The sequence below is a fragment of the Chiloscyllium punctatum genome, chromosome 22, assembly GCF_047496795.1.
Source record: "Chiloscyllium punctatum isolate Juve2018m chromosome 22, sChiPun1.3, whole genome shotgun sequence".
Lineage (NCBI taxonomy): Eukaryota > Metazoa > Chordata > Chondrichthyes > Orectolobiformes > Hemiscylliidae > Chiloscyllium > Chiloscyllium punctatum.
In genome coordinates, this window is record NC_092760.1 from 19,839,760 (window position 1) to 19,911,848 (window position 72,089).

A 72,089-nucleotide genomic window follows, 5' to 3' on the forward strand; every position below is an offset into this window, starting at 1 on the left:
ATAAAACACACACTGTGGTGATAATAATCCTAACCCTGGAGTAATATAAAACACACAGTGCGGTGATTATAATCCTCACACTGGTGTAATATAAAACACACACTGCGGTGATTATAATCATCACCCTGGTCTGATATAAAACACACACTGCGGGGATTATAATCCTCACCTTGGTGTCATGTAAAACACACACTGCAGTGATTATAATCCTCACTCTGGTGTAATATAAAACACACACTGCGGTGATTATAATCCTCACCCTGTGAACTATAAAAAACACACTGCGGTGATTATAATCCTCACCCTGGTGTAATATAAAACACACACTGCGGTGATTATAATCCTCACCCTGTGAAATGTAAAACACACACTGCGGTGATTATAATCCTCTCCCTGGGGTAATGTAAAACGCACACTGCGGTGATTATAATCCTCACCCTGGTATAATGTAAATCACACACTGCAGTGATTATGATCCTCACCCTAGTGTAATATAAAACACACTGCGGTGATTATAATCCTCACCCTGGTGTAATATAAAACACACACTGCGGTGATTATAATCCTCACCCTGGTGTAATATAAAACTCACACTGCGGTGATTATAATCCTCACCCTGTGAAATGTAAAAAACACACTGCGGTGATTATAATCCTCTCCCTGGGGTAATGTAAAACGCACACTGCGGTGATTATAATCCTCACCCTGGTGTAAAATAAAACACACACTGCGGTGATTATAATCCTCACCCTGGTGTAATATAAAACACACAGTGCGGTGATTATAATCCTCACCCTGGTGTAATGAAAAACACACACTGCGGTGATTATAATCCTCACCCTGGTGTCAAATAAAACACACACTGCGGTGATTATCATCGACACCCTGTGAAATGTAAAACTCACACTGCAGAGATTATGATCCTCACCCTAGTGTAATATAAAACACACTGCGGTGATTATAATCCTCACCCTGGTGTAATATAAAACACACATGCGGTGATTATAATCCTCACCCTGGTGGAACATAATACACACACTGCGGCGATTATAATCCTCACCCTGGTGTAATATAAAACACACACTGCGGTGATTATACTCCTCACCCTGGTGTCATGTAAATCACACACTGCGGAGATTATAATCCTAACCCTGGAGTAATATAAAACACACACTGCGGTGATTATAATCCTCACCCTGGTGTAATGTAAAACACACACTGCGGTGATTATAATCCTCACACTGGTGTAATATAAAACACACACTGCGGTGATTATAATCATCACCCTGGTCTGATATAAAACACACACTGCGGGGATTATAATCCTCACCTTGGTGTCATGTAAAACACACACTGCAGTGATTATAATCCTCACTCTGGTGTAATATAAAACACACACTGCGGTGATTATAATCCTCACCCTGTGAACTATAAAATACGCACTGCGGTGATTATAATCCTCACCCTGGTGTAATATAAAACACACACTCCAGTATTATAATCATCACCTTGGTGGAGCATAAAACACCATCTGCGGTGATTATAATCCTCACCCTGGTGTAATATAAAACACACACTGCGGTGATTAAAATCCTCACCCTGGTGTAATATAAAACTCACACTGCGGTGATTATAATCCTCACCCTGGTGTAATGTAAAACGCACACTGCGGTGATTATAATCCTCACCCTGGTATAATGTAAAACACACACTGCGGTGATTATAATCCTCACCCTGGTGTAAAATAAAACACACACTGCGGTGATTATCATCGACACCCTGTGAAATGTAAAACTCACACTGCAGAGATTATAATCCTCACCCTGGTGTAATGTAAAACACACACTGTGGTGATTATAATCCTCACCCTGGTGTAATATAAAACACACACTGCAGTGATTATGATCCTCACCCTAGTGTAATATAAAACACACTGCGGTGATTATAATCCTCACCCTGGTGTAATATAAAACACGCACTGCGGTGGATTATAATCCTCACCCTGGTCTGATATAAAACACACACTGCGGCGATTATAATCCTCACCCTGGTGTAATGTAAAACACACACTGCGGTGATTATAAACCACACCCTGGTGTCATATAAAACACACACTGCGGTGATTATAATCCTCACCATGGTGTCATGTAAAACACACACTGCGGTGATTATAATCCTCACCCTGCTGTAATATAAATCACACACTGCGGTGATTATAATCCTCACTCTGGTGTAATATAAAGCACACACTGTGGTGGTTATAATCCTCACTCTGGTGTAGTATAAAACACACACTGCGGTGATTATAATCCTCACCCTGGTGTAATATAAAACACACACTGCGGTGATTATAATCCTCACCCTGGTGTAATATAAAACTCACACTGCGGTGATTATAATCCTCACCCTGTGAAATGTAAAAAACACACTGCGGTGATTATAATCCTCACCGGAGTGTAATATAAAACACACACTGCTGTGATTATAATCCTCAAACTGGTGTAATATAAAACACGCACTGCGATGATTATAATCCTCACCCCAGTGTAATAAAAATCGCACACTGCGGAGATTATAATACTCACCCTGGTGTAAGATAAAACACACACTGTGGTGATAATAATCCTAACCCTGGTGAAATGTAAAAAACACACTGCGGTGATTATAATCATCACCCTGGTCTGATATAAAACACACACTGCGGGGATTATAATCCTCACCTTGGTGTCATGTAAAACACACACTGCGGTGATTATTATCCTTACCCTGGTGTAATACAAGACATACACAGCGGTGATTATAATCCTCACACTGGTGTAATATAAAACACACACTTCGGTGATTATAATCCTCACCCTGGTGTAATGTAAAACACACACTGCGGTGATTATAATCCTCACTCTCGTGTAATATAAAACACACACTGCGGTGATTATAATCCTCACCCTGGTGTAATGTAAAACACACACTGCGGTGATTATAATCCTCACTTTCGTGTAATATAAAACACACACTGTGGTGATTATAATCCTCACCCTGGTGTAATATAAAACACACACTGCGGTGATTATAATCCTCACCCTGGTGTAATGTAAAACACACACTGCGGTGATTATAATCCTCACCCTGGTGTAATATAAAACACACACTGCGGTGATTATAATCCTCACTCTGGTGTCATGTAAAACACACACTGCGGTGACTATAATCTTCACCCTGGTGTAATATAAAACACACACTGCGGTGACTGTAATCTTCACCCTGGTGTAATATAAAACACACACTGCGGTGATTATAATCCTCACCCTGGCGTAATGTAAAACACACACTGCGGTGATTATAATCCTCAAACTGGTGTAATATAAAACACGCACTGCGATGATTCTCATCCTCACCCCAGTGTAATAGAAATCACACACTGCGGAGATTACAATACTCACCCTGGTGTAAGATAAAACACACACTGTGGTGATAATAATCCTAACCCTGGAGTAATATAAAACACACAGTGCGGTGATTATAATCCTCACACTGGTGTAATATAAAACACACACTGCGGTGATTATAATCATCACCCTGGTCTGATATAAAACACACACTGCGGGGATTATAATCCTCACCTTGGTGTCATGTAAAACACACACTGCAGTGATTATAATCCTCACTCTGGTGTAATATAAAACACACACTGCGGTGATTATAATCCTCACCCTGTGAACTATAAAAAACACACTGCGGTGATTATAATCCTCACCCTGGTGTAATATAAAACACACACTGCGGTGATTATAATCCTCACCCTGTGAAATGTAAAACACACACTGCGGTGATTATAATCCTCTCCCTGGGGTAATGTAAAACGCACACTGCGGTGATTATAATCCTCACCCTGGTATAATGTAAATCACACACTGCAGTGATTATGATCCTCACCCTAGTGTAATATAAAACACACTGCGGTGATTATAATCCTCACCCTGGTGTAATATAAAACACACACTGCGGTGATTATAATCCTCACCCTGGTGTAATATAAAACTCACACTGCGGTGATTATAATCCTCACCCTGTGAAATGTAAAAAACACACTGCGGTGATTATAATCCTCTCCCTGGGGTAATGTAAAACGCACACTGCGGTGATTATAATCCTCACCCTGGTGTAAAATAAAACACACACTGCGGTGATTATAATCCTCACCCTGGTGTAATATAAAACACACAGTGCGGTGATTATAATCCTCACCCTGGTGTAATGAAAAACACACACTGCGGTGATTATAATCCTCACCCTGGTGTCAAATAAAACACACACTGCGGTGATTATCATCGACACCCTGTGAAATGTAAAACTCACACTGCAGAGATTATGATCCTCACCCTAGTGTAATATAAAACACACTGCGGTGATTATAATCCTCACCCTGGTGTAATATAAAACACACATGCGGTGATTATAATCCTCACCCTGGTGGAACATAATACACACACTGCGGCGATTATAATCCTCACCCTGGTGTAATATAAAACACACACTGCGGTGATTATACTCCTCACCCTGGTGTCATGTAAATCACACACTGCGGAGATTATAATCCTAACCCTGGAGTAATATAAAACACACACTGCGGTGATTATAATCCTCACCCTGGTGTAATGTAAAACACACACTGCGGTGATTATAATCCTCACACTGGTGTAATATAAAACACACACTGCGGTGATTATAATCATCACCCTGGTCTGATATAAAACACACACTGCGGGGATTATAATCCTCACCTTGGTGTCATGTAAAACACACACTGCAGTGATTATAATCCTCACTCTGGTGTAATATAAAACACACACTGCGGTGATTATAATCCTCACCCTGTGAACTATAAAATACGCACTGCGGTGATTATAATCCTCACCCTGGTGTAATATAAAACACACACTCCAGTATTATAATCATCACCTTGGTGGAGCATAAAACACCATCTGCGGTGATTATAATCCTCACCCTGGTGTAATATAAAACACACACTGCGGTGATTAAAATCCTCACCCTGGTGTAATATAAAACTCACACTGCGGTGATTATAATCCTCACCCTGGTGTAATGTAAAACGCACACTGCGGTGATTATAATCCTCACCCTGGTATAATGTAAAACACACACTGCGGTGATTATAATCCTCACCCTGGTGTAAAATAAAACACACACTGCGGTGATTATCATCGACACCCTGTGAAATGTAAAACTCACACTGCAGAGATTATAATCCTCACCCTGGTGTAATGTAAAACACACACTGTGGTGATTATAATCCTCACCCTGGTGTAATATAAAACACACACTGCAGTGATTATGATCCTCACCCTAGTGTAATATAAAACACACTGCGGTGATTATAATCCTCACCCTGGTGTAATATAAAACACGCACTGCGGTGGATTATAATCCTCACCCTGGTCTGATATAAAACACACACTGCGGCGATTATAATCCTCACCCTGGTGTAATGTAAAACACACACTGCGGTGATTATAAACCACACCCTGGTGTCATATAAAACACACACTGCGGTGATTATAATCCTCACCATGGTGTCATGTAAAACACACACTGCGGTGATTATAATCCTCACCCTGCTGTAATATAAATCACACACTGCGGTGATTATAATCCTCACTCTGGTGTAATATAAAGCACACACTGTGGTGGTTATAATCCTCACTCTGGTGTAGTATAAAACACACACTGCGGTGATTATAATCCTCACCCTGGTGTAATATAAAACACACACTGCGGTGATTATAATCCTCACCCTGGTGTAATATAAAACTCACACTGCGGTGATTATAATCCTCACCCTGTGAAATGTAAAAAACACACTGCGGTGATTATAATCCTCACCGGAGTGTAATATAAAACACACACTGCTGTGATTATAATCCTCAAACTGGTGTAATATAAAACACGCACTGCGATGATTATAATCCTCACCCCAGTGTAATAAAAATCGCACACTGCGGAGATTATAATACTCACCCTGGTGTAAGATAAAACACACACTGTGGTGATAATAATCCTAACCCTGGTGAAATGTAAAAAACACACTGCGGTGATTATAATCATCACCCTGGTCTGATATAAAACACACACTGCGGGGATTATAATCCTCACCTTGGTGTCATGTAAAACACACACTGCGGTGATTATTATCCTTACCCTGGTGTAATACAAGACATACACAGCGGTGATTATAATCCTCACACTGGTGTAATATAAAACACACACTGCGGTGATTATAATCCTCACCCTGGTGTAATGAAAAACAGACACTGCGGTGATTATAATCCTCACACTGGTGTAATATAAAATACACACTACAGTGATTATAATCCTCACACTGGTGTAATATAAAACACACACTGTGGTGATTATAATCCTCACACTGGTGTAATGAAAAACACACACTGCGTTGATTATAATCCTCATCTTAGTGTCGCATAAAACACACACTGCGGTGATTATAATCCTCACACTGGTGTAATGAAAACCACACACTGCGTTGATTATAATCCTCATCTTAGTGTAGCATAAAACACACATTGCGGTGATTATAATCCTCACCCAAGTGTAATATAAATCACACACTGCGGTGATTATAATCCTCACCCTGGTGTAATGAAAAACACACACTGCGGTGATTATAATCCTCACTTTGGTGTAACATAGAACACACACTGCGGTGATTATAATCCTCACCCTGTTGTAATGCAAACACACACTGCAGTGATTATAATCCTCACCCTGGTGTCATGTAAAACACACACTGCGGTGATTATAATCCTTACCCTGGTGGAATGAAAAACACACTGTGTTGATTATAATCCTCACCTTGGTGTAGCATAAAACACACATTGCGTTGATTATAATCCTCACCCTGGTGTAATATAAAACACACACTGCGGTGATTATAATCCTCACCCTGGTGGAATGAAAAACACACACTGCGTTGATTATAATCCTCACCTTAGTGTAGCATACAACACACATTGCGGTGATTATAATCCTCACCCTGGTGAATTATAAAACACAAACTGCGGTGATTATAATCCTCACCCTGGTGTAATATAAAACACACACTGCGGTGATTATAATCCTCACCCTAGTGTAATATAAAACACACACTGCGGTGATTATAATCCTCACCCTGGTCTGATATAAAACACACACTGCGGCGATTATAATCCTCACCTTGGTGTCATGTAAAACACACACTGCGGTGATTATAATCCTCACCCTGGTGTAAAATAAAACACACACTGCGGTGATTATAATCCTTACCCTGGTGTAATGAAAAACACACACTGCGGTGATTATAATCCTCACCCTGGTGTAATATAAAACACACACTGCGGTGATTATAATCCTCACCCTGGTGTAATGTAAAACACACACCGGCGATTATAATCCTCACCCTGGCCTCGTATAAAATGCACACTGCGGTGATTATCATCGACACCCTGTGAAATGTAAAACTCACACTGCCGAGATTATAATCCTCACCCTGGTGTAATATAAAACACACACTGTGGTGATTATAATCCTCACCCTAGTGTAAAAAAATCACATACTGCAGTGATTATGATCCTCACCCTAGTGTAATATAAATCACACACTGCAGTGATTATAATCCTCACCCTGGTTTAATGAAAAACACACACTGCAGTGATTATAATCCTCACTCTGGTGTAATATAAAACACACAGCGGTGATTATAATCCTCACCCTGGTGTAATATAAAACACACATGCGGTGATTATAATCCTCAACCTGGTGGAACATAAAACACACTCTGCGGTGATTATAATCCTCACCCTGGAGTAATATAAAACACACACTGCGGTGATTATAATCCTCACCCTGGTGTAATGTAAAACACACACTGCGGTGATTATAATCCTCACTCTGGTGTAATATAAAACACACACTGCGGTGATTATAATCCTCACCCTGGAGTAATATAAAACACACACTGCGGTGATTATAATCCTCACCCTGGTGTAATGTAAAACACACACTGCGGTGATTATAATCCTCACTCTGGTGTAATATAAAACACACACTGCGGTGATTATAATCATCACCCTGGAGTAATATAAAACACACACTGCGGTGATTATAATCCTCACCCTGGTGTAATGTAAAACACACACTGCGGTGATTATAATCCTCACTCTGGTGTAATATAAAACACACACTGCGGTGATTATAATCCTCACCCTGGTGTAAGATGAAACACACACTGCGGTGATTTTAATCCTCACTCTGTTGGAAAATAAAACACACACTGCGGTGATTATAATCCTCATCCTGTGAAATGTAAAAAACACACTGCGGTGATTATAATCCTCTCCCTGGGGTAATGTAAAACGCACACTGCGGTGATTATAATCCTCACCCTGGTGTAAAATAAAACACACACTGCGGTGATTATAATCCTCACCCTGGTGTAATATAAAACACACAGTGCGGTGATTATAATCCTCACCCTGGTGTAATGAAAAACACACACTGCGGTGATTATAATCCTCACCCTGGTGTCAAATAAAACACACACTGCGGTGATTATCATCGACACCCTGTGAAATGTAAAACTCACACTGCAGAGATTATAATCCTCACCCTGGTGTAATGTAAAACACACACTGTGGTGATTATCATCGACACCCTGTGAAATGTAAAACTCACACTGCAGAGATTATGATCCTCACCCTAGTGTAATATAAAACACACTGCGGTGATTATAATCCTCACCCTGGTGTAATATAAAACACACATGCGGTGATTATAATCCTCACCCTGGTGGAACATAATACACACACTGCGGCGATTATAATCCTCACCCTGGTGTAATATAAAACACACACTGCGGTGATTATACTCCTCACCCTGGTGTCATGTAAATCACACACTGCGGAGATTATAATCCTAACCCTGGAGTAATATAAAACACACACTGCGGTGATTATAATCCTCACCCTGGTGTAATGTAAAACACACACTGCGGTGATTATAATCCTCACACTGGTGTAATATAAAACACACACTGCGGTGATTATAATCATCACCCTGGTCTGATATAAAACACACACTGCGGGGATTATAATCCTCACCTTGGTGTCATGTAAAACACACACTGCAGTGATTATAATCCTCACTCTGGTGTAATATAAAACACACACTGCGGTGATTATAATCCTCACCCTGTGAACTATAAAATACGCACTGCGGTGATTATAATCCTCACCCTGGTGTAATATAAAACACACACTCCAGTATTATAATCATCACCTTGGTGGAGCATAAAACACCATCTGCGGTGATTATAATCCTCACCCTGGTGTAATATAAAACACACACTGCGGTGATTAAAATCCTCACCCTGGTGTAATATAAAACTCACACTGCGGTGATTATAATCCTCACCCTGGTGTAATGTAAAACGCACACTGCGGTGATTATAATCCTCACCCTGGTATAATGTAAAACACACACTGCGGTGATTATAATCCTCACCCTGGTGTAAAATAAAACACACACTGCGGTGATTATCATCGACACCCTGTGAAATGTAAAACTCACACTGCAGAGATTATAATCCTCACCCTGGTGTAATGTAAAACACACACTGTGGTGATTATAATCCTCACCCTGGTGTAATATAAAACACACACTGCAGTGATTATGATCCTCACCCTAGTGTAATATAAAACACACTGCGGTGATTATAATCCTCACCCTGGTGTAATATAAAACACGCACTGCGGTGGATTATAATCCTCACCCTGGTCTGATATAAAACACACACTGCGGCGATTATAATCCTCACCCTGGTGTAATGTAAAACACACACTGCGGTGATTATAAACCACACCCTGGTGTCATATAAAACACACACTGCGGTGATTATAATCCTCACCATGGTGTCATGTAAAACACACACTGCGGTGATTATAATCCTCACCCTGCTGTAATATAAATCACACACTGCGGTGATTATAATCCTCACTCTGGTGTAATATAAAGCACACACTGTGGTGGTTATAATCCTCACTCTGGTGTAGTATAAAACACACACTGCGGTGATTATAATCCTCACCCTGGTGTAATATAAAACACACACTGCGGTGATTATAATCCTCACCCTGGTGTAATATAAAACTCACACTGCGGTGATTATAATCCTCACCCTGTGAAATGTAAAAAACACACTGCGGTGATTATAATCCTCACCGGAGTGTAATATAAAACACACACTGCTGTGATTATAATCCTCAAACTGGTGTAATATAAAACACGCACTGCGATGATTATAATCCTCACCCCAGTGTAATAAAAATCGCACACTGCGGAGATTATAATACTCACCCTGGTGTAAGATAAAACACACACTGTGGTGATAATAATCCTAACCCTGGTGAAATGTAAAAAACACACTGCGGTGATTATAATCATCACCCTGGTCTGATATAAAACACACACTGCGGGGATTATAATCCTCACCTTGGTGTCATGTAAAACACACACTGCGGTGATTATTATCCTTACCCTGGTGTAATACAAGACATACACAGCGGTGATTATAATCCTCACACTGGTGTAATATAAAACACACACTGCGGTGATTATAATCCTCACCCTGGTGTAATGAAAAACAGACACTGCGGTGATTATAATCCTCACACTGGTGTAATATAAAACACACACTGCGGTGATTATAATCCTCACCCTGGTGTCATGTAAAACACACACTGCGGTGATTATAATCCTTACCCTGGTGGAATGAAAAACACACTGTGTTGATTATAATCCTCACCTTGGTGTAGCATAAAACACACATTGCGTTGATTATAATCCTCACCCTGGTGTAATATAAAACACACACTGCGGTGATTATAATCCTCACCCTGGTGGAATGAAAAACACACACTGCGTTGATTATAATCCTCACCTTAGTGTAGCATACAACACACATTGCGGTGATTATAATCCTCACCCTGGTGAATTATAAAACACAAACTGCGGTGATTATAATCCTCACCCTGGTGTAATATAAAACACACACTGCGGTGATTATAATCCTCACCCTAGTGTAATATAAAACACACACTGCGGTGATTATAATCCTCACCCTGGTCTGATATAAAACACACACTGCGGCGATTATAATCCTCACCTTGGTGTCATGTAAAACACACACTGCGGTGATTATAATCCTCACCCTGGTGTAAAATAAAACACACACTGCGGTGATTATAATCCTTACCCTGGTGTAATGAAAAACACACACTGCGGTGATTATAATCCTCACCCTGGTGTAATATAAAACACACACTGCAGTGATTATAATCCTCACCCTGGTGTCATGTAAAACACACACTGCGGTGATTATAATCCTTACCCTGGTGGAATGAAAAACACACTGTGTTGATTATAATCCTCACCTTGGTGTAGCATAAAACACACATTGCGTTGATTATAATCCTCACCCTGGTGTAATATAAAACACACACTGCGGTGATTATAATCCTCACCCTGGTGGAATGAAAAACACACACTGCGTTGATTATAATCCTCACCTTAGTGTAGCATACAACACACATTGCGGTGATTATAATCCTCACCCTGGTGAATTATAAAACACAAACTGCGGTGATTATAATCCTCACCCTGGTGTAATATAAAACACACACTGCGGTGATTATAATCCTCACCCTAGTGTAATATAAAACACACACTGCGGTGATTATAATCCTCACCCTGGTCTGATATAAAACACACACTGCGGCGATTATAATCCTCACCTTGGTGTCATGTAAAACACACACTGCGGTGATTATAATCCTCACCCTGGTGTAAAATAAAACACACACTGCGGTGATTATAATCCTTACCCTGGTGTAATGAAAAACACACACTGCGGTGATTATAATCCTCACCCTGGTGTAATGTAAAACACACACCGGCGATTATAATCCTCACCCTGGCCTCGTATAAAATGCACACTGCGGTGATTATCATCGACACCCTGTGAAATGTAAAACTCACACTGCCGAGATTATAATCCTCACCCTGGTGTAATATAAAACACACACTGTGGTGATTATAATCCTCACCCTAGTGTAAAAAAATCACATACTGCAGTGATTATGATCCTCACCCTAGTGTAATATAAATCACACACTGCAGTGATTATAATCCTCACCCTGGTTTAATGAAAAACACACACTGCAGTGATTATAATCCTCACTCTGGTGTAATATAAAACACACAGCGGTGATTATAATCCTCACCCTGGTGTAATATAAAACACACATGCGGTGATTATAATCCTCAACCTGGTGGAACATAAAACACACTCTGCGGTGATTATAATCCTCACCCTGGAGTAATATAAAACACACACTGCGGTGATTATAATCCTCACCCTGGTGTAATGTAAAACACACACTGCGGTGATTATAATCCTCACTCTGGTGTAATATAAAACACACACTGCGGTGATTATAATCCTCACCCTGGAGTAATATAAAACACACACTGCGGTGATTATAATCCTCACCCTGGTGTAATGTAAAACACACACTGCGGTGATTATAATCCTCACTCTGGTGTAATATAAAACACACACTGCGGTGATTATAATCCTCACCCTGGAGTAATATAAAACACACACTGCGGTGATTATAATCCTCACCCTGGTGTAATGTAAAACACACACTGCGGTGATTATAATCCTCACTCTGGTGTAATATAAAACACACACTGCGGTGATTATAATCCTCACCCTGGTGTAAGATGAAACACACACTGCGGTGATTTTAATCCTCACTCTGTTGGAAAATAAAACACACACTGCGGTGATTATAATCCTCATCCTGTGAAATGTAAAAAACACACTGCGGTGATTATAATCCTCTCCCTGGGGTAATGTAAAACGCACACTGCGGTGATTATAATCCTCACCCTGGTGTAAAATAAAACACACACTGCGGTGATTATAATCCTCACCCTGGTGTAATATAAAACACACAGTGCGGTGATTATAATCCTCACCCTGGTGTAATGAAAAACACACACTGCGGTGATTATAATCCTCACCCTGGTGTCAAATAAAACACACACTGCGGTGATTATCATCGACACCCTGTGAAATGTAAAACTCACACTGCAGAGATTATAATCCTCACCCTGGTGTAATGTAAAACACACACTGTGGTGATTATCATCGACACCCTGTGAAATGTAAAACTCACACTGCAGAGATTATGATCCTCACCCTAGTGTAATATAAAACACACTGCGGTGATTATAATCCTCACCCTGGTGTAATATAAAACACACATGCGGTGATTATAATCCTCACCCTGGTGGAACATAATACACACACTGCGGCGATTATAATCCTCACCCTGGTGTAATATAAAACACACACTGCGGTGATTATACTCCTCACCCTGGTGTCATGTAAATCACACACTGCGGAGATTATAATCCTAACCCTGGAGTAATATAAAACACACACTGCGGTGATTATAATCCTCACCCTGGTGTAATGTAAAACACACACTGCGGTGATTATAATCCTCACACTGGTGTAATATAAAACACACACTGCGGTGATTATAATCATCACCCTGGTCTGATATAAAACACACACTGCGGGGATTATAATCCTCACCTTGGTGTCATGTAAAACACACACTGCAGTGATTATAATCCTCACTCTGGTGTAATATAAAACACACACTGCGGTGATTATAATCCTCACCCTGTGAACTATAAAATACGCACTGCGGTGATTATAATCCTCACCCTGGTGTAATATAAAACACACACTCCAGTATTATAATCATCACCTTGGTGGAGCATAAAACACCATCTGCGGTGATTATAATCCTCACCCTGGTGTAATATAAAACACACACTGCGGTGATTAAAATCCTCACCCTGGTGTAATATAAAACTCACACTGCGGTGATTATAATCCTCACCCTGGTGTAATGTAAAACGCACACTGCGGTGATTATAATCCTCACCCTGGTATAATGTAAAACACACACTGCGGTGATTATAATCCTCACCCTGGTGTAAAATAAAACACACACTGCGGTGATTATCATCGACACCCTGTGAAATGTAAAACTCACACTGCAGAGATTATAATCCTCACCCTGGTGTAATGTAAAACACACACTGTGGTGATTATAATCCTCACCCTGGTGTAATATAAAACACACACTGCAGTGATTATGATCCTCACCCTAGTGTAATATAAAACACACTGCGGTGATTATAATCCTCACCCTGGTGTAATATAAAACACGCACTGCGGTGGATTATAATCCTCACCCTGGTCTGATATAAAACACACACTGCGGCGATTATAATCCTCACCCTGGTGTAATGTAAAACACACACTGCGGTGATTATAAACCACACCCTGGTGTCATATAAAACACACACTGCGGTGATTATAATCCTCACCATGGTGTCATGTAAAACACACACTGCGGTGATTATAATCCTCACCCTGCTGTAATATAAATCACACACTGCGGTGATTATAATCCTCACTCTGGTGTAATATAAAGCACACACTGTGGTGGTTATAATCCTCACTCTGGTGTAGTATAAAACACACACTGCGGTGATTATAATCCTCACCCTGGTGTAATATAAAACACACACTGCGGTGATTATAATCCTCACCCTGGTGTAATATAAAACTCACACTGCGGTGATTATAATCCTCACCCTGTGAAATGTAAAAAACACACTGCGGTGATTATAATCCTCACCGGAGTGTAATATAAAACACACACTGCTGTGATTATAATCCTCAAACTGGTGTAATATAAAACACGCACTGCGATGATTATAATCCTCACCCCAGTGTAATAAAAATCGCACACTGCGGAGATTATAATACTCACCCTGGTGTAAGATAAAACACACACTGTGGTGATAATAATCCTAACCCTGGTGAAATGTAAAAAACACACTGCGGTGATTATAATCATCACCCTGGTCTGATATAAAACACACACTGCGGGGATTATAATCCTCACCTTGGTGTCATGTAAAACACACACTGCGGTGATTATTATCCTTACCCTGGTGTAATACAAGACATACACAGCGGTGATTATAATCCTCACACTGGTGTAATATAAAACACACACTGCGGTGATTATAATCCTCACCCTGGTGTAATGAAAAACAGACACTGCGGTGATTATAATCCTCACACTGGTGTAATATAAAATACACACTACAGTGATTATAATCCTCACACTGGTGTAATATAAAACACACACTGTGGTGATTATAATCCTCACACTGGTGTAATGAAAAACACACACTGCGTTGATTATAATCCTCATCTTAGTGTCGCATAAAACACACACTGCGGTGATTATAATCCTCACACTGGTGTAATGAAAACCACACACTGCGTTGATTATAATCCTCATCTTAGTGTAGCATAAAACACACATTGCGGTGATTATAATCCTCACCCAAGTGTAATATAAATCACACACTGCGGTGATTATAATCCTCACCCTGGTGTAATGAAAAACACACACTGCGGTGATTATAATCCTCACTTTGGTGTAACATAGAACACACACTGCGGTGATTATAATCCTCACCCTGTTGTAATGCAAACACACACTGCAGTGATTATAATCCTCACCCTGGTGTCATGTAAAACACACACTGCGGTGATTATAATCCTTACCCTGGTGGAATGAAAAACACACTGTGTTGATTATAATCCTCACCTTGGTGTAGCATAAAACACACATTGCGTTGATTATAATCCTCACCCTGGTGTAATATAAAACACACACTGCGGTGATTATAATCCTCACCCTGGTGGAATGAAAAACACACACTGCGTTGATTATAATCCTCACCTTAGTGTAGCATACAACACACATTGCGGTGATTATAATCCTCACCCTGGTGAATTATAAAACACAAACTGCGGTGATTATAATCCTCACCCTGGTGTAATATAAAACACACACTGCGGTGATTATAATCCTCACCCTAGTGTAATATAAAACACACACTGCGGTGATTATAATCCTCACCCTGGTCTGATATAAAACACACACTGCGGCGATTATAATCCTCACCTTGGTGTCATGTAAAACACACACTGCGGTGATTATAATCCTCACCCTGGTGTAAAATAAAACACACACTGCGGTGATTATAATCCTTACCCTGGTGTAATGAAAAACACACACTGCGGTGATTATAATCCTCACCCTGGTGTAATATAAAACACACACTGCGGTGATTATAATCCTCACCCTGGTGTAATGTAAAACACACACCGGCGATTATAATCCTCACCCTGGCCTCGTATAAAATGCACACTGCGGTGATTATCATCGACACCCTGTGAAATGTAAAACTCACACTGCCGAGATTATAATCCTCACCCTGGTGTAATATAAAACACACACTGTGGTGATTATAATCCTCACCCTAGTGTAAAAAAATCACATACTGCAGTGATTATGATCCTCACCCTAGTGTAATATAAATCACACACTGCAGTGATTATAATCCTCACCCTGGTTTAATGAAAAACACACACTGCAGTGATTATAATCCTCACTCTGGTGTAATATAAAACACACAGCGGTGATTATAATCCTCACCCTGGTGTAATATAAAACACACATGCGGTGATTATAATCCTCAACCTGGTGGAACATAAAACACACTCTGCGGTGATTATAATCCTCACCCTGGAGTAATATAAAACACACACTGCGGTGATTATAATCCTCACCCTGGTGTAATGTAAAACACACACTGCGGTGATTATAATCCTCACTCTGGTGTAATATAAAACACACACTGCGGTGATTATAATCCTCACCCTGGTGTAAGATGAAACACACACTGCGGTGATTTTAATCCTCACTCTGTTGGAAAATAAAACACACACTGCGGTGATTATAATCCTCATCCTGTGAAATGTAAAAAACACACTGCGGTGATTATAATCCTCTCCCTGGGGTAATGTAAAACACACACTGCGGTGATTATTATCCTTACCCTGGTGTAATACAAGTCATACACTGCGGTGATTATAATCCTCACACTGGTTTAATATAATACACACACTGCGGTGATTATAATCCTCTCCCTGGTGTAATGAAAAAAACACACTGCGTTGATTATAATCCTCACCTTAGTGTAGCATAAAACACACATTGCGGTGATTATAATCCTCACCCTGGTGTAATATAAAACTCACACTGCGGTGATTATAATCCTCACCCTGGTGTAATGAAAAACACACACTGCGTTGATTATAATCCTCACCTTCGTGTAGCATAAAACACACACTGCGGTGATTATAATCCTCAGCCTAGTGTAATATAAAACACACACTGCGGTGATTATAATCCTCACCCAAGTGTAATATAAATCACACACTGCGGTGATTATAATCCTCACTTTGGTGTAACATAAAACACACACTGCGGTGATTATAATCCTCACCCTGGTGTAATGTAAACACACACTGCAGTGATTATAATCCTCACCTTGGTGTCATGTAAAACACACACTGCGGTGATTATAATCCTTACCCTGGTGTAATGAAAAACACACACTGTGTTGATTATAATCCTCACCTTGGTGTAGCATAAAACACATATTGCGGTGATTATAATCCTCACCCTGGTGTTATATAAAACACACACTGCGGTGATTATAATCCTCACCCTAGTGTAATGAAAAATACACACTGCATTGATTATAATCCTCACCTTGGTGTAGCATAAAACACACAATGCGGTGATTATAATCCTCACCCTGGTGAATTATAAAACACACACTGCTGTGATTATAATCCTCACCCTGGTGTAATATAAAACACACACTGCGGTGATTATAATCCTCACCTTGGTGTAATATAAAACACACACTGCGTTGATTATAATCCTCACCCTGGTGAATTATAAAACAGACACTGCGGTGATCAAAATCCTCACCCTGGTGTAATATAAAACACACACTGCGGTGATTATAATCCTCACCTTGGTGTAATATAAAACACACACTGCGTTGATTATAATCCTCACCTTGGTGTAATATAAAACACACACTGCGTTGATTATAATCCTCACCCTGGTGTAATGTAAAACACACACCGGCGATTATAATCCTCACCCTGGCCTCGGATAAAATGCACACTGCGGTGATTATCATCGACACCCTGTGAAATGTAAAACTCACACTGCGGAGATTATAATCCTCACCCTGGTGTAATATAAAACACACACTGCGGTGATTATAATCCTCACCCTGGTCTGATATAAAACAGACACTGCGGTGATTATAATCCTCACCCTAGTGTAATATAAAACACACACTGCGGTGATTATAATCCTCACCCTGGTCTGATATAAAACACACACTGCGGCGATTATAATCCTCACCCTGGTGTAATGAAAAACACACACTGCGGTGATTATAATCCTCACCCTGGTGTAATATAAAACACACACTGCGGTGATTATCATCGACACACTGTGAAATGTAAAACTCACACTGCGGAGATTATAATCCTCACCCTGGTCTGATATAAAACACACACTGCGGCGATTATAATCCTCACCTTGGTGTCATGTAAAACACACACTGCGGTGAGTATAATCCTCACCCTGGTGTAATATAAAACACACACTGCGGTGATTATAATCCTCACCCTGGTGTAATATAAAATTCACACTCCGGTGATTATAATCCTCACCCTGTGAAATGTAAAAAACACACTGCGGTGATTATAATCCTCTCCCTGGGGTAATGTAAAACGCACACTGCGGTGATTATAATCCTCACCCTGGTGTAATGTAAAACACACACCGGCGATTATAATCCTCACCCTGGCCTCGTATAAAATGCACACTGCGGTGATTATCATCGACACCCTGTGAAATGTAAAACTCACACTGCCGAGATTATAATCCTCACCCTGGTGTAATATAAAACACACACTGTGGTGATTATAATCCTCACCCTAGTGTAAAAAAATCACATACTGCAGTGATTATGATCCTCACCCTGGTGTAATGAAAAACACACACTGCAGTGATTATAATCCTCACTCTGGTGTAATATAAAACACACAGTGGTGATTATAATCCTCACCCTGGTGTAATATAAAACACACATGCGGTGATTATAATCCTCACCCTGGTGGAACATAAAACACACTCTGCAGTGATTATAATCCTCACCCTGGTGGAACATAAAACACACTCTGCAGTGATTACAATCCTCACCCTGGTGTAACATAAAACACACACTGCGGTGATTATAATCCTCACCCTGGTGTAATATAAAACACACACTGCAGTGATTATAATCCTCACTCTGGTGTAAATATAAAACACACACTGCGGTGATTATAATCCTCACTCTGGTGTAATATAAAACACACACTGCGGTGATTATAATCCTCACTCTGGTGTAATATAAAACACACACTGCGGTGATTATAATCCTCACTCTGTTGGAAAATAAAACACACACTGCGGTGATTATAATCCTCATCCTGTGAAATGTAAAAAACACACTGCGGTGATTATAATCCTCACTCTGGTGTAATGAAAAACACACACTGCAGTGATTATAATCCTCACTCTGGTGTAATATAAAACACACAGCGGTGATTATAATCCTCACCCTGGTGTAATATAAAACACACATGCGGTGATTATAATCCTCACCCTGGTGGAACATAAAACACACACTGCGGTGATTATAATCCTCACCCTAGTGTAATGAAAAATACACACTGCATTGATTATAATCCTCACCTTGGTGTAGCATAAAACACACAATGCGGTGATTATAATCCTCACCCTGGTGAATTATAAAACACACACTGCTGTGATTATAATCCTCACCCTGGTGTAATATAAAACACACACTGCGGTGATTATAATCCTCACCTTGGTGTAATATAAAACACACACTGCGTTGATTATAATCCTCACCCTGGTGAATTATAAAACAGACACTGCGGTGATCAAAATCCTCACCCTGGTGTAATATAAAACACACACTGCGGTGATTATAATCCTCACCTTGGTGTAATATAAAACACACACTGCGTTGATTATAATCCTCACCTTGGTGTAATATAAAACACACACTGCGTTGATTATAATCCTCACCCTGGTGTAATGTAAAACACACACCGGCGATTATAATCCTCACCCTGGCCTCGGATAAAATGCACACTGCGGTGATTATCATCGACACCCTGTGAAATGTAAAACTCACACTGCGGAGATTATAATCCTCACCCTGGTGTAATATAAAACACACACTGCGGTGATTATAATCCTCACCCTGGTCTGATATAAAACAGACACTGCGGTGATTATAATCCTCACCCTAGTGTAATATAAAACACACACTGCGGTGATTATAATCCTCACCCTGGTCTGATATAAAACACACACTGCGGCGATTATAATCCTCACCCTGGTGTAATGAAAAACACACACTGCGGTGATTATAATCCTCACCCTGGTGTAATATAAAACACACACTGCGGTGATTATCATCGACACACTGTGAAATGTAAAACTCACACTGCGGAGATTATAATCCTCACCCTGGTCTGATATAAAACACACACTGCGGCGATTATAATCCTCACCTTGGTGTCATGTAAAACACACACTGCGGTGAGTATAATCCTCACCCTGGTGTAATATAAAACACACACTGCGGTGATTATAATCCTCACCCTGGTGTAATATAAAATTCACACTCCGGTGATTATAATCCTCACCCTGTGAAATGTAAAAAACACACTGCGGTGATTATAATCCTCTCCCTGGGGTAATGTAAAACGCACATTGCGGTGATTATAATCCTCACCCTGGTGTAATGTAAAACACACACCGGCGATTATAATCCTCACCCTGGCCTCGTATAAAATGCACACTGCGGTGATTATCATCGACACCCTGTGAAATGTAAAACTCACACTGCCGAGATTATAATCCTCACCCTGGTGTAATATAAAACACACACTGTGGTGATTATAATCCTCACCCTAGTGTAAAAAAATCACATACTGCAGTGATTATGATCCTCACCCTGGTGTAATGAAAAACACACACTGCAGTGATTATAATCCTCACTCTGGTGTAATATAAAACACACAGTGGTGATTATAATCCTCACCCTGGTGTAATATAAAACACACATGCGGTGATTATAATCCTCACCCTGGTGGAACATAAAACACACTCTGCAGTGATTATAATCCTCACCCTGGTGGAACATAAAACACACTCTGCAGTGATTACAATCCTCACCCTGGTGTAACATAAAACACACACTGCGGTGATTATAATCCTCACCCTGGTGTAATATAAAACACACACTGCAGTGATTATAATCCTCACTCTGGTGTAAATATAAAACACACACTGCGGTGATTATAATCCTCACTCTGGTGTAATATAAAACACACACTGCGGTGATTATAATCCTCACTCTGGTGTAATATAAAACACACACTGCGGTGATTATAATCCTCACTCTGTTGGAAAATAAAACACACACTGCGGTGATTATAATCCTCATCCTGTGAAATGTAAAAAACACACTGCGGTGATTATAATCCTCACTCTGGTGTAATGAAAAACACACACTGCAGTGATTATAATCCTCACTCTGGTGTAATATAAAACACACAGCGGTGATTATAATCCTCACCCTGGTGTAATATAAAACACACATGCGGTGATTATAATCCTCACCCTGGTGGAACATAAAACACACACTGCGGTGATTATAATCCTCACCCTGGTCTGATATAAAACACACACTGCGGCGATTATAATCCTCACCCTGGTGTAATATAAAACACATACTGCGGTGATTATAATCCTCACCCTGGTGTAATGAAAAACACACACTGCGTTGATTATAATCCTCACCTTGGTGTAGCATAAAACACACACTGCGGTGATTATAATCCTCACTCCGGTGTAATATAAAACACACACTGCGGTGATTATAATCCTCACTCTGGTGTAATATAAAACACACACTGCGGTGATTATAATCCTCACCCTGGTGTAATATAAAACACACACTGCGGTGATTATAATCCTCACTCTGGTGTAATATAAAACACACACTGTGGTGATTACAATCCTCACTCTGGTGTAATATAAAACACACACTGCGGTGATTATAATCCTCACTCTGGTGTAATATAAAACACACACTGCGGTGATTATAATCCTCACCCTGGTGTAATATAAAAGACACACTGCGGTGATTATAATCCTCACCCTGGTGTAATATATAACACACACTGCGGTGATTATTATCCTCACCCTGGAGTAATATAAAACACACACTGCGGTGATTATAATCCTCACCCTGGTGTAATGTAAAACACACACTGCGGTGATTATAATCCTCACCCTGGTGTAATATAAAACACACACTGCGGTGATTATAATCCTCACCCTAGTGTAATGTAAAACACACACTGCAGTGATTATAATCCTCACCCTGGTGTAAGATAAAACACACACTGCGGTGATTTTAATCCTCACTTTGTTGGAAAATAAAACACACACTGCGGTGATTATAATCCTCATCCTGTGAAACGTAAAAAACACACTGCGGTGATTATAATCCTCTCCCTGGGGTAATGTAAAACACACACTGCGGTGATTATTATCCTTACCCTGGTGTAATACAAGACATACACTGCGGTGATTATAATCCTCACACTGGTTTAATATAAAACACACACTGCGGTGATTATAATCCTCACCCTGGTGTAATGAAAAACACACACTGCGTTGATTATAATCCTCACCTTAGTGTAGCATAAAACACACATTGCGGTGATTATAATCCTCACCCAAGTGTAATATAAAACACACACTGCGGTGATTATAATCCTCACCCAAGTGTAATATAAATCACACACTGCGTTGATTATAATCCTCACCTTAGTGCAGCATAAAACACACACTGCGGTGATTATAATCCTCAGCCTAGTGTAATATAAAACACACACTGCGGTGATTATAATCCTCACCCAAGTGTAATATAAATCACACACTGCGGTGATTATAATCCTCAGCCTAGTGTAATATAAAACACACACTGCGGTGATTATAATCCTCACCCAAGTGTAATATAAATCACACACTGCGGTGATTATAATCCTCACCCAAGTGTAATATAAAACACACACTGCGGTGATTATAATCCTCACCCAAGTGTAATATAAAACACACACTGTGGTGATTATAATCCTCACCCAAGTGTAATATAAATCACACACTGCGGTGATTATAATCCTCACTTTGGTGTAACATAAAACACACACTGCGGTGATTATAATCCTCACCTTGGTGTAATGTAAACACACACTGCGGTGATTATAATCCTCACTCTGGTGTAATGTAAAAAACACACTGCGGTGATTATAATCCTCACCCTGGGGTAATATAACACTCACACTGCAGTGATTATAATCCTCACCCTGGTGTAATGAAAAACAAACACTGCGTTGATTATAATCCTCACCTTAGTGTAGCATAAAACACACACTGCGGTGATTATAATCCTCAGCCTAGTGTAATATAAAACACACACTGCGGTGATTATAATCCTCACTCTGGTGTAATATAAAACACACACTGCGGTGATTATAATCCTCACCCTGGTGTAATATAAAACACACATGCGGTGATTATAATCCTCACTCTGGTGTAATGTAAAAAACACACTGCGGTGATTATAATCCTCTCCCTGGGGTAATGTAAAACGCACACTGCGGTGATTATAATCCTCATCCTGGTGTAATGTAAAACACTCACCGGCAATTATAATCCTCACCCTGGCGTAGTATAAAATGCACACTGCGGTGATTTTCATCGACACCCTGTGAAATGTAAAACTCACACTACATTGATTATGATCCTCACCCTAGTGTAATATAAATCACACACTGCAGTGATTATAATCCTCACCCTGGTGTAATGAAAAACACACACTGCAGTGATTATAATCCTCACTCTGGTGTAATATAAAACACACACTGCGGTGATTATAATCCTCACCCTGGTGTAATATAAAACTCACATGCGTTGATTATAATCCTCACCCTGATGGAACATAAAACACACACTGCGGTGATTATAATCCTCACCCTGGTGTAATATAAAACACACATGCGGTGATTATAATCCTCACCCTGGTGGAACATAAAACACACACTGCGGTGATTATAATCCTCACCCTGGTCTGATATAAAACACACACTGCGGCGATTATAATCCTCACCCTGGTGTAATGTAAAATACACAATGCGGTGATTATAATCCTCACACTGGTGGAACATAAAACACACAATGCGGTGATTATAATCCTCACCCTGGTGGAACATAAAATACACAATGCGGTGATTATAATCCTCACCCTGGTGGAACATAAAACACACACTGCGGTGATTATAATCCTCACCCTGGTCTGATATAAAACACACACTGCGATGATTATAATCCTCACCATGGTGTAATGTAAAACACACACTGCGGTGATTATAATCCTCACTCTGGTGTAATGTAAAAAACACACTGCGGTGATTATAATCCTCACCCTGGGGTAATATAAAACTCACACTGCAGTGATTATAATCCTCACCCTGGTGTAATGAAAAACACACACTGCGTTGATTATAATCCTCACCTTAGTGTAGCATAAAACACACACTGCGGTGATTATAATCCTCACTCTGGTGTAATATAAAACACACATGCGGTGATTATAATCCTCACTCTGGTGTAATGTAAAAAACACACTGCGGTGATTATAATCCTCTCCCTGGGGTAATGTAAAACGCACACTGCGGTGATTATAATCCTCATCCTGGTGTAATGTAAAACACTCACCGGCAATTATAATCCTCACCCTGGCGTAGTATAAAATGCACACTGCGGTGATTTTCATCGACACCCTGTGAAATTTAAAACTCACACTACATTGATTATGATCCTCACCCTAGTGTAATATAAATCACACACTGCAGTGATTATAATCCTCACCCTGGTGTAATGAAAAACACACACTGCAGTGATTATAATCCTCACTCTGGTGTAATATAAAACACACACTGCGGTGATTATAATCCTCATCCTGTGAAACGTAAAAAACACACTGCGGTGATTATAATCCTCTCCCTGGGGTAATGTAAAACACACACTGCGGTGATTATTATCCTTACCCTGGTGTAATACAAGACATACACTGCGGTGATTATAATCCTCACACTGGTTTAATATAAAACACACACTGCGGTGATTATAATCCTCACCCTGGTGTAATGAAAAACACACACTGCGTTGATTATAATCCTCACCTTAGTGTAGCATAAAACACACATTGCGGTGATTATAATCCTCACCCTGGTGTAATATAAAACTCACACTGCGGTGATTATAATCCTCACCCTGGTGTAATGAAAAACACACACTGCGTTGATTATAATCCTCACCTTAGTGTAGCATAAAACACACACTGCGGTGATTATAATCCTCAGCCTAGTGTAATATAAAACACACACTGCGGTGATTATAATCCTCACCCAAGTGTAATATAAAACACACACTGCGGTGATTATAATCCTCACCCAAGTGTAATATAAATCACACACTGCGTTGATTATAATCCTCACCTTAGTGTAGCATAAAACACACACTGCGGTGATTATAATCCTCAGCCTAGTGTAATATAAAACACACACTGCGGTGATTATAATCCTCACCCAAGTGTAATATAAATCACACACTGCGGTGATTATAATCCTCAGCCTAGTGTAATATAAAACACACACTGCGGTGATTATAATCCTCACCCAAGTGTAATATAAATCACACACTGCGGTGATTATAATCCTCACCCAAGTGTAATATAAAACACACACTGCGGTGATTATAATCCTCACCCAAGTGTAATATAAAACACACACTGTGGTGATTATAATCCTCACCCAAGTGTAATATAAATCACACACTGCGGTGATTATAATCCTCACTTTGGTGTAACATAAAACACACACTGCGGTGATTATAATCCTCACCTTGGTGTAATGTAAACACACACTGCGGTGATTATAATCCTCACTCTGGTGTAATGTAAAAAACACACTGCGGTGATTATAATCCTCACCCTGGGGTAATATAACACTCACACTGCAGTGATTATAATCCTCACCCTGGTGTAATGAAAAACACACACTGCGTTGATTATAATCCTCACCTTAGTGTAGCATAAAACACACACTGCGGTGATTATAATCCTCAGCCTAGTGTAATATAAAACACACACTGCGGTGATTATAATCCTCACTCTGGTGTAATATAAAACACACACTGCGGTGATTATAATCCTCACCCTGGTGTAATATAAAACACACATGCGGTGATTATAATCCTCACTCTGGTGTAATGTAAAAAACACACTGCGGTGATTATAATCCTCTCCCTGGGGTAATGTAAAACGCACACTGCGGTGATTATAATCCTCATCCTGGTGTAATGTAAAACACTCACCGGCAATTATAATCCTCACCCTGGCGTAGTATAAAATGCACACTGCGGTGATTTTCATCGACACCCTGTGAAATGTAAAACTCACACTACATTGATTATGATCCTCACCCTAGTGTAATATAAATCACACACTGCAGTGATTATAATCCTCACCCTGGTGTAATGAAAAACACACACTGCAGTGATTATAATCCTCACTCTGGTGTAATATAAAACACACACTGCGGTGATTATAATCCTCACCCTGGTGTAATATAAAACTCACATGCGTTGATTATAATCCTCACCCTGATGGAACATAAAACACACACTGCGGTGATTATAATCCTCACCCTGGTGTAATATAAAACACACATGCGGTGATTATAATCCTCACCCTGGTGGAACATAAAACACACACTGCGGTGATTATAATCCTCACCCTGGTCTGATATAAAACACACACTGCGGCGATTATAATCCTCACCCTGGTGTAATGTAAAATACACAATGCGGTGATTATAATCCTCACACTGGTGGAACATAAAACACACAATGCGGTGATTATAATCCTCACCCTGGTGGAACATAAAATACACAATGCGGTGATTATAATCCTCACCCTGGTGGAACATAAAACACACACTGCGGTGATTATAATCCTCACCCTGGTCTGATATAAAACACACACTGCGATGATTATAATCCTCACCATGGTGTAATGTAAAACACACACTGCGGTGATTATAATCCTCACTCTGGTGTAATGTAAAAAACACACTGCGGTGATTATAATCCTCACCCTGGGGTAATATAAAACTCACACTGCAGTGATTATAATCCTCACCCTGGTGTAATGAAAAACACACACTGCGTTGATTATAATCCTCACCTTAGTGTAGCATAAAACACACACTGCGGTGATTATAATCCTCACTCTGGTGTAATGTAAAACACACACTGCGGTGATTATAATCCTCACCCTGGTGTAATATAAAACACACATGCGGTGATTATAATCCTCACTCTGGTGTAATGTAAAAAACACACTGCGGTGATTATAATCCTCTCCCTGGGGTAATGTAAAACGCACACTGCGGTGATTATAATCCTCATCCTGGTGTAATGTAAAACACTCACCGGCAATTATAATCCTCACCCTGGCGTAGTATAAAATGCACACTGCGGTGATTTTCATCGACACCCTGTGAAATGTAAAACTCACACTACATTGATTATGATCCTCACCCTAGTGTAATATAAATCACACACTGCAGTGATTATAATCCTCACCCTGGTGTAATGAAAAACACACACTGCAGTGATTATAATCCTCACTCTGGTGTAATATAAAACACACACTGCGGTGATTATAATCCTCACCCTGGTGTAATATAAAACACACATGCGGTGATTATAATCCTCACCCTGATGGAACATAAAACACACACTGCGGTGATTATAATCCTCACCCTGGTCTGATATAAAACACACACTGCGGCGATTATAATCCTCACCCTGGTGTAATGTAAAATACACAATGCGGTGATTATAATCCTCACACTGGTGGAACATAAAACACACAATGCGGTGATTATAATCCTCACCCTGGTGGAACATAAAATACACAATGCGGTGATTATAATCCTCACCCTGGTGGAACATAAAACACACACTGCGGTGATTATAATCCTCACCCTGGTCTGATATAAAACACACACTGCGATGATTATAATCCTCACCATGGTGTAATGTAAAACACACACTGCGGTGATTATAATCCTCACTCTGGTGTAATATAAAGCACACACTGTGGTGATTATAATCCTCACTCTGGTGTAATATAAAACACACACAGCGGTGATTATAATCCTCACCCTGGTGTAATATAAAACACACACTGCGGTGATTATAATCCTCACTCTGGTGTAATATAAAACACACACTGCGGTGATTATAATCCTCACCCTGGTGTAATATAAAACACACACTGCGGTGATTATAATCCTCACTCTGGTGTAATATAAAACACACACTGCGGTGATTATAATCCTCACTCTGGTGTAATATAAAAAACACACAGCGGTGATTATAATCCTCACCCTGGTGCAATATAAAACACACACTGCGGTGATTATAATCCTCACCCTGGTGTAATATAAAACACACACTGTTATGATTATTATCCTCACCCTGGAGTAATATAAAACACACACTGCGGTGATTATAATCCTCACCCTGGTGTAATGTAAAACACACACTGCGGTGATTATAATCCTCACCCTGGTGTAATGAAAAACACACACTGCAGTGATTATAATCCTCACCCTGGTGTAATGAAAAACACACACTGCGTTGATTATAATCCTCACCTTAGTGTAATATAAAACACACACTGCGGTGATTATAATCCTCACCCTGGTGTAATATAAAACACACACTGTGGTGATTAAAATCCTCACCCTAATGTAAAAATATCACACACTGCAGTGATTATGATCCTCACTCTGGTGTAATATAAAACACACACTGCGGTGATTATAATCCTCACTTTGGTGTAACATAAAACACACACTGCGGTGATTATAATCCTCACCCTGGAGTAATATAAAACACACACTGCGGTGATTATAATCCTCACTCTGGTGTAATGTAAACACACACTGCGGTGATTATAATCCTCACCTTGGTGTCATGTAAAACACACACTGCGGTGATTATAATCCTTACCCTGGTGTAATGAAAAACACACACTGCGTTGATTATAATCCTCACCTTGGTGTAGCATAAAACACGCACTGCGGTGATTATAATCCTCACCCTGGTGTAATGAAAAACACACACTGCGGTGATTATAATCCTCACCCTGGTGTAATATAAAACACACATGCGGTGATTATAATCCTCACTCTGGTGTAATGTAAAACACACACTGTGGTGATTATAATCCTCACCCTGGTGTAATGAAAAACACACACTGCGGTGATTATAATCCTCACCCTGGTGTAATATAAAACACACACTGCGGTGATTATAATCCTCACCCTGGTGTAATATAAAACTCACACTGCGGTGATTATAATCCTCACCCTGTGAAATGTAAAAAACACACTGCGGTGATTATAATCCTCTCCCTGGGGTAATGTAAAACACACACCGGCGATCATAATCCTCACCCTGGCGTAGTATAAAATGCACACTGCGGTGATTATCATCGACACCCTGTGAAATGTAAAACTCACACTGCGGAGATTATAATCCTCACCCTGGTGTAATATAAAACACACACTGCAGTGATTATAATCCTCACTCTGGTGTAATATAAAACACACACTGCGGTGATTATAATCCTCACCCTGTTGTAATATAAAACACACATGCAGTGATTATAATCCTCACCCTGGTGGAACATAAAACACACACTGCGGTGATTATAATCCTCACCCTGGTGTAATATAAAACACACATGCGGTGATTATAATCCTCACCCTAGTGGAACATAAAATACACAATGCGGTGATTATAATCCTCACCCTGGTGCAACATAAAACACACAATACGGTGATTATAATTCTCACCCTGGTGGAACATAAAATACACAATGCGGTGATTATAATCCTCACCCTGGTGGAACATAAAACACACACTGCGGTGATTATAATCCACACCCTGGTCTGATATAAAACACACACTGCGATGATTATAATCCTCACCATGGTGTCATGTAAAACACACACTGCGGTGATTACAATCTGCACCCTGCTGTAATATAAAACACACACTGCGGTGATTATAATCCTCACTCTGGTGTAATATAAAGCACACACTGTGGTGATTATAATCCTCACTCTGGTGTAATATAAAACACACACTGCGGTGATTATAATCCTCACCCTGGTGGAATATAACACACACACTGCGGTGATTATAATCCTCACCTTGTGAAATGTAAAAAACACACTGCGGTGATTATAATCCTCACCCTGGAGTAATGAAAAACACACACTGCGTTGATTATAATCCTCACCTTAGTGTAGCATACAACACACATTGCGGTGATTATAATCCTCAGCCTAGTGTAATATAAAACACACACTGCGGTGATTATAATCCTCACCCTGGTGTAATGAAAAACACACACTGCGTTGATTATAATCCTCACTTTGTTGTAACATAAAACACACACTGCGGTGATTATAATCCTCACCCTGGTGTAATGTAAACACACACTACAGTGATTATAATCCTCACCTTGGTGTCATGTAAAACACACACTGCGGTGATTATAATCCTCACCCTGGTGTAATGTAAAACACACACTGCGGTGATTATAATCCTTACCCTGGTGTAATGAAAAACACACACTGTGTTGATTATAATCCTCACCTTGGTGTAGCATAAAACACACATTGCGGTGATTATAATCCTCACCCTGGTGTAATATAAAACACACACTGCGGTGATTATAATCCTCACCCTGGTGGAACATAAAACACACAATGCGTTGATTATAATCCTCATCCTGGTGTAATGTAAAACACACACCGGCGATTATAATCCTCACCCTGGCGTAGTATAAAATGCACACTGCGGTGATTATCATCGACACCCTGTGAAATGTAAAACTCACACTGCGGAGATTATAATCCTCACCCTGGTGTAATATAAAACACACACTGTGGTGATTAAAATCCTCACCCTAGTGTAAAAATATCACACACTGCAGTGATTATAATCCTCACTCTGGTGTAATATAAAACACACACTGCGGTGATTATAATCCTCACCCTAGTGTAATGTAAAACACACACTGCAGTGATTATAATCCTCACTCTGGTGTAATATAAAACACACACTGCGGTGATTATAATCCTCACCCTGGTGTAATATAAAACACACATGCGGTGATTATAATCCTCACCCTGGTGGAACATAAAACACACACTGCGGTGATTATAATCCTCACCCTGGTGTAATATAAAACACACATGCGGTGATTATAATCCTCACCCTAGTGGAACATAAAACACACACTGCGGTGATTATAATCCTCACCCTGGTCTGATATAAAACACACACTGCGGCGATTATAATCCTCACCCTAGTGTAAAAATATCACACACTGCATTGATTATAATCCTCACTCTGGTGTAATATAAAACACACACTGCGGTGATTATAATCCTCACCCTAGTGTAATGCAAAACACACACTGCAGTGATTATAATTCTCACTCTGGTGTAATATAAAACACACACTGCGGTGATTATAATCCTCACCCTGGTGTAATATAAAACACACATGCGGTGATTATAATCCTCACCCTGGTGGAACATAAAACACACACTGCGGTGATTATAATCCTCACCCTGGTGTAATATAAAACACACATGCGGTGATTATAATCCTCACCCTAGTGGAACATAAAACACACACTGCGGTGATTATAATCCTCACCCTGGTCTGATATAAAACACACACTGCGGTGATTATAATCCTCACCCTGGTCTGATATAAAACACACACTGCGGTGATTATAATCCTCACCCTGGTGTCATGTAAAACACACACTGCGGTGATTACAATCTTCACCCTGCTGTAATATAAAACACACACTGCGGTGATTATAATCCTCACTCTGGTGTAATATAAAGCACACACTGTGGTGATTATAATCCTCACTCTGGTGTAATATAAAACACACACTGCGGTGATTATAATCCTCACCCTGGTGTAATATAAAACACACATGCGGTGATTATAATCCTCACCCTGGTGGAACATAAAACACACACTGCGGTGATTATAATCCTCACCCTGGTGTAATATAAAACACACATGCGGTGATTATAATCCTCACCCTAGTGGAACATAAAACACACACTGCGGTGATTATAATCCTCACCCTGGTCTGATATAAAACACACACTGCGGCGATTATAATCCTCACCCTAGTGTAAAAATATCACACACTGCATTGATTATAATCCTCACTCTGGTGTAATATAAAACACACACTGCGGTGATTATAATCCTCACCCTAGTGTAATGCAAAACACACACTGCAGTGATTATAATTCTCACTCTGGTGTAATATAAAACACACACTGCGGTGATTATAATCCTCACCCTGGTGTAATATAAAACACACATGCGGTGATTATAATCCTCACCCTGGTGGAACATAAAACACACACTGCGGTGATTATAATCCTCACCCTGGTGTAATATAAAACACACATGCGGTGATTATAATCCTCACCCTAGTGGAACATAAAACACACACTGCGGTGATTATAATCCTCACCCTGGTCTGATATAAAACACACACTGCGGTGATTATAATCCTCACCCTGGTCTGATATAAAACACACACTGCGGTGATTATAATCCTCACCCTGGTGTCATGTAAAACACACACTGCGGTGATTACAATCTTCACCCTGCTGTAATATAAAACACACACTGCGGTGATTATAATCCTCACTCTGGTGTAATATAAAGCACACACTGTGGTGATTATAATCCTCACTCTGGTGTAATATAAAACACACACTGCGGTGATTATAATCCTCACTCTGGTGTAATATAAAACACACACTGCGGTGATTATAATCCTCACCCTGGTGTAATATAAAACACACACTGCGGTGATTATAATCCTCACTCTGGTGTAATATAAAACACACACTGCGGTGATTATAATCCTCACCCTGGTGTAATATAAAACACACACAGCGGTGATTATAATTCTCACCCTGGTGTAATATAAAACACACACTGCGGTGATTATAATCCTCACCCTGGTGTAATATAAAACACACACTGCGGTGATTATAATCCTCACCCTGGTGTAATATATAACACACACTGCGGTGATTATAATCCTCACCCTGGTGTAATGAAAAACACACACTGCGTTGATTATAATCCTCACTTTGTTGTAACATAAAACACACACTGCGGTGATTATAATCCTCACCCTGGTGTAATGTAAACACACACTACAGTGATTATAATCCTCACCTTGGTGTCATGTAAAACACACACTGCGGTGATTATAATCCTCACCCTGGTGTAATGTAAAACACACACTGCGGTGATTATAATCCTTACCCTGGTGTAATGAAAAACACACACTGTGTTGATTATAATCCTCACCTTGGTGTAGCATAAAACACACATTGCGGTGATTATAATCCTCACCCTGGTGTAATATAAAACACACACTGCGGTGATTATAATCCTCACCCTGGTGGAACATAAAACACACAATGCGGTGATTATAATCCTCATCCTGGTGTAATGTAAAACACACACCGGCGATTATAATCCTCACCCTGGCGTAGTATAAAATGCACACTGCGGTGATTATCATCGACACCCTGTGAAATGTAAAACTCACACTGCGGAGATTATAATCCTCACCCTGGTGTAATATAAAACACACACTGTGGTGATTAAAATCCTCACCCTAGTGTAAAAATATCACACACTGCAGTGATTATAATCCTCACTCTGGTGTAAGATAAAACACACACTGCGGTGATTATAATCCTCACCCTAGTGTAATGTAAAACACACACTGCAGTGATTATAATCCTCACTCTGGTGTAATATAAAACACACACTGCGGTGATTATAATCCTCACCCTGGTGTAATATAAAACACACATGCGGTGATTATAATCCTCACCCTGGTGGAACATAAAACACACACTGCGGTGATTATAATCCTCACCCTGGTGTAATATAAAACACACATGCGGTGATTATAATCCTCACCCTAGTGGAACATAAAACACACACTGCGGTGATTATAATCCTCACCCTGGTCTGATATAAAACACACACTGCGGCGATTATAATCCTCACCCTAGTGTAAAAATATCACACACTGCATTGATTATAATCCTCACTCTGGTGTAATATAAAACACACACTGCGGTGATTATAATCCTCACCCTAGTGTAATGTAAAACACACACTGCAGTGATTATAATCCTCACTCTGGTGTAATATAAAACACACACTGCGGTGATTATAATCCTCACCCTGGTGTAATATAAAACACACATGCGGTGATTATAATCCTCACCCTGGTGGAACATAAAACACACACTGCGGTGATTATAATCCTCACCCTGGTGTAATATAAAACACACATGCGGTGATTATAATCCTCACCCTAGTGGAACATAAAACACACACTGCGGTGATTATAATCCTCACCCTGGTCTGATATAAAACACACACTGCGGTGATTATAATCCTCACCCTGGTCTGATATAAAACACACACTGCGGTGATTATAATCCTCACCCTGGTGTCATGTAAAACACACACTGCGGTGATTACAATCTTCACCCTGCTGTAATATAAAACACACACTGCGGTGATTATAATCCTCACTCTGGTGTAATATAAAGCACACACTGCGGTGATTATAATCCTCACCCTGGTCTGATATAAAACACACACTGCGGTGATTATAATCCTCACCCTGGTCTGATATAAAACACACACTGCGGTGATTATAATCCTCACCCTGGTGTCATGTAAAACACACACTGCGGTGATTACAATCTTCACCCTGCTGTAATATAAAACACACACTGCGGTGATTATAATCCTCACTCTGGTGTAATATAAAGCACACACTGTGGTGATTATAATCCTCACTCTGGTGTAATATAAAACACACACAGCGGTGATTATAATCCTCACCCTGGTGTAATATAAAACACACACTGCGGTGATTATAATCCTCACTCTGGTGTAATATAAAACACACACTGCGGTGATTATAATCCTCACCCTGGTGTAATATAAAACACACACTGCGGTGATTATAATCCTCACTCTGGTGTAATATAAAACACACACTGCGGTGATTATAATCCTCACTCTGGTGTAATATAAAAAACACACAGCGGTGATTATAATTCTCACCCTGGTGCAATATAAAACACACACTGCGGTGATTATAATCCTCACCCTGGTGTAATATATAACACACACTGCGGTGATTATAATCCTCACCCTGGTGTAATGAAAAACACACACTGCGTTGATTATAATCCTCACTTTGTTGTAACATAAAACACACACTGCGGTGATTATAATCCTCACCCTGGTGTAATGTAAACACACACTACAGTGATTATAATCCTCACCTTGGTGTCATGTAAAACACACACTGCGGTGATTATAATCCTCACCCTGGTGTAATGTAAAACACACACTGCGGTGATTATAATCCTTACCCTGGTGTAATGAAAAACACACACTGTGTTGATTATAATCCTCACCTTGGTGTAGCATAAAACACACATTGCGGTGATTATAATCCTCACCCTGGTGTAATATAAAACACACACTGCGGTGATTATAATCCTCACCCTGATGGAACATAAAACACACAATGCGGTGATTATAATCCTCATCCTGGTGTAATGTAAAACACACACCGGCGATTATAATCCTCACCCTGGCGTAGTATAAAATGAACACTGCGGTGATTATCATCGACACCCTGTGAAATGTAAAACTCACACTGCGGAGATTATAATCCTCACCCTGGTGTAATATAAAACACACACTGTGGTGATTAAAATCCTCACCCTAGTGTAAAAATATCACACACTGCAGTGATTATAATCCTCACTCTGGTGTAATATAAAACACACACTGCGGTGATTATAATCCTCACCCTAGTGTAATGTAAAACACACACTGCAGTGATTATAATCCTCACTCTGGTGTAATATAAAACACACACTGCGGTGATTATAATCCTCACCCTGGTGTAATATAAAACACACATGCGGTGATTATAATCCTCACCCTGGTGGAACATAAAACACACACTGCGGTGATTATAATCCTCACCTTGGTGTAATATAAAACACACATGCGGTGATTATAATCCTCACCCTAGTGGAACATAAAACACACACTGCGGTGATTATAATCCTCACCCTGGTCTGATATAAAACACACACTGCGGTGATTATAATCCTCACCCTGGTCTGATATAAAACACACACTGCGGCGATTATAATCCTCACCCTAGTGTAAAAATATCACACACTGCATTGATTATAATCCTCACTCTGGTGTAATATAAAACACACACTGCGGTGATTATAATCCTCACCCTAGTGTAATGTAAAACACACACTGCAGTGATTATAATCCTCACTCTGGTGTAATATAAAACACACACTGCAGTGATTATAATCCTCACCCTGGTGTAATATAAAACACACATGCGGTGATTATAATCGTCACCCTGGTGGAACATAAAACACACACTGCGGTGATTATAATCCTCACCCTGGTGTAATATAAAACACACATGCAGTGATTATAATCCTCACCCTAGTGGAACATAAAACACACACTGCGGTGATTATAATCCTCACCCTGGTCTGATATAAAACACACACTGCGGTGATTATAATCCTCACCCTGGTCTGATATAAAACACACACTGCGGTGATTATAATCCTCACCCTGGTGTCATGTAAAACACACACTGCGGTGATTACAATCTTCACCCTGCTGTAATATAAAACACACACTGCGGTGATTATAATCCTCACTCTGGTGTAATATAAAGCACACACTGTGGTGATTATAATCCTCACTCTGGTGTAATATAAAACACACACAGCGGTGATTATAATCCTCACCCTGGTGTAATATAAAACACACACTGCGGTGATTATAATCCTCACTCTGGTGTAATATAAAACACACACTGCGGTGATTATAATCCTCACCCTGGTGTAATATAAAACACACACTGCGGTGATTATAATCCTCACCTTAGTGTAATATAAAACACACACTGCGGTGATTATAATCCTCACCTTGGTGTAGCATAAAACACCATCTGCGGTGATTATAATCCTCACCCTGGTGTAATATAAAACACACACTGCGGTGATTATAATCCTCACCCTGGTGTAATGAAAAACACACACTGCGTTGATTATAATCCTCACTTTGTTGTAACATAAAACACACACTGCGGTGATTATAATCCTCACCCTGGTGTAATGTAAACACACACTACAGTGATTATAATCCTCACCTTGGTGTCATGTAAAACACACACTGCGGTGATTATAATCCTCACCCTGGTGTAATGTAAAACACACACTGCGGTGATTATAACCCTTACCCTGGTGTAATGAAAAACACACACTGTGTTGATTATAATCCTCATCCTGTGAAATGTAAAACACACACTGCGGTGATTTTAATCCTCACTCTATTGGAAAATAAAACACACACTGCGGTGATTATAATCCTCTCCCTGGGGTAATATAAAACACACACTGCGGTGATTATAATCCTCAACCTGGTGTAATGAAAAACACACACTGCGTTGATTATAATCCTCACCTTAGTGTAGCATAAAACACACATTGCGGTGATTATAATCCTCACCCTGGTGTAATATAAAACACACACTGCGGTGATTATAATCCTCACCCTGGTGTAATATAAAACACACACTGTTATGATTATTATCCTCACCCTGGAGTAATATAAAACACACACTGCGGTGATTATAATCCTCACCCTGGTGTAATGTAAAACACACACTGCGGTGATTATAATCCTCACCCTGGTGTAATGAAAAACACACACTGCAGTGATTATAATCCTCACCCTGGTGTAATGAAAAACACACACTGCGTTGATTATAATCCTCACCTTAGTGTAATATAAAACACACACTGCGGTGATTATAATCCTCACCCTGGTGTAATATAAAACACACACTGTGGTGATTAAAATCCTCACCCTAGTGTAAAAATATCACACACTGCAGTGATTATGATCCTCACTCTGGTGTAATATAAAACACACACTGCGGTGATTATAATCCTCACTTTGGTGTAACATAAAACACACACTGCGGTGATTATAATCCTCACCCTGGAGTAATATAAAACACACACTGCGGTGATTATAATCCTCACTCTGGTGTAATGTAAACACACACTGCAGTGATTATAATCCTCACCTTGGTGTCATGTAAAACACACACTGCGGTGATTATAATCCTTACCCTGGTGTAATGAAAAACACACACTGCGTTGATTATAATCCTCACCTTGGTGTAGCATAAAACACACACTGCGGTGATTATAATCCTCACCCTGGTGTAATGAAAAACACACACTGCGGTGATTATAATCCTCACCCTGGTGTAATATAAAACACACATGCGGTGATTATAATCCTCACTCTGGTGTAATGTAAAACACACACTGTGGTGATTATAATCCTCACCCTGGTGTAATGAAAAACACACACTGCGGTGATTATAATCCTCACCCTGGTGTAATATAAAACACACACTGCGGTGATTATGATCCTCACCCTGGTGTAATATAAAACTCACACTGCGGTGATTATAATCCTCACCCTGTGAAATGTAAAAAACACACTGCGGTGATTATAATCCTCTCCCTGGGGTAATGTAAAACACACACCGGCGATCATAATCCTCACCCTGGCGTAGTATAAAATGCACACTGCGGTGATTATCATCGACACCCTGTGAAATGTAAAACTCACACTGCGGAGATTATAATCCTCACCCTGGTGTAATATAAAACACACACTGCAGTGATTATAATCCTCACTCTGGTGTAATATAAAACACACACTGCGGTGATAATAATCCTCACCCTGGTGTAATATAAAACACACATGCAGTGATTATAATCCTCACCCTGGTGGAACATAAAACACACACTGCGGTGATTATAATCCTCACCCTGGTGTAATATAAAACACACATGCGGTGATTATAATCCTCACCCTAGTGGAACATAAAATACACAATGCGGTGATTATAATCCTCACCCTGGTGCAACATAAAACACACAATGCGGTGATTATAATTCTCACCCTGGTGGAACATAAAATACACAATGCGGTGATTATAATCCTCACCCTGGTGGAACATAAAACACACACTGCGGTGATTATAATCCACACCCTGGTCTGATATAAAACACACACTGCGATGATTATAATCCTCACCATGGTGTCATGTAAAACACACACTGCGGTGATTACAATCTTCACCCTGCTGTAATATAAAACACACACTGCGGTGATTATAATCCTCACTCTGGTGTAATATAAAGCACACACTGTGGTGATTATAATCCTCACTCTGGTGTAATATAAAACACACACAGCGGTGATTATAATCCTCACCCTGGTGTAATATAAAACACACACTGCGGTGATTATAATCCTCACTCTGGTGTAATATAAAACACACACTGCGGTGATTATAATCCTCACCCTGGTGTAATATAAAACACACACTGCGGTGATTATAATCCTCACTCTGGTGTAATATAAAACACACACTGCGGTGATTATAATCCTCACTCTGGTGTAATATAAAAAACACACAGCGGTGATTATAATTCTCACCCTGGTGCAATATAAAACACACACTGCGGTGATTATAATCCTCACCCTGGTGTAATATATAACACACACTGCGGTGATTATTATCCTCACCCTGGAGTAATATAAAACACACACTGCGGTGATTATAATCCTCACCCTGGTGTAATGGAAAACACACACTGCGGTGATTATAATCCTCACCCTGGTGTAATATAAAACTCACACTGCAGTGATTATAATCCTAACTCTGGTGTAATATAAAACACACACTGCGGTGATTATAATCCTCACCCTAGTGTAATGTAAAACACACACTGCGGTGATTATAATCCTCACCCTGGTGTAATATAAAACACACACTGCGGTGATTATAATCCTCTCCCTGGGGTAATATAAAACACACACTGCGGTGATTATAATCCTCAACCTGGTGAAATGAAAAACACACAGTGCGTTGATTATAATCCTCACCTTAGTGTAGCATAAAACACACATTGCGGTGATTATAATCCTCACCCTGGTGTAATATAAAACTCACACTGCGGTGATTATAATCCTCACCCTGTGAAATGTAAAAAACACACTGCGGTGATTATAATCCTCAGCCTAGTGTAATATAAAACACACACTGCGGTGATTATAATCCTCACCCAAGTGTAATATAAATCACACACTGCGGTGATTATAATCCTCACCCTGGTGTAATGAAAAACACACACTGCGGTGATTATAATCATCACTTTGGTGTAACATAAAACACACACTGCGGTGATTATAATCCTCACCTTGGTGTAGCATAAAACACACATTGCGGTGATTATAATCCTCACCCTGGTGTAATATAAAACACACACTGCGGTGATTATAATCCTCACCTTAGTGTAATATAAAACACACACTGCGGTGATTATAATCCTCACCTTGGTGTAGCATAAAACACCATCTGCGGTGATTATAATCCTCACCCTGGTGTAATATAAAACACACACTGCGGTGATTATAATCCTCACCCTGGTGTAATGAAAAACACACACTGCGTTGATTATAATCTTCACTTTGTTGTAACATAAAACACACACTGCGGTGATTATAATCCTCACCCTGGTGTAATGTAAACACACACTACAGTGATTATAATCCTCACCTTGGTGTCATGTAAAACACACACTGCGGTGATTATAATCCTCACCCTGGTGTAATGTAAAACACACACTGCGGTGATTATAACCCTTACCCTGGTGTAATGAAAAACACACACTGTGTTGATTATAATCCTCATCCTGTGAAATGTAAAACACACACTGCGGTGATTATAACCCTTACCCTGGTGTAATGAAAAACACACACTGTGTTGATTATAATCCTCATCCTGTGAAATGTAAAACACACACTGCGGTGATTATAATCCTCTCCCTGGGGTAATATAAAACACACACTGCGGTGATTATAATCCTCAACCTGGTGTAATGAAAAACACACACTGCGTTGATTATAATCCTCACCTTAGTGTAGCATAAAACACACATTGCGGTGATTATAATCCTCACCCTGGTGTAATATAAAACTCACACTGCGGTGATTATAATCCTCACCCTGTGAAATGTAAAAAACACACTGCGGTGATTATAATCCTCAGCCTAGTGTAATATAAAACACACACTGCGGTGATTATAATCCTCACCCAAGTGTAATATAAATCACACACTGCGGTGATTATAATCCTCACCCTGGTGTAATGAAAAACACACACTGCGGTGATTATAATCCTCACCCTGGTGTAATGAAAAACACACACTGCGGTGATTATTATCCTCACCCTGGAGTAATATAAAACACACACTGCGGTGATTATAATCCTCACCCTGGTGTAATGGAAAACACACACTGCGGTGATTATAATCCTCACCCTGGTGTAATATAAAACTCACACTGCAGTGATTATAATCCTAACTCTGGTGTAATATAAAACACACACTGCGGTGATTATAATCCTCACCCTAGTGTAATGTAAAACACACACTGCGGTGATTATAATCCTCACCCTGGTGTAATATAAAAAACACACTGCGGTGATTATAATCCTCACCCTAGTGTAATGTAAAACACACACTGCGGTGATTTTAATCCTCACTCTATTGGAAAATAAAACACACACTGCGGTGATTATAATCCTCTCCCTGGGTAATATAAAACACACACTGCGGTGATTATAATCCTCAACCTGGTGAAATGAAAAACACACACTGCGTTGATTATAATCCTCACCTTAGTGTAGCATAAAACACACATTGCGGTGATTATAATCCTCACCCTGGTGTAATATAAAACTCACACTGCGGTGATTATAATCCTCACCCTGTGAAATGTAAAAAACACACTGCGGTGATTATAATCCTCAGCCTAGTGTAATATAAAACACACACTGCGGTGATTATAATCCTCAGCCAAGTGTAATATAAATCAGACACTGCGGTGATTATAATCCTCACCCTGGTGTAATGAAAAACACACACTGCGGTGATTATAATCCTCACTTTGGTGTAACATAAAACACACACTGCGGTGATTATGATCCTCACCCTGGTGTAATATAAAACACACACAGCGGTGATTATGATCCTCACCCTGGTGTAATGAAAAACAGACACTGCGGGGATTATAATCCTCACCCTAGTATAATATATATCACACACTGCGGAGATTATAATACTCACCCTGGTGTAATATAAAACACACACTGTGGTGATTATAATCCTCACCATAGTGTAATATAAATCACACACTGCGGTGATTATGATCCTCACCCTGGTGTAATATAAAACACACACTGCTTTGATTATAATCCTCACCTTGGTGTAACATTAAACACACACTGCGGTGATTATAATCCTCACTCTGGTGTAATATAAAACACACACAGCGGTGATTATAATCCTCACCCTGGTGTAATATAAAACACACACTGCGGTGATTATAATCCTCACTCTGGTGTAATATAAAACACACACTGCGGTGATTATAATCCTCACCCTGGTGTAATATAAAACACACACTGCGGTGATTATAATCCTGACCTTAGTGTAATATAAAACACACACTGCGGTGATTATAATCCTCACCTTGGTGTAGCATAAAACACCATCTGCGGTGATTATAATCCTCACCCTGGTGTAATATAAAACACACACTGCGGTGATTATAATCCTCACCCTGGTGTAATGAAAAACACACACTGCGTTGATTATAATCCTCACTTTGTTGTAACATAAAACACACACTGCGGTGATTATAATCCTCACCCTGGTGTAATGTAAACACACACTACAGTGATTATAATCCTCACCTTGGTGTCATGTAAAACACACACTGCGGTGATTATAATCCTCACCCTGGTGTAATGTAAAACACACACTGCGGTGATTATAACCCTTACCCTGGTGTAATGAAAAACACACACTGTGTTGATTATAATCCTCATCCTGTGAAATGTAAAACACACACTGCGGTGATTTTAATCCTCACTCTATTGGAAAATAAAACACACACTGCGGTGATTATAATCCTCTCCCTGGGGTAATATAAAACACACGCTGCGGTGATTATAATCCTCAACCTGGTGTAATGAAAAACACACACTGCGTTGATTATAATCCTCACCTTAGAGTATCATAAAACACACATTGCGGTGATTATAATCCTCACCCTGGTGTAATATAAAACACACACTGCGGTGATTATAATCCTCACCCTGGTGTAATATAAAACACACACTGTTATGATTATTATCCTCACCCTGGAGTAATATAAAACACACACTGCGGTGATTATAATCCTCACCCTGGTGTAATGTAAAACACACACTGCGGTGATTATAATCCTCACCCTGGTGTAATGAAAAACACACACTGCAGTGATTATAATCCTCACCCTGGTGTAATGAAAAACACACACTGCGTTGATTATAATCCTCACCTTAGTGTAATATAAAACACACACTGCGGTGATTATAATCCTCACCCTGGTGTAATATAAAACACACACTGTGGTGATTAAAATCCTCACCCTAGTGTAAAAATATCACACACTGCAGTGATTATGATCCTCACTCTGGTGTAATATAAAACACACACTGCGGTGATTATAATCCTCACTTTGGTGTAACATAAAACACACACTGCGGTGATTATAATCCTCACCCTGGAGTAATATAAAACACACACTGCGGTGATTATAATCCTCACTCTGGTGTAATGTAAACACACACTGCAGTGATTATAATCCTCACCTTGGTGTCATGTAAAACACACACTGCGGTGATTATAATCCTTACCCTGGTGTAATGAAAAACACACACTGCGTTGATTATAATCCTCACCTTGGTGTAGCATAAAACACACACTGCGGTGATTATAATCCTCACCCTGGTGTAATGAAAAACACACACTGCGGTGATTATAATCCTCACCCTGGTGTAATATAAAACACACATGCGGTGATTATAATCCTCACTCTGGTGTAATGTAAAACACACACTGTGGTGATTATAATCCTCACCCTGGTGTAATGAAAAACACACACTGCGGTGATTATAATCCTCATCCTGGTGTAATATAGAACACACACTGCGGTGATTATAATCCTCACCCTGGTGTAATATAAAACTCACACTGCGGTGATTATAATCCTCACCCTGTGAAATGTAAAAAACACACTGCGGTGATTATAATCCTCTCCCTGGGGTAATGTAAAACACACACCGGCGATCATAATCCTCACCCTGGCGTAGTATAAAATGCACACTGCGGTGATTATCATCGACACCCTGTGAAATGTAAAACTCACACTGCGGAGATTATAATCCTCACCCTGGTGTAATATAAAACACACACTGCAGTGATTATAATCCTCACTCTGGTGTAATATAAAACACACACTGCGGTGATTATAATCCTCACCCTGGTGTAATATAAAACACACATGCAGTGATTATAATCCTCACCCTGGTGGAACATAAAACACACACTGCGGTGATTATAATCCTCACCCTGGTGTAATATAAAACACACATGCGGTGATTATAATCCTCACCCTAGTGGAACATAAAATACACAATGCGGTGATTATAATCCTCACCCTGGTGCAACATAAAACACACAATGCGGTGATTATAATTCTCACCCTGGTGGAACATAAAATACACAATGCGGTGATTATAATCCTCACCCTGGTGGAACATAAAACACACACTGCGGTGATTATAATCCACACCCTGGTCTGATATAAAACACACACTGCGATGATTATAATCCTCACCATGGTGTCATGTAAAACACACACTGCGGTGATTACAATCTTCACCCTGCTGTAATATAAAACACACACTGCGGTGATTATAATCCTCACTCTGGTGTAATATAAAGCACACACTGTGGTGATTATAATCCTCACTCTGGTGTAATATAAAACACACACAGCGGTGATTATAATCCTCACCCTGGTGTAATATAAAACACACACTGCGGTGATTATAATCCTCACTCTGGTGTAATATAAAACACACACTGCGGTGATTATAATCCTCACCCTGGTGTAATATAAAACACACACTGCGGTGATTATAATCCTCACTCTGGTGTAATATAAAACACACACTGCGGTGATTATAATCCTCACTCTGGTGTAATATAAAAAACACACAGCGGTGATTATAATTCTCACCCTGGTGCAATATAAAACACACACTGCGGTGATTATAATCCTCACCCTGGTGTAATATATAACACACACTGCGGTGATTATTATCCTCACCCTGGAGTAATATAAAACACACACTGCGGTGATTATAATCCTCACCCTGGTGTAATGGAAAACACACACTGCGGTGATTATAATCCTCACCCTGGTGTAATATAAAACTCACACTGCAGTGATTATAATCCTAACTCTGGTGTAATATAAAACACACACTGCGGTGATTATAATCCTCACCCTAGTGTAATGTAAAACACACACTGCGGTGATTATAATCCTCACCCTGGTGTAATATAAAACACACACTGCGGTGATTATAATCCTCTCCCTGGGGTAATATAAAACACACACTGCGGTGATTATAATCCTCAACCTGGTGAAATGAAAAACACACACTGCGTTGATTATAATCCTCACCTTAGTGTAGCATAAAACACACATTGCGGTGATTATAATCCTCACCCTGGTGTAATATAAAACTCACACTGCGGTGATTATAATCCTCACCCTGTGAAATGTAAAAAACACACTGCGGTGATTATAATCCTAACTCTGGTGTAATATAAAACACACACTGCGGTGATTATAATCCTCACCCTAGTGTAATATAAAACACACACTGCGGTGATTATAATTCTCACCCTGGTGCAATATAAAACACACACTGCGGTGATTATAATCCTCACCCTGGTGTAATATATAACACACACTGCGGTGATTATTATCCTCACCCTGGAGTAATATAAAACACACACTGCGGTGATTATAATCCTCACCCTGGTGTAATGGAAAACACACACTGCGGTGATTATAATCCTCACCCTGGTGTAATATAAAACTCACACTGCAGTGATTATAATCCTAACTCTGGTGTAATATAAAACACACACTGCGGTGATTATAATCCTCACCCTAGTGTAATGTAAAACACACACTGCGGTGATTATAATCCTCACCCTGGTGTAATATAAAACACACACTGCGGTGATTATAATCCTCTCCCTGGGGTAATATAAAACACACACTGCGGTGATTATAATCCTCAACCTGGTGAAATGAAAAACACACACTGCGTTGATTATAATCCTCACCTTAGTGTAGCATAAAACACACACTGCGGTGATTATAATCCTCACCCTAGTGTAATGTAAAACACACACTGCGGTGATTATAATCCTCACCCTGGTGTAATATAAAACACACACTGCGGTGATTATAATCCTCACCCTGGTGTAATATAAAACTCACACTGCGGTGATTATAATCCTCACCCTGTGAAATGTAAAAAACACACTGCGGTGATTATAATCCTCAGCCTAGTGTAATATAAAACACACACTGCGGTGATTATAATCCTCACCCAAGTGTAATATAAATCACACACTGCGGTGATTATAATCCTCACCCTGGTGTAATGAAAAACACACACTGCGGTGATTATAATCATCACTTTGGTGTAACATAAAACACACACTGCGGTGATTATAATCCTCACCTTGGTGTAACATTAAACACACACTGCGGTGATTATAATCCTCACCCTGGTGTAATATAAAACATACACTGTGGTGATTATAATCCTCACCTTAGTGTAATATAAAACACACACTGCGGTGATTATAATCCTCACCTTGGTGTAGCATAAAACACCATCTGCGGTGATTATAATCCTCACCCTGGTGTAATATAAAACACACACTGCGGTGATTATAATCCTCACCCTGGTGTAATGAAAAACACACACTGCGTTGATTATAATCCTCACTTTGTTGTAACATAAAACACACACTGCGGTGATTATAATCCTCACCCTGGTGTAATGTAAACACACACTACAGTGATTATAATCCTCACCTTGGTGTCATGTAAAACACACACTGCGGTGATTATAATCCTCACCCTGGTGTAATGTAAAACACACACTGCGGTGATTATAACCCTTACCCTGGTGTAATGAAAAACACACACTGTGTTGATTATAATCCTCAGCCTGTGAAATGTAAAACACACACTGCGGTGATTATAACCCTTACCCTGGTGTAATGAAAAACACACACTGTGTTGATTATAATCCTCATCCTGTGAAATGTAAAACACACACTGCGGTGATTATAATCCTCTCCCTGGGGTAATATAAAACATACACTGCGGTGATTATAATCCTCAACCTGGTGTAATGAAAAACACACACTGCGTTGATTATAATCCTCACCTTAGTGTAGCATAAAACACACATTGCGGTGATTATAATCCTCACCCTGGTGTAATATAAAACTCACACTGCGGTGATTATAATCCTCACCCTGTGAAATGTAAAAAACACACTGCGGTGATTATAATCCTCAGCCTAGTGTAATATAAAACACACACTGCGGTGATTATAATCCTCACCCAAGTGTAATATAAATCACACACTGCGGTGATTATAATCCTCACCCTGGTGTAATGAAAAACACACACTGCGGTGATTATAATCCTCACCCTGGTGTAATGAAAAACACACACTGCGGTGATTATTATCCTCACCCTGGAGTAATATAAAACACACACTGCGGTGATTATAATCCTCACCCTGGTGTAATGGAAAACACACACTGCGGTGATTATAATCCTCACCCTGGTGTAATATAAAACACACACTGCAGTGATTATAATCCTCACCCTAGTGTAATGTAAAACACACACTGCGGTGATTATAATCCTCACCCTGGTGTAATATAAAAAACACACTGCGGTGATTATAATCCTCACCCTAGTGTAATGTAAAACACACACTGCGGTGATTTTAATCCTCACTCTATTGGAAAATAAAACACACACTGCGGTGATTATAATCCTCTCCCTGGGTAATATAAAACACACACTGCGGTGATTATAATCCTCAACCTGGTGAAATGAAAAACACACACTGCGTTGATTATAATCCTCACCTTAGTGTAGCATAAAACACACATTGCGGTGATTATAATCCTCACCCTGGTGTAATATAAAACTCACACTGCGGTGATTATAATCCTCACCCTGTGAAATGTAAAAAACACACTGCGGTGATTATAATCCTCAGCCTAGTGTAATATAAAACACACACTGCGGTGATTATAATCCTCAGCCAAGTGTAATATAAATCAGACACTGCGGTGATTATAATCCTCACCCTGGTGTAATGAAAAACACACACTGCGGTGATTATAATCCTCACTTTGGTGTAACATAAAACACACACTGCGGTGATTATGATCCTCACCCTGGTGTAATATAAAACACACACAGCGGTGATTATGATCCTCACCCTGGTGTAATGAAAAACACACACTGCGGGGATTATAATCCTCACCCTAGTATAATATATATCACACACTGCGGAGATTATAATACTCACCCTGGTGTAATATAAAACACACACTGTGGTGATTATAATCCTCACCATAGTGTAATATAAATCACACACTGCGGTGATTATGATCCTCACCCTGGTGTAATATAAAACACACACTGCTTTGATTATAATCCTCACCTTGGTGTAACATTAAACACACACTGCGGTGATTATAATCCTCACCCTGGTGTAATATAAAACATACACTGTGGTGATTATAATCCTCACCTTAGTGTAATATAAAACACACACTGCGGTGATTATAATCCTCACCTTGGTGTAGCATAAAACACCATCTGCGGTGATTATAATCCTCACCCTGGTGTAATATAAAACACACACTGCGGTGATTATAATCCTCACCCTGGTGTAATGAAAAACACACACTGCGTTGATTATAATCCTCACTTTGTTGTAACATAAAACACACACTGCGGTGATTATAATCCTCACCCTGGTGTAATGTAAACACACACTACAGTGATTATAATCCTCACCTTGGTGTCATGTAAAACACACACTGCGGTGATTATAATCCTCACCCTGGTGTAATGTAAAACACACACTGCAGTGATTATAACCCTTACCCTGGTGTCATGAAAAACACACACTGTGTTGATTATAATCCTCATCCTGTGAAATGTAAAACACACACTGCGGTGATTTTAATCCTCACTCTATTGGAAAATAAAACACACACTGCGGTGATTATAATCCTCTCCCTGGGGTAATATAAAACACACACTGCAGTGATTATAATCCTCAACCTGGTGTAATGAAAAACACACACTGCGTTGATTATAATCCTCACCTTAGTGTAGCATAAAACACACATTGCGGTGATTATAATCCTCACCCTGGTGTAATATAAAACTCACACTGCGGTGATTATAATCCTCACCCTGTGAAATGTAAAAAACACACTGCGGTGATTATAATCCTCAGCCTAGTGTAATATAAAACACACACTGCGGTGATTATAATCCTCACCCAAGTGTAATATAAATCACACACTGCGGTGATTATAATCCTCACCCTGGTGTAATGAAAAACACACACTGCGGTGATTATAATCCTCACCCTGGTGTAATGAAAAACACACACTGCGGTGATTATTATCCTCACCCTGGAGTAATATAAAACACACACTGCGGTGATTATAATCCTCACCCTGGTGTAATGGAAAACACACACTGCGGTGATTATAATCCTCACCCTGGTGTAATATAAAACTCACACTGCAGTGATTATAATCCTAACTCTGGTGTAATATAAAACACACACTGCGGTGATTATAATCCTCACCCTAGTGTAATGTAAAACACACACTGCGGTGATTATAATCCTCACCCTGGTGTAATATAAAAAACACACTGCGGTGATTATAATCCTCACTCTATTGGAAAATAAAACACACACTGCGGTGATTATAATCCTCTCCCTGGGTAATATAAAACACACACTGCGGTGATTATAATCCTCAACCTGGTGAAATGAAAAACACACACTGCGTTGATTATAATCCTCACCTTAGTGTAGCATAAAACACACATTGCGGTGATTATAATCCTCACCCTGGTGTAATATAAAACTCACACTGCGGTGATTATAATCCTCACCCTGGGAAATGTAAAAAACACACTGCGGTGATTATAATCCTCAGCCTAGTGTAATATAAAACACACACTGCGGTGATTATAATCCTCACCCAAGTGTAATATAAATCAGACACTGCGGTGATTATAATCCTCACCCTGGTGTAATGAAAAACACACACTGCGGTGATTATAATCCTCACTTTGGTGTAACATAAAACACACACTGCGGTGATTATGATCCTCACCCTGGTGTAATATAAAACACACACAGCGGAGATTATGATCCTCACCCTGGTGTAATGAAAAACAGACACTGCGGGGATTATAATCCTCACCCTAGTATAATATATATCACACACTGCGGAGATTATAATACTCACCCTGGTGTAATATAAAACACACACTGTGGTGATTATAATCCTCACCATAGTGTAATATAAATCACACACTGCGGTGATTATGATCCTCACCCTGGTGTAATATAAAACACACACTGCTTTGATTATAATCCTCACCTTGGTGTAACATTAAACACACACTGCGGTGATTATAATCCTCACCCTGGTGTAATATAAAACATACACTGTGGTGATTATAATCCTCAACCTGTGAAATGTAAAAAACACACTGCGGTGATTATAATCCTCTCCCTGGGGTAATGTAAACACACACTGCGGTGATTATAATCCTCACCCTGGGGTAATGTAAACACACACTGCGGTGATTATAATCCTCACCCTGGTGTAATATAAAACACACACTGCGGTGATTATAATCCTCACCCTGGTGTAATATAAAACACACACTGCGGTGATTATAATCCTCACCCTGGGGTAATGTAAACACACACTGTGGTGATTATAATCCTCACTCTGGTGTAATGAAAAACACACACTGCGGTGATTATAATCCTCACTCTGGTGTAATGAAAAACACACACTGCGGTGATTATAATCCTCACCCTGGTGTAATGTAAACACACATTGCGGTGATTATAATCCTCACTTTGGTGTAATATAAAACATACACTGTGGTGATTATAATCCTCACCCTGGGGTAATGTAAACACACACTGCGGTGATTATAATCCTCACCTTGGTGTAGCATAAAACACACACTGCGGTGATTATAATCCTCACCCTGGTGTAATATAAAACACACACTGCGGTGATTATAATCCTCACCCTGGTGTAATATAAAACACACACTGCGGTAATTATAATCCTCACCTTGGTGAAACATAAAACACACACTGCGGTGATTATAATCCTCACCCTGGTGTAATATAAAACACACACTGCGTTGATTATAATCCTCACTCTGGTGTAATGAAAAACACACACTGCGGTGATTATAATCCTCACCCTGGTGTAATATAAAACACACACTGCGGTGATTATAATCCTCACCCTGGTGTCACATAAAATACACACTGCGGTGATTATAATCCTGACACTAGTGTAATATAAAACACACACTGCGGTGATTATAATCCTCACCCTGGTGTAATATAAAACACACACTGCGGTGATTATAATCCTAACCCTGGTGTCATATAAAACACACATTGCGGTGATTATAATCCTAACCCTGGTGTCATATAAAACACACACTGCGGTGATTATTATCCTCATCCTGGTGTAATGTAAAACACACACTGCGGTGATTATAATCCTCACACTGGTGTAATATAAAACACACTGCGGTGATTATAATCGTCACCCCTGTAATATAAAACACACACTGCGGTGATTATAATCCTCACCCTGGTGTAATATAAAACACATACTGCGGTGATTATAATCCTCACCCTGGTGTAATATAAAACACACACTGCGGTGATTATTATCCTCATCCTGGTGTAATACAAAACAAACACTTCAGTGATTATAATCCTTACCCTTGTGTAATGTAAAACGCACACTGCAGTGATTTTAATCCTCACCCTGCTGTAATATAAAACACACACTGCGGTGATTATAATCCTAACCTTGATGTAATATAAAACACACACTGCGGGGAATATAATTCTCACTCTGGGGTAATATAAAACATTCACTGCGGTGATTATAATCCTCAGGCTGGTGTAATATAAAACATATTGCGGTGATTATAATCATCACCCGGGTGTAATGTAAAACACACACTGTGGTGATTATAATCCTGACCCTGGTGTCATATAAAGCACACACTGCGGTGATTATAATTCTCACCCTGGTGTATTATAAAACACACACTGCGGGGATTATAATCATCACCCTGGTGTAATATAAAACACACACTGCAGGGATTATAATCCTCACCCTGGTATAATATAAAACTCACACTACGGTGATTATACTCCTCACCTTAGTGTAATATAAAACACACACTGCGGTGATTATAATCCTCACCCTGGTGTAATGTAATACACACACTGCGGTGATTATAATCCTCACCCTGGTGTAACAAAAAAGACACACTGCGGTGATTATAATCCTCACCCTGGTGTAATATAAAACACACACTGCTGTGATTATATTCCTCACCCTGGTGTCATGTTAAACACACACTGCGGGGAATATAATCCTCACCCTGGTGTCATATAAAACACACACTGCGGTGATTATAATCCTCACCCTGGTGTAATATGAAACACACACTGCGGTGATTATAATCCTCACCCTGGTGTAATATAATAAACACACTGCGGTGATTATAATCCTCACCCTGGTGTAATATAAAACACACACTGCTGTGATTATATTCCTCACCCTGGTGTCATGTTAAACACACACTGCGGGGAATATAATCCTCACCCTGGTGTCATATAAAACACACACTGCAGTGATTATAATCCTCACCCTGGTGTAATATAGAACTCACACTACGGTGATTATACTCCTCAACTTAGTGTAATGTAAAACACTCACTGCTGTGATTATAATCCTCACCCTGGTGTAATATAATAAACACATTGCGGTGATTATAATCCTCAACCTGGTGTAATATAAAACACACAATGCAGTGATTATAATCCTCACCTTGGTGTAATACAAAACACACATTGCACTGATCATATTCCTCAAACTGCTGTAGTATACATCACACACTGCGGTGATTATAATCCACCCTCTGGTGTAATATAAAACACACACTGCTGTGATTATATTCCTCACCCTGGTGCAATGTAAAACACACACTTCGGTGAGAATAATCCTCACTCTGGTGAAATATAAAACACAAACTGCGGTGATTATGATCGTCACCCTGGTGTAATATAAAACACACATTGCGGTGATTATGATCGTCACCCTGGTGTAATATAAAACACACACTGCGGTGATTATGATCGTCACCCTGGTGTAATATAAAACGCACACTGCGGTGATTATAATCCTCACTCTGGTGTAATATAAAACACAAACTGCGGTGATCATAATCCTCACACTGGTGTAATATGAAACACACACTGCGGTGATTATAATCTTCACCCTGGTGTAATATAAAACACACACTGCGGTGATTATTATCCTCATCCTGGTGTAATGTAAAACACACACTGCGGTGATTATAATCCTCACACTGGTGTAATATCAAACACACTGCGGTGATTATAATCCTCACCCCTGTAATATAGAACACACACTGCGGTGATTATAATCCTCACCCTGGTGTCACATAAAATACACACTGCGGTGATTATAATCCTGACACTAGTGTAATATAAAACACACACTGCGGTGATTATAATCCTCACCCTGGTGTAATATAAAACACACACTGCGGTGATTATAATCCTAACCCTGGTGTCATATAAAACACACATTGCGGTGATTATAATCCTAACCCTGGTGTCATATAAAACACACACCGCGGTGATTATTATCCTCATCCTGGTGTAATGTAAAACACACACTGCGGTGATTATAATCCTCACACTGGTGTAATATAAAACACACTGCGGTGATTATAATCGTCACCCCTGTAATATAAAACACACACTGCGGTGATTATAATCCTCACCCTGGTGTCACATAAAATACACACTGCGGTGATTATAATCCTGACACTAGTGTAATATAAAACACACACTGCGGTGATTATAATCCTCACCCTGGTGTAATATAAAACACACACTGCGGTGATTATAATCCTAACCCTGGTGTCATATAAAACACACATTGCGGTGATTATAATCCTAACCCTGGTGTCATATAAAACACACACCGCGGTGATTATTATCCTCATCCTGGTGTAATGTAAAACACACACTGCGGTGATTATAACCCTCACACTGATGTAATATAATACACAGTGCGGTGATTATAATCCTCACCCTGGCCTGATATAAAACACACACTGCAGTGATTACAATCTTCACCCTGGTGTAATATAAAACACACACTGCTGTGATTATAATCCTCAGCCTGGTGTAATGTAAAATACACACTGCGGTGATTATTATCCTCATCCTGGTGTAATACAAAACACACACTTCAGTGATTATACTCCACACCCTGGTGTAATATAAATCACACAGCGCGGTGATTATAATCCTCACCCTGGTGTAATATAATAAACACACTGCGGTGATCATATTCCTCAAACTGCTGTAGTATACATCACACACTGCGGTGATTATAATCCACACTCTGGTGTAATATAAAACACACACTGCTGTGATTATATTCCTCACCCTGGTATAATGTAAAACACACACTGTGGTGATTAAAATCCTCACCCTGGTGTCATATAAAACACACACTGCGGGGATTATAATCCTCACCCTGGTGTAATATAAAACACACACTGCGGGGATTATAATCCTCACCCTGGTGTAATATAAAACACAAACTGCGGTGATTATGATCGTCACCCTGGTGTAATATAAAACACACAATGCGTTGATTATGATCGTCACCCTGGTGTAATATAAAACACACACTGCGGTGATTATAATCCTCACCCTGGTGTAATATACAACACACTGTGCGGTGATTATAATCCTCACCCTGGTGTAATATAAAACACAAACTGCGGTGATCATAATCCTCACCCTGGTGTAATATAAAACACACACTACGGTGATTATATTCCTCACCCTGGTGTAATATAAAACACACACTGCGGTGATTATAATCTTCACCCTGGTGTAATATAAAACACACACTGCGGTGATTATAATCCTCACTCTGGTGTACTGTAAAACACACACTGCGATGATTAGAATCCTCACCCTGGTGTAATATAAAACACACACTGTGGTGATTTTATTCCTCACCCTGGTGTAATGTAAAACACACACTGCGGTGAGTATAATCCTCACTCTGGTGTAATATAAAACACACACTGTGGTGATTTTATTCCTCACCCTGGTGTAATGTAAAACACACACTGCGGTGGTTATAATCCTCACCCTGGTGTAATATAAAACACACACTGCGGTGATTATAATCTTCACCCTGGTGTAATATAAAACACACACTGCGGTGATTATAATCCTCATTCTGGTGTAATATAAAAGACACACTGCGGTGATTATAATCCTCACCCCTGTAATATAAAACACACACTGCGGTAATTATAATCCTCACCCTGGTGTCATATAAAATACACACTGCGGTGATTATAATCCTGACACTGGTGTAATATAAAACACACACTGCGGTGATTATAATCCTCACCCTGGTGTAATATAAAACACACACTGCGGTGATTATAATCCTCACCCTGGTGTAATATAAAACACACACTGCGGTGATTATAATCCTCACCCTGGTGTAATATAAAATACACACTGCGGTGATTATCATCCACAAAATGGTGTAATATAAAACGCACTGCGGTGATTATAATCCTCTCCCTGGTGTAATATAAAACACACACTGCGGTGATTATAATCCTCACCCTGGTGTAATGTAAAACAGACCCTGCGATGATTATAATCCTCACCCTGGTGTAATATAAAACACACACTGCGGTGATTATTATCCTCATCCTGGTGTAATACAAAACACACACTTCAGTGATTATAATCCTCACCATGGCGTAATATAAAACACACACTGCAGTCATTATAATCTTCACCCTGGTGTAGTATAAAACACACACTGCGGTGATTATAATCCTCACCCTGGTGTAATATAAAACACACATTGCGGTGATTATTATCCTCATCCTGGTGTAATAAAAAACACACACTTCATTGATTATAATCCTCACCCTGGTGGATTATAAATCACACAGTGCGGTGATTATGATCGTCACCCTGGTGTAATATAAAACACACAGTGAGGTGATTAGAATCCTTACTCTGGTGTAATATAAAACACAAACTGCGGTGATCATAATCCTCACACTGGTGTAATATAAAACACACACTGCGGTGATTACATTCCTCACCCTGCTGTAATATAAAACACACACTGCGGTGATTATAATCTTCACCCTGGTGTAATATAAAACACACACTGCGATGATTATAATCCTCACCCTGGTGTAATATAAAACACACACTGTGGAGAATATAATCCTCACCTTGGTGTAATATAAAACACACACTGCGGTGATTATAATCCTCACCCTGGTGTAATATAAAACGCACACTGCGGTGATTATAGTCCTCACCTTGGTGTACTATAAAACACACAGAGCGATGATTATAATCCTCACCCTGGTGTCATACAAAACACACACTGCGGTGATTATAATCCTCACCCTGGTGTAATATAAAACACACACTGCGGTGATTATAAACCTCACGCTGGTGTAAAGTAAAACACACACTGCGGTGATTATAATCCTCAAACTGGTGTAATATAAAACACACACTGTGGTGATTACAATCCTCACCCTGGTGTAATGTAAAACACACACTGTGGTGATTAAAATCCTCACCCTGGTGTCATATAAAACACACACTGCGGTGATTATAATTCTCACCCTGGTGTAATATAAAACACACGCTGCTGTGATTATAATCCTCACCCTGGTGTAATGTTAAACACACACTGCGGTGATTATATTCCTCACCCTGGTGTAATAGAAAACACACACTGCGGTGATTATAATCCTCACCCTGGTGTCATATCCAACACTCACTGCGGTGATTATAATCCACGCCCTGGTGTAATGTAATACACACATTGCGGTAATTATAATCCTCATCTGGGTGTCATATAAAACGCACACTGTGGTGATTAAAATCTACACCCTGGTGTAATGTAAAACACGCAGTGCGGTGATTACAATCCACACTCTGGCGTAATATAAAACACGCACTGCAGTGATTATAATCCTCACCCTGGTGTAATATAAAACACACACTGCGGTGATTATAATCCTCACCCTGGTGTAATATAAAACACACACTGCGGTAATTATAATCGTTACCCTGTGAAATGTAAAACACACACTGTGTGATTATAATCCTCACCTTGGTGTAAGCGAAAACACACACTGCAGTGATAAGAATCCTCACCCCGGTGTAATAAAAAACACTCACTGCAGTGATTATAAGCCTCACCCTGGTGTAATATAAAACACACACTGCGGTGATTATAATCCTCACCTTGGTGTAATGTAAAATTCACACTGCGGTGATTGTAATTCTACCCTGGTGTAACGTAAAAGACACACTGCGGTGATTATAATCGTCACCCTGTGAAATGTAAAACACACATTGCAGTGATTATAATCCTCAACTGGGTGTAATATAAAACACAAGCGCGGTGATTATAATCCTCACCCTGGTGTAATATAAAACACAAGCTGCGGTGATTATAATCCTCACCCTGGTGTAATATAAAACACATACTGCGGTGATTATAATCCTCACCCTGGTGTAATATAAAACACACACTGCGGTGATTGTAATCCTCACCCAAGTGTAATATAAAACACACAATGCGGTGATTATAATCCTCACCCTGGTGTAATATAAAACACAAGCTGCGGTGATTATAATCCTCACCCTGGTGTAATATACAACACATACTGCGGTGATTATTATCCTCATCCTGGTGTAATACAAAACACACACTTCAGTGATTATAATCCTTACCCTTGTGTAATGTAAAACGCACACTGCAGTGATTTTAATCCTCACCCTGGTGAAATATAAAACACACACTGCGGTGATTATAATCCTAACCTTGATGTAATATAAAACACACACTGCGGGGAATATAATTCTCACTCTGGGGTAATATAAAACATTCACTGCGGTGATTATAATCCTCAGGCTGGTGTAATATAAAACATATTGCGGTGATTATAATCATCACCCGGGTGTAATATAAAACACACACTGCGGTGATTATAATCCACACCCTGGTGTAATATAAAACACACACTGCGGGGATTATAATCCACACCCTGGTGTAATATAAAACACACACTGCGGTGATTACAATCCACACTCTGGCGTAATATAAAACACGCACTGCAGTGATTATAATCCTCACCCTGGTGTAATATAAAACACACACTGCGATGATTATAATCCTCACCCTGGTGTAATATAAAACACACACTGCGGAGATTTTATTCCTCACCCTGGTGTCATGTAAAACACACACTGCGGTGATTACAATCCACACTCTGGCGTAATATAAAAAACGCACTGCAGTGATTATAATCCTCACCCTGGTGTAATATAAAACACACACTGCGGTGATTATAATACTCACATTGGGGTAATTTAAAATGCACACTGCGGGAATTATAATCCTCACCCTGGTGTAATATAATAAACACACTGCGGTGATCATATTCCTCAAACTGCTGTAGTATACATCACGCACTGCGGTGATTATAATCCACACTCTGGTGTAATATAAAACACACACTGCTGTGATTATATTCCTGACCCTGGTATAATGTAAAACACACACTGTGGTGATTAAAATCCTCACCCTGGTGTCATATAAAACACACACTGCGGGGATTATAATCCTCACCCTGGTGTAATATAATACACACACCGGTGATCATATTCCTCAACCTGGTGTAATATAAAACACAAACTGCGGTGATTATGATCGTCACCCTGGTGTAATATAAAACACACAATGCGGTGATTATGATCGTCACCCTGGTGTAATATAAAACACACAGTGCGGTGATTATGATCGTCACCCTGGTGTAATATACAACACACTGTGCGGTGATTATAATCCTCACCCTGGTGTAATATAAAACACAAACTGCGGTGATCATAATCCTCACCCTAGTGTAATATAAAACACACACTACGGTGATTATATTCCTCACCCTGCTGTAATATAAAACACACACTGCGGTGATTATAATCTTCACCCTGGTGTAATATAAAACACACACTGCGGTGATTATAATCCTCACTCTGGTGCACTGTAAAACACACACTGCGATGATTAGAATCCTCACCCTGGTGTAATATAAAACACACACTGCGGTGGTTATAATCCTCACCCTGGTGTAATATAAAACACACACTGCGGTGATTATACTCCTCACCCTGGTGTAATATAAAACACACACTTCAGTGATTATAATCCTCACCCTGGTGTCATATAAAACACACACTGTGGTGATTATAATCCTCACCCTGGTGTAATATAAAATACACACTGCGGTGATTATCATCCACAAAATGGTGTAATATAAAACGCACTGCGGTGATTATAATCCTCTCCCTGGTGTAATATAAAACACACACAGCGGTGATTATAATCCTCACCCTGGTGTAATGTAAAACAGACACTGCGATGATTATAATCCTCACCCTGGTGTAATATAAAACACACACTGCGGTGATTATTATCCTCATCCTGGTGTAATACAAAACACACACTTCAGTGATTATAATCCTCACCCTGGCGTAAAATAAAACACACACTGCAGTCATTATAATCTTCACCCTGGTGTAATATAAAACACACACTGCGGTGATTATAATCCTCACCCTGGTGTAATATAAAACACACATTGCGGTGATTATTATCCTCATCCTGGTGTAATAAAAAACACACACTTCATTGATTATAATCCTCACCCTGGTGGATTATAAATCACACAGTGCGGTGATTATGATCGTCACCCTGGTGTAATATAAAACACACAGTGAGGTGATTAGAATCCTTACTCTGGTGTAATATAAAACACAAACTGCGGTGATCATAATCCTCACCCTGGTGTAATGTAAAACACACACTGCGATGATAATAATCCTGATCCTTGTGTAATATAAAACACACACTGCGGTGATTTTATTCCTCACCCTGGTGTAATGTAAAACACACACTGCGGTGAGTATAATCCTCACTCTGGTGTAATATAAAACACACACTGTGGTGGTTATAGTCCTCACCCTGGTGTAATATTAAACACACACTGCGGTGATTATTATCCTCATCCTGGTGTAATACAAAACACACACTTCAGTGATTATAATCCTCAGCCTGGTGTAATGTAAAACACACACTGCAGTGATTATAATCCTTAACCTGGTGCAATGTAAAACACACACTGCGGAGATTATACTCTGCACCCTGGTGTAGTATAATCCACACACTGCGGTGATTATAATCCTCACACTGGTGTAATGTAAAACACACAGTGCGATGATTATAATCCTCACCCTGGTGTAATTTACAACACACACTGTGGTAAATATACTCCTCACACTGGTGTCATACAAAACACACACTGCGGTGATTATAATCCTCACTCTGGTGTAATATAAAACACAAACTGCGGTGATCATAATCCTCACCCTGGTGTAATATGAAACACACACTGCGGTGATTATAATCTTCACCCTGGTGTAATATAAAACACACACTGCGGTGATTATTATCCTCATCCTGGTGTAATGTAAAACACACACTGCGGTGATTATAATCCTCACACTGGTGTAATATCAAACACACTGCGGTGATTATAATCCTCACCCCTGTAATATAAAACACACACTGCGGTGATTATAATCCTCACCCTGGTGTCACATAAAATACACACTGCGGTGATTATAATCCTGACACTAGTGTAATATAAAACACACACTGCGGTGATTATAATCCTCACCCTGGTGTAATATAAAACACACACTGCGGTGATTATAATCCTAACCCTGGTGTCATATAAAACACACATTGCGGTGATTATAATCCTAACCCTGGTGTCATATAAAACACACACTGCGGTGATTATAATCCTAACCCTGGTGTCATATAGAACACACATTGCGGTGATTATAATCCTAACCCTGGTGTCATATAAAACACACACTGCGGTGATTATTATCCTCATCCTGGTGTAATGTAAAACACACACTGCGGTGATTATAATCCTCACCCTGGTGTAATATAAAACACACACTGCGGTGATTATAATCCTCACCCTGGTGTAATATAAAACACACACTGCAGTGATTATAATCCTCACACTGGTGTAATATAAAACACACACTGCGGCGATTATTATCCTCATCCTGGTGTAATACAAAACACACACTTCAGTGATTATAATCCTCACCCTGGCCTAATGTAAAACACACACTGCAGTGATTATAATCTTCACCCTGGTGTAATATAAAACACACACGGCTGTGATTATAATCCTCAGCCTGGTGTAATGTAAAACACACTGGGGTGATTATTATCCTCATCCTGGTGTAATACAAAACACACACTTCAGTGATTATACTCCTCACCCTGGTGTAATATAAATCACACAGCGCGGTGATTATGATCGTCACCCTGGTGTAATATAAAACACACAGTGCGGTGATTATAATCCTCACTCTGGTGTAATATAAAACACAAACTGCGGTGATCATAATCCTCACCCTGGAGTAATATAAAACACACACAGCGGTGATTTTCTTCCTCACCCTGCTGTAATATAAAACACACACTGCGGTGATTATATTCCTCACCCTGCTGTAATATAAAACACACACTGCGGTGATAATAATCTTCACCCTTGTGTAATATAAAACACACACTGCGGTGATTATAATCCTCACACTGGTGTAATGTAAAACACACACTGCATTGATTATAATCCTAATCCTTGTGTAATATAAAACACACACTGCGGAGATTTTATTCCTCACCCTGGTGTCATGTAAAACACACACTGCGTGATTACAATCCACACTCTGGCGTAATATAAAACACGCACTGCAGTGATTATAATCCTCACCCTGGTGTAATATAAAACACACACTGCGGGGATTATAATACTCACCTTGGGGTAATTTAAAATGCACACTGCGGGGAGTATAATCCTCACCCTGGTGTAATATAATAAACACACTGCGGTGATCATATTCCTCAAACTGCTGTAGTATACATCACACACTGCGGTGATTATAATCCACACTCTGGTGTAATATAAAACACACACTGCTGTGATTATATTCCTCACCCTGGTATAATGTAAAACACACACTGTGGTGATTAAAATCCTCACCCTGGTGTCATATAAAACACACACTGCGGGGATTATAATCCTCACCCTGGTGTAATATAAAACACACACTGCGGGGATTATAATCCTCACCCTGGTGTAATATAAAACACAAACTGCGGTGATTATGATCGTCACCCTGGTGTAATATAAAACACACAATGCGTTGATTATGATCGTCACCCTGGTGTAATATAAAACACACAGTGCGGTGATTATGATCGTCACCCTGGTGTAATATACAACACACTGTGCGGTGATTATAATCCTCACCCTGGTGTAATATAAAACACAAACTGCGGTGATCATAATCCTCACCCTAGTGTAATATAAAACACACACTACGGTGATTATATTCCTCACCCTGCTGTAATATAAAACACACACTGCGGTGATTATAATCTTCACCCTGGTGTAATATAAAACACACACTGCGGTGATTATAATCCTCACTCTGGTGTACTGTAAAACACACACTGCGATGATTAGAATCCTCACCCTGGTGTAATATAAAACACACACTGTGGTGATTTTATTCCTCACCCTGGTGTAATGTAAAACACACACTGCGGTGAGTATAATCCTCACTCTGGTGTAATATAAAACACACACTGCGGTGGTTATAATCCTCACCCTGGTGTAATATAAAACACACACTGCGGTGATTATAATCTTCACCCTGGTGTAATATAAAACACACACTGCGGTGATTATAATCCTCATTCTGGTGTAATATAAAAGACACACTGCGGTGATTATAATCCTCACACTGGTGTAATATAAAACAGACACTGCAGTGATTATAATCCTCACCCCTGTAATATAAAACACACACTGCGGTGATTATAATCCTCACCCTGGTGTCATATAAAATACACACTGCGGTGATTATAATCCTCACCCTGGTGTAATATAAAACACACACTGCGGTGATTATAATCCTCACCCTGGTGTAATATAAAACACACACTTCAGTGATTATAATCCTCACCCTGGTGTCATATAAAACACACACTGCGGTGATTATAATCCTCACCCTGGTGTAATATAAAATACACACTGCGGTGATTATCATCCACAAAATGGTGTAATATAAAACGCACTGCGGTGATTATAATCCTCTCCCTGGTGTAATATAAAACACACACAGCGGTGATTATAATCCTCACCCTGGTGTAATGTAAAACAGACACTGCGATGATTATAATCCTCACCCTGGTGTAATATAAAACACACACTGCGGTGATTATTATCCTCATCCTGGTGTAATACAAAACACACACTTCAGTGATTATAATCCTCACCCTGGCGTAAAATAAAACACACACTGCAGTCATTATAATCTTCACCCTGGTGTAATATAAAACACACACTGCGGTGATTATAATCCTCACCCTGGTGTAATATAAAACACACATTGCGGTGATTATTATCCTCATCCTGGTGTAATAAAAAACACACACTTCATTGATTATAATCCTCACCCTGGTGGATTATAAATCACACAGTGCGGTGATTATGATCGTCACCCTGGTGTAATATAAAACACACAGTGAGGTGATTAGAATCCTTACTCTGGTGTAATATAAAACACAAACTGCGGTGATCATAATCCTCACCCTGGTGTAATGTAAAACACACACTGCGATGATAATAATCCTGATCCTTGTGTAATATAAAACACACACTGCGGTGATTTTATTCCTCACCCTGGTGTAATGTAAAACACACACTGCGGTGAGTATAATCCTCACTCTGGTGTAATATAAAACACACACTGTGGTGGTTATAGTCCTCACCCTGGTGTAATATTAAACACACACTGCGGTGATTATTATCCTCATCCTGGTGTAATACAAAACACACACTTCAGTGATTATAATCCTCAGCCTGGTGTAATGTAAAACACACACTGCAGTGATTATAATCCTTAACCTGGTGCAATGTAAAACACACACTGCGGAGATTATACTCTGCACCCTGGTGTAGTATAATCCACACACTGCGGTGATTATAATCCTCACACTGGTGTAATGTAAAACACACAGTGCGATGATTATAATCCTCACCCTGGTGTAATTTACAACACACACTGTGGTAAATATACTCCTCACACTGGTGTCATACAAAACACACACTGCGGTGATTATAATCCTCACTCTGGTGTAATATAAAACACAAACTGCGGTGATCATAATCCTCACCCTGGTGTAATATGAAACACACACTGCGGTGATTATAATCTTCACCCTGGTGTAATATAAAACACACACTGCGGTGATTATTATCCTCATCCTGGTGTAATGTAAAACACACACTGCGGTGATTATAATCCTCACACTGGTGTAATATCAAACACACTGCGGTGATTATAATCCTCACCCCTGTAATATAAAACACACACTGCGGTGATTATAATCCTCACCCTGGTGTCACATAAAATACACACTGCGGTGATTATAATCCTGACACTAGTGTAATATAAAACACACACTGCGGTGATTATAATCCTCACCCTGGTGTAATATAAAACACACACTGCGGTGATTATAATCCTAACCCTGGTGTCATATAAAACACACATTGCGGTGATTATAATCCTAACCCTGGTGTCATATAAAACACACACTGCGGTGATTATAATCCTAACCCTGGTGTCATATAGAACACACATTGCGGTGATTATAATCCTAACCCTGGTGTCATATAAAACACACACTGCGGTGATTATTATCCTCATCCTGGTGTAATGTAAAACACACACTGCGGTGATTATAATCCTCACCCTGGTGTAATATAAAACACACACTGCGGTGATTATAATCCTCACCCTGGTGTAATATAAAACACACACTGCAGTGATTATAATCCTCACACTGGTGTAATATAAAACACACACTGCGGCGATTATTATCCTCATCCTGGTGTAATACAAAACACACACTTCAGTGATTATAATCCTCACCCTGGCCTAATGTAAAACACACACTGCAGTGATTATAATCTTCACCCTGGTGTAATATAAAACACACACGGCTGTGATTATAATCCTCAGCCTGGTGTAATGTAAAACACACTGGGGTGATTATTATCCTCATCCTGGTGTAATACAAAACACACACTTCAGTGATTATACTCCTCACCCTGGTGTAATATAAATCACACAGCGCGGTGATTATGATCGTCACCCTGGTGTAATATAAAACACACAGTGCGGTGATTATAATCCTCACTCTGGTGTAATATAAAACACAAACTGCGGTGATCATAATCCTCACCCTGGAGTAATATAAAACACACACAGCGGTGATTTTCTTCCTCACCCTGCTGTAATATAAAACACACACTGCGGTGATTATATTCCTCACCCTGCTGTAATATAAAACACACACTGCGGTGATAATAATCTTCACCCTGGTGTAATATAAAACACACACTGCGGTGATTATAATCCTCACACTGGTGTAATGTAAAACACACACTGCGTTGATTATAATCCTAATCCTTGTGTAATATAAAACACACACTGCGGAGATTTTATTCCTCACCCTGGTGTCATGTAAAACACACACTGCGTGATTACAATCCACACTCTGGCGTAATATAAAACACGCACTGCAGTGATTATAATCCTCTCCCTGGTGTAATATAAAACACACACTGCGGGGATTATAATACTCACCTTGGGGTAATTTAAAATGCACACTGCGGGGAGTATAATCCTCACCCTGGTGTAATATAATAAACACACTGCGGTGATCATATTCCTCAAACTGCTGTAGTATACATCACACACTGCGGTGATTATAATCCACACTCTGGTGTAATATAAAACACACACTGCTGTGATTATATTCCTCACCCTGGTATAATGTAAAACACACACTGTGGTGATTAAAATCCTCACCCTGGTGTCATATAAAACACACACTGCGGGGATTATAATCCTCACCCTGGTGTAATATAAAACACACACTGCGGGGATTATAATCCTCACCCTGGTGTAATATAAAACACAAACTGCGGTGATTATGATCGTCACCCTGGTGTAATATAAAACACACAATGCGTTGATTATGATCGTCACCCTGGTGTAATATAAAACACACAGTGCGGTGATTATGATCGTCACCCTGGTGTAATATACAACACACTGTGCGGTGATTATAATCCTCACCCTGGTGTAATATAAAACACAAACTGCGGTGATCATAATCCTCACCCTAGTGTAATATAAAACACACACTACGGTGATTATATTCCTCACCCTGCTGTAATATAAAACACACACTGCGGTGATTATAATCTTCACCCTGGTGTACTGTAAAACACACACTGCGATGATTAGAATCCTCACCCTGGTGTAATATAAAACACACACTGTGGTGATTTTATTCCTCACCCTGGTGTAATGTAAAACACACACTGCGGTGAGTATAATCCTCACTCTGGTGTAATATAAAACACACACTGCGGTGGTTATAATCCTCACCCTGGTGTAATATAAAACACACACTGCGGTGATTATAATCTTCACCCTGGTGTAATATAAAACACACACTGCGGTGATTATAATCCTCATTCTGGTGTAATATAAAAGACACACTGCGGTGATTATAATCCTCACACTGGTGTAATATAAAACAGACACTGCAGTGATTATAATCCTCACCCCTGTAATATAAAACACACACTGCGGTGATTATAATCCTCACCCTGGTGTCATATAAAATACACACTGCGGTGATTATAATCCTGACACTGGTGTAATATAAAACACACACTGCGGTGATTATAATCCTCACCCTGGTGTAATATAAAACACACACTGCGGTGATTATAATCCTCACCCTGGTGTCATATAAAACACACACTGCGGTGATTATAATCCTCACCCTGGTGTAATATAAAATACACACTGCGGTGATTATCATCCACAAAATGGTGTAATATAAAACGCACTGCGGTGATTATAATCCTCTCCCTGGTGTAATATAAAACACACACAGCGGTGATTATAATCCTCACCCTGGTGTAATGTAAAACAGACCCTCCGATGATTATAATCCTCACCCTGGTGTAATATAAAACACACACTGCGGTGATTATTATCCTCATCCTGGTGTAATATTAAACACACACTGCAGTGATTATAATCCTCACCCTGGTGTAATATAAAACACACATTGCGGTGATTATTATCCTCATCCTGGTGTAATAAAAAACACACACTTCATTGATTATAATCCTCACCCTGGTGGATTATAAATCACACAGTGCGGTGATTAGAATCCTTACTCTGGTGTAATATAAAACACAAACTGCGGTGATCATAATCCTCACACTGGTGTAATATAAAACACACACTGCGGTGATTACATTCCTCACCCTGGTGTAATATAAAACACACACTGCGATGATTATAATCCTCACCCTGGTGTAATGTAAAACACACACTGCGATGATAATAATCCTGATCCTTGTGTAATATAAAACACACACTGCGGTGATTTTATTCCTCACCCTGGTGTAATGTAAAACACACACTGCAGTGATTATAATCCTCACCCTGGTGTAATATAAAACACACACTGCGGTGATTATAATCCTCACCCTGGTGTAATGTAAAACACACACTGCGGTGATTATAATCCTCACCCTGGTGTAATATAAAACACACACTGTGGAGAATATAATCCTCACCTTGGTGTAATATAAAACACACACTGCGGTGATTATAATCCTCACCCTGGTGTAATATAAAACGCACACTGCGGTGATTATAGTCCTCACCTTGGTGTACTATAAAACACACAGAGCGATGATTATAATCCTCACCCTGGTGTCATACAAAACACACACTGCGGTGATTATAATCCTCACCCTGGTGTAATATAAAACACACACTGCGGTGATTATAAACCTCACACTGGTGTAAAGTAAAACACACACTGCGGTGATTATAATCCTCAAACTGGTGTAATATAAAGCAAACACTGTGGTGATTACAATCCTCACCCTGGTGTAATGTAAAACACACACTGCGGTGATTATAATCCTCACTCTGGTGTAATATAAAACACACACTGTGGTGATTACAATCCTCACCCTGGTGTAATGTAAAACACACACGGCGGTGATTATAATCCTCAAACTGGTGTAATATAAAACACAAGCTGCGGTGATTATAATCCTCACCCTGGTGTAATATAAAACACATACTGCGGTGATTATAATCCTCACCCTGGTGTAATATAAAACACACACTGCGGTGATTGTAATCCTCACCCAAGTGTAATATAAAACACACAATGCGGTGATTATAATCCTCACCCTGGTGTAATATAAAACACAAGCTGCGGCGATTATAATCCTCACCCTGGTGTAATATACAACACATACTGCGGTGATTATTATCCTCATCCTGGTGTAATACAAAACACACACTTCAGTGATTATAATCCTTACCCTTGTTTAATGTAAAACGCACTCTGCAGTGATTTTAATCCTCACCCTGGTGAAATATAAAACACACACTGTGGTGATTATAATCCTAACCTTGATGTAAAATAAAACACACACTGCGGGGAATATAATTCTCACTCTGGGGTAATATAAAACATTCACTGCGGTGATTATAATCCTCACCCTGGTGTAATATAAAACAGACACTGCGGTGATTACAATCCACACTCTGGCGTAATATAAAACACGCACTGCAGTGATTATAATCCTCACCCTGGTGTAATATAAAACACACACTGCGGGGATTATAATACTCACATTGGGGTAATTTAAAATGCACACTGCGGGAATTATAATCCTCACCCTGGTGTAATATAATAAACACACTGCGGTGATCATATTCCTCAAACTGCTGTAGTATACATCACGCACTGCGGTGATTATAATCCACACTCTGGTGTAATATAAAACACACACTGCTGTGATTATATTCCTCACCCTGGTATAATGTAAAACACACACTGCGGTGATTATAATCCTCTGTCTGGTGTAATATAAAACACACTGCGGTGATTATAATCCTCACCCTGGTGTAATGTAAAACACACACTGCGGTGATTATAATCCTCACCCTGGTGTCATATAAAACACACACTGCGGTGATTATAATCCTCACCCTGGTGTAATATAAAACACACACTGCGGTGATTATAATCCTCACCCTGGTGTAATATAAAACACACACTGCGGTGATTATAATCCTCACCCTGGTGTAATATAAAACACACACTGCGGTGATTATAATCTTCACCCTGGTGTAATATAAAACACACACTGCGATGATTATAATCCTCACCCTGGTGTAATGTAAAACACACACTGCGATGATAATAATCCTGATCATTGTGTAATATAAAACACACACTGCGGTGATTTTATTCCTCACCCTGGTGTAATGTAAAACACACACTGCAGTGATTATAATCCTCACCCTGGTGTAATATAAAACACACACTGCGGTGATTATAATCCTCACCCTGGTGTAATGTAAAACACACACTGCGGTGATTATAATCCTCACCCTGGTGTAATATAAAACACACACTGTGGAGAATATAATCCTCACCTTGGTGTAATATAAAACACACACTGCGGTGAATATAATCCTCTCCCTGGTGTAATATAAAACGCACACTGCGGTGATTATAGTCCTCACCTTGGTGTACTATAAAACACACAGAGCGATGATTATAATCCTCACCCTGGTGTCATACAAAACACACACTGCGGTGATTATAATCCTCACCCTGGTGTAATATAAAACACACACTGCGGTGATTATAAACCTCACACTGGTGTAAAGTAAAACACACACTGTGGTGATTAAAATCCTCACCCTGGTGTCATATAAAACACACACTGCGGTGATTATAATTCTCACCCTGGTGTAATATAAAACACACGCTGCTGTGATTATAATCCTCACCCTGGTGTAATGTTAAACACACACTGCGGTGATTATATTCCTCACCCTGATGTAATATAAAACACACACTGCGATGATTATAATCCTCACCCTGGAGTAATATAATATACACACTGCGGTGATTATAATCCTCACCCTGGTGTAATCTAAAACACACACAGCGCTGATCATATTCCTCAAACTGCTGTAGTATACATCACACACTGCGGTGATTATAATCCTCACTCTGGTGTAATGTAAAACACACACTGCGGTGATTATAATCCAGACTCTGGTGTAATATAAAACACACACTGCTGTGATTATATTCCTCACGCTGGTGTAAAGTAAAACACACACTGCGGTGAGTATAATCCTCACTCTGGTGTAATATAAAATACAAACTGCGGTGATTATGATCGTCACCCTGGTGTGATATAAAACACACAATGCGGTGTTTATGATCGTCACCCTGGTGTAATATAAAACACACAGTGCGGTGATTATGATCGTCGCCCTGGTGTAATATAAAACACAGTGCTGTGATTATAATCCTCACCCTGCTGTAATATAAAACACACACTGCGGTGATTATAATCCTCACACTGGTGTAATATAAAACACACACTGCGGTGATTATAATCTTCACCCTGGTGTAATATAAATCACACACTGCGGTGATTATAATCCTCACCCTGGTGTAATATAAAACACACACTGCGGTGATTATAATCCTCACACTGGTGTAATATAAAACACACACTGCAGTGATTATAATCTTCACCCTGGTGTAATATAAATCACACACTGCGGTGATTGTAATCCTCACCCTGGTGTCATATAAAATACACACTGCG